Source organism: Apus apus, chromosome 10 (genome assembly GCF_020740795.1).
Source record: "Apus apus isolate bApuApu2 chromosome 10, bApuApu2.pri.cur, whole genome shotgun sequence".
NCBI lineage: Eukaryota > Metazoa > Chordata > Aves > Apodiformes > Apodidae > Apus > Apus apus.
The window spans coordinates 17,264,044-17,336,132 of record NC_067291.1 but is presented as its reverse complement, the minus strand read 5'-3'; the positions used below and the strand labels follow the sequence as shown (position 1 = coordinate 17,336,132).

General features: G+C 43.5%; 1 long non-coding RNA gene across 1 annotated transcript; it reads left to right on the top strand.

Moving 5' to 3' along the window:
• Positions 1–17,952: 17,952 nt before the first annotated feature.
• On the top strand, positions 17,953–47,064 carry LOC127388684 (uncharacterized). Its single transcript, XR_007890431.1, has 3 exons — positions 17,953–18,038; positions 44,160–44,264; positions 44,841–47,064. It is a non-coding gene; the product is annotated as an uncharacterized LOC127388684 (long non-coding RNA).
• Positions 47,065–72,089: the final 25,025 nt, after the last annotated feature.

Sequence of the window (72,089 nt, the reverse complement as noted above, 5' to 3'; positions counted from 1 at the left end):
CAGCTGCCTCCTATCCTGCCTTCTGAGGGGTGGGAACGGTGTGTCTCATCCCTGGGTTGAGAGGCTGGGGTAGAGGGAAGGCTTGTGGTGTGGACTGCAAGGGATCCTTTCCACTTGCAGTGGCAGTGCAGTGCCAGGACCTTCCCCATACCATCTCCTAGCCCAATGCACTGGGATTGCATTCCAGCACAATGGGGACCATCGTGTTGTTTCATGCACTTGTAAAGAAAACACTTGAGTGACCTGTTGTTTGCGTCAGTATTTATGTAGTGAATCAGATTGCAGGATGTGCTGGAGCTGGTTGCCTTAGATAAAAGTGATCTAAATCCAGCACTCGCTTGGGCAGCAGAAGACTGCTTGAGGGTGGCTTTGGCTGTTTACAGCTGCTACAGGCTTTGCAAGGAGCGTGAATAGAGAAAAATGGATGTGGTTAGAACATCCCTTCATGCTGTTGTCCCCTGAGGACAGAAAGATTTATCAGGGTTAATGGTGCCTGCACAATTAGAGTGGCCTTCTGGAAGTGCTTCTCTGGAGGAAGAGCTTCCTACCATTTTAATGGGTGCCCCTCTGCATTTCAGTGACTCTGACTTCAAAGCAAGGTGGTCAGAAATATTCCTATAAGTATCTGACACAGAGGGAGGATACAGATTTCTGGTGTTGAATCAACTCTGTAACAGTAGCTGCATTATTCATGTGTGGATCATGGTTTGCTATTCCAGCTCAAGGGAATGAATAGCCAGAAAGGGAAAGGGGAATGAACAAACTCATTTGGTTTCTTAGTTATGTGCTGCTTTAGCTGGTTCTTACCATGGGCTGTAATTTGAGGGTTTTGAGGGCTTTGTAAAGTGCCTTTTTAAAATTTAAACTCAAAAAGTTTGAACTTGGGATGAACCCAAATCTCATACCAAAAGGCCTCACACTGAAGGGAAGTGCATGCCTGGATCTGAACTTCTGTGAGAACATTCCTGTAAACAGGAATGTGTGCCTTGTGGTGACTCTTCAGCCTTACCAGTTAACACCAAGCAATGTTGTGGGATCATACCTCTGAGAAAATAGATGGCATATCCCAAATCACTGTCAAGATAGTTCCAAGGGTGGTATTTGCTAGATGGCACCTGGTAGAAGTCACCCTCATGCTGTTCATGGCTCAGACAGCAATCCTCAGAGGTATAAGTGCTCCACGCGAAGTGGTTTCTTTGCAACACCCTTGCTGATGCCAGCTGTTGTTGCCCAGGTTTAGGAAGGGTATTACTGCTAATGGAGATAATGGAATGCAGAGTAAGAGTTGCAATGGAGGGAAAGTGGAATCAGCAGCCTGAGATAAGGTGAGTGATGAGCAGGATGGGAAGCAGCCTGGGGTCGCAGTGGAGCTCTGCTGCTGGCAGCGTGTGCTTAGAACAGAGCTACTTGGCTTTTACTGCTATTTCAGCATGGTTTGCAATACAGACACGGTGTGACCCTGTCCTTAAAAAGATGTGTGTCTTGAGGTGCTTCTGCTTGATGTCAGATTGTTGGATGTTACAAGAGAAAGGATGTTGTTAGAGAAGCTGTACAAATTCATTGAGAAGCTTCAAATTTAAATTTATAGAGAAGCTGTACAATCACATACTCGGATCCTCGACCTCCTACACTTGGAGTAGCAGGTTATGGAACCTCTTTCCTTGTAAGACTGAGAGAGAGGTTGGAGATTCATAGTAACTGCCCAGAATTAAGTCCATCTAGTCAAGCTAACCCAGAATCACAAGCTGTTAAGGTTTTCTTGCATACTTTTGTTCAATCTTGAAGGCCAAGCCAGTATTGCAATCGTCACATCATTGCAGTGACTAGCACAGGAAGGGAACAAAAATAAGCAGGCCACCATCATGGGTAGAGGGTGTGGAGGTGGGGTCTCTCCACGTGGTCCTATCAAGAAATTAACCCTGGATGGCAAAAGAAGGCAGAAAAGCAAGTATACCCCCAAACAACCCAGTCCTTAACAACCCTACCCTAAAATCTGGTGACAGGATAAGCTTGGACGTGTAAGCAAGGCATATCATCAGGTCAACCAAGGGTATTCTTGGTGTCCAAGAGAGGACACGGAGCTCCTGCCTCCAGTGCTTTGGAGGAAGATGGAACAGCAATGGAAGCTGAGTAACAAACCTAGGGGGGGGAAATCCTCTTACATTTACTATCCAGCTGATGCTGCAAGGCATGAAATCTGATTATAATTATTGTCTTAGGGTAGAGCTGCACCTTGTATGAGCTTCTCCCATCAGGGAAGTGAATCTGAATCTCTCTCAGACCATTTCCTAGGCCCTGAGGAAAGCAGGATGTTTTGATTCACATCTTCTTCCCTCTTCGTGTGCATACAAGCAAAGACTCTCACAAACCCTGGCTCAGAGCACACATGCCAGAAAGATACTGCATCTTCCCCTGTAGGTGCCAGGACATGGCAACACCATTATTTTTTCTAGTCCCCTCTGGTTTTTATTCATCTTGCTTCAAGGAAACGGTGTCTTAATTCAAGGCAGAAATTGTTCTTTTCTAAATAGTAGCTTATTGTTTTGGTGCTTTGTGTGAGGTCAAGTCATTCACGTCACTGAATTTTTCCAGATATCTATCAAGAGTTATCACCTTCCCAAACCTTTCTTTTGGCAAGCTGAAGAAGTTGAATCTTTTATGCCTCCTATCATGATGCCCATTTTCCCAAACCTTGGAGTCTGTGTTTAAACTTTCTCAGGCAGTTCTTAAAAACCATTAGTGGGTTAACCACATCTACAAATATTTAAATATTTGAGAAATTTCCCAGGAACCAGTTCAAGTTGTGATTAAAACAGAAATGAAAAAACAGGGCTGACAACAGCTGGTTAAGCCTGTATTTCCCTTTAAAATCAAGTGCACAAATTATTCTTAAGTGTAAGAAAAGGCTGGGCCTTTCTGTTTTTTCAATTCCTGCCTGAGTATGTAGCATCTGTGTGTTGCAGACATGCATATATGTGCATGTATAAAAATATATGTATAAAAGAAAAAGAGGACACACATGAAGCTTACTTGCTGCAGTAACCAGTGTCGTGGAAGCCAATCATGGTCAGCCAGCCATGAAAAGCACAGGAGATAAGAACGCACCGCCTATTAATACTGTTCATTTTTAGAAATGCTCACAATGAGGCTCCTGTTTTGACACTTTCTTCTGAAATATGAAGGAGTAGACATTGTCAGAGCCAGGATACAGAGCTAGATGGACTTTTAAATGCCTGCTGTTGTGATTCTTATCTTCCTCTACGGGGTGAATTAGAATTCTTTGGATCAATGAATGTACACAGTCTTTTCTTGTATCAGAATAACATTGCACATCCTCTTGTCATTATAACACACCAGAAGATTATTTTCAGTGATAATGACAAGACACATCAATCATAGGACTTTTGTAATGGGAATTTGCTTCTTATTACATCTTTCATGTGGGAAATTTTCCCCTTTTTTCTTCTTGAATTACTACTCAGAAGTTGGTAACGCAATGTTCAGAATTTAAGGAAGAGAAAAGGAAAATGTCTCACTTCTGCTGACACCAATGCTCTTAAGTTATACAGGCATTAATTCCTCCTGTGCATCCATGATTACAAAAATGGCACAGACAGAGCCTGCATTTTGTCCTGCTTAAATATCTGTACATATCACAGCTTCTCCCTGATAGACACTATTGTTGGAAAACATTAGTATGCACTACCTGTATTTTTCCGTGTTCAAAGGAAGCAATCACAGAACTCTTCATTTATTTTAGTAAGAGCTCAGTAAATGCTGCACTGTTGCCATTCTGCAAAGAATGTATTTTCATGTAGAGGCATTATCATTAACAGATTCTTTTCAAATTCCAGGAAGAGTGTGATATTTTATTTGGCATAATGAAATCTGGGCACTTAAAAAATGTGATTGTTTTAAGACCTTTAATTTCCTCTACACTTTTTTTCCCTTAATTAATTTCACTGGAAATTTCTTCCATGTAGACAAGTTCTTCTAGGCCCATTGTTAGATCTTGGGCTCAGGTAACTGATGAAGACACTGACTAGTGGTGTCCACAGGATCTGAAAAGTACAGGAATAGATCACAGAAGATGCCAACTGTAAAACAGCTGCACCAGGAGATTAACCTATAGCAAAGATTTAGCTCAAGTGTTGATGGAGCAACTAACTTGAGGTGGCTGAAGACAGGCAGTCTGGATCCTCTTAGCGTGTCTGGAGAGAAAGGAGCATTTTCAGATATGTCTCAGACACTGCCAAGGATTTGGAGGTCAATCTCACTCTGAAATTTTAGGAATTTTCCAATTTCCATTTTCCAATATGAGGAAAAGAAGCTTAAGGCTTCCTGAAAGTAAGGAGGATTTGGACTCCTAAGATGGGAAGATGCGTCAGAAATGGCGCCAGTTATCACCTCGCTTTAGCACATTTTCTTTGTTTTGGTCATTCTGTGCATTTTTGCTTGGGACTATTTCTCCTTCCATAACCAATTTAAAATGAGCTATAATTGATTAGTCTTTTCTGAGTCTTCAGTTTTCATACTTTGCTGATCTGTAAAACTTACCAAGGAAAATGGTGTCACGCCTGCAGCATTTTGCACCTTGACATGAAGTGTATATTTCGCTCATGGCCAATTTAAAAATCAAAATAGAAACTTTGTAATGATCTCCCTTTACAGTTTGGGTTATGAGAAGCTGAGAATTCCCTTAGGCTTGATTGATAAAACATGGCATTTATCCTATTCCTAGGATGATGTTCAGCAAACTTTATGACAGAGGGAAACAGCTGGTAAAGTGGGTTCATGGAAAGGTGAAGGTAATATAGACATAAAAAACAAGAGGATAATGATTTTAAAAGGGATAATAGTTGTAATAACACCATTAACCTTTTGCTTCAAATTATTGAATGTGTGGTCTCTTCAGCAGGCTAATCAAAGGTTTGCATTAACTGCAATGCAAGAGGAAGTGGCAATATACAACCTGAGGTGATTTTTTTTCCCCTCTTCCAATTACTCACTATTACTCACTATCAAACCCTTACTGGAAGGAAAAAAAAAAGAGAGGGAGTAAAACTGACCCTTTGGCTGTTGAAGTCCCCTTTCTATTTTAAAGTGAATCTTGATCTGCTTTCAGAAGAAACAAACTCCTGCTTCCTTCCTGCTTTGTAAGAGCAAAAATAAATGAAAAACAAATATAGCTTGTTATAGATAGATAGAAGTTAAAGTCAGAGAGATAATCAGGTAGCAAAGTGTCAGCAAGAGCTGACATCCCTGAGCTGTTTGGAGGTACCACGTGTCATCATGACCCAGCTCAAAGGGCAGGGGCACAATCTCTCCATACACAGTGTAGGCATGTCACTGCAGAGGCCTGCTGGCTCACCTGGGACGTGTGAAGCTCCTCTGGCTAGGTCACTTCTGGTACCTACACAGCTAATTGAGCCTGGAGCAGAGAAAAACTTCTTTACTTTCATGTTACAAGCACATGAGGTTGACTGGCAGAGGCAGACTATACAGTTTATTCATGTGCTAAGAGGCAAACACACTGGTGGGGGAAGATTGCCATAGATGATGGAAAAGCTCCAGGTGACTTGATGGAATTGTTCAGGATTCTGCTCCGTGATATGCTCTCACAAGTGGCAACTCTTACTGTTCACTTAAGGCATCTATCCAAGGTGGGCATCAGAGAACCTTCAGCTGGAAACCTCCCTTCTGTATGCAGTCAGTGGATAGAGAACCACCCGAGTTAGACACCCCAAGTGAGATTGTCTGTCTGGCTTGCAACGTGTCATGTCAATCTAGTATGAAAGAAATAAGTGTAAAAGGAGGTTTGCACCGTTCCTCGCTGACAAACCCCATACCATTAACAGCCCCATTCTGTAGAATCAGAAGATGGTGAAAGACTTTGGGAGCTGTGCATGCCTAGAATTTGAATTAGCCAGACTGAATTTAAAATCAACAAGCTGAAAGAGCCTGAGATAAGAAGTCAGAACATTCAGAGGAAATGAGAACTGTTCCAGGAACTAAAGGTGAGAGAAACACTAAGTCACATTAAAAATATTCAGCAAGAAGAAAAGACACCTTTTCTTTTTCTGGACACCTTTTCTTAGAAGCCATCTATAATCTGTAACCTTTCCCAGGCACTTTCCCAGGCTGTTTTTAGTAGTTGAATCCTTTGTTTCAAAACCACCCATTGATTCAGTGCCCTAAGTGAGAAGTAATTAAGGTGGACAGAAATCTTGCCTGCTGTATGGATGTATGAGGTGTAGAAGAGAGAGGGAGAAATGGGAGTGAATGAATTTTCCCAAAAGATAGCTCTCACAACACGTGTGAGTCTCCTGTATTGTGTTGTTAAATACGTGTGTATGTAGATGTGCAGCTCTATTAATCTTTTGTCTATTATCTATTTATTTCCACATACACACATGCTGATCTACGTATGTGTGTGTTCCTGAAAAATAATGAACTCTTTAGGCAGTACTTTGTCAGAGTATCATTTAAAGAGTTACATCCGTTTAATGCACAGTAGTTTAAGCAAACTCCAAGGTTCTTACTTGGCAATAAACCCATTAAATCATCTTAAATACCATGTCATAATGACAATTTGATGCCACCAGATGTGGCACTAGGGATTTTTTTCTTTTTTAAATGCTTTCCTGGAGACACAGCTTCCTGAATTTTAAGTTCTCTAGCCTGTTTGCACAGCTGGTAGATCACAGAGTGCTGCCATCTTTTTGCCTTGCATCAGTTATTCACTAAATCATGTGTGGCACAAGTACAGACTCGCTGCCTCTAAAATGTTTAGGCTCATATCCACTTCACCCTTGTAAAGGCTGGATAGTTGGGCCGTATGGGAGAGGGTGTTTGAGCGTTAAAATCCAAGAGCACTATCCATTCCAGCTGTGGAGCTCCCTCATGGGGAGGTTTTAGAGCTGCAGTCAGAAGTCTTACCTTTTACAGACCCCTTTTCACTGGCTATTCAGCATCCTGGATGTGTGAAAAATACAGATGCCTGCCCAGTTTCCTGGCTTTTCTCACCATGTTAGCCAAAAAGGCACCACTTCTAAGTGAGGGAGGCTTGGGAGAGGGACATGTTAGCAGAATACAAGTGAAAAAAAACCCCTCTCACAAAGAAATATTCTTTCCCCCAGTGCATATTTAAATAGTGGAACAAGACATGGAGGGCTGTGAAGACCAGCAAAAGAAATATGTTAAATGAGGAGCAAAATGAGTAGAGGAAAAGTAGTGTGGGCATGAGGGACGCCCATGTTAGCAAGGATTTGAAGTGAAGTGGTGAATTTTGCACAATTAGAACGTGCTGATAAGCGTAATTACGTCTGAGGTTCATGGTGGGTTTTGGAGCTGCTCTTGGGTGGGTCAGAAATTTTGGTCTGTGACCCCAGGAAATCGCTGTGGGCATTTCATGAGGGTCAGGAAGATGGGCAGAAGGCACCGAAAGCCCAGCTATCAGCAGGTGACAAACACCTACTCAGCCTGAGTGTGAGTTGGTGTCATTGCAATACCAGCCTCTTAGCAGTGCCAAAGGATTATTAAATCCAGATTTAATGTCAATGAAAAATACTCTTAAAAAGGCTGATTCAAAGCCCAGTGGAAAGATTACCATTGCCTTGTGTGGAGTCTTGATTTGCTGTTTGGCTCTGGGGCTGACACATGGGTGTTGGAGCAGCTCTGTCTTGCAGAGGACCTGAAATGCTGTCTGGATTACTCTCCAGTGAAGTGTAGTATTTGATAACATCAATAAACAGAAACAAAATGACAACAGCATTTGAGCATCTTGTGATAGCAAATGAGGTGGAAAAGTTAAATGGATATAGAAGAGGATCCCCAGAGGTTGGATTGCAGTATGATGCTGATAGGAGCCCAGTTGTTACCATACTGATACCAACACGTGGAGCTCTAAATCTATTTGGCTGAAGAGAGAGATTTGTTTGTAGCTGCCTTTTCTCTTATTCACATTGCATAGGCTCTCCTCCTCTCCTACCAGCAAACAAATAACAGATCTGTGCCAGCTATAACAGCAGTTTACATGGAAAAGCAATGAAACAATTTCAGGAAAGTATTAGATGTAATTTTTGCTTTTTTTTTTTGCTGTCACTTAGCAGCTAGAAAGAGGAGATGCACTGATGAGCAGAGCCAGGCGTGTTATTATGCAAACTCATATCACAATCTCATTGACTGTTTGTGGACCCCCATATCTCTCTGTTTCCATCTGTTGTTTTAAGACTAAGTAGTTTGGAGAATGTCCAAATTCCTTTCCTTTCCCCAACTTTGGTGAAGTACCTGCCTGCCTTAGGCTCCCTACATAGAGAACAGAGTGAGGCTTCTCCAAATAACAGGATGTGCCAGGGGATGCTCCTTTCTCTCCTTCACCCCCTTCCCTCCTTCCATCCTCTTCCCCTGACTGCACAGGGATTTTATGGGGTGCCTAAATATATCACCCCAGTAAAGGACCGGAGTTGGATGGGGTGAATTTGAGCTGTGCTGCTGCCTTCACTTGGTCATGGCCTCAGAGTTAAGGTTACACAGACTGTGAGGGGCCCAAGTGTGATCCACCAGTTGCCCCTGGCCCACGAGTGGGCAGCAGCAGAACCTGCCCTATCTCAGTCTAGGCAGTAGCTCATGGTTGATGCAATATTTCAAGAGATAACAAGGGAACATTGAGCTTACCCACAAAATCAGAAATGACACAGAAGATAAATAAGCAAAGTATAGAACAAACGCAAGCCTATTAAAATTTACTATGTTTTAATTTCTGAAAAGAATGACATTTTGGTGTTTGATTTAGGGAACAGGAAAAGTTTACATGCATCATTAAAATAAAATGTTTTCAAGGGCCCTTTTAAAAAATTGTATCCATGTTTGCAACTGCTATGTGCAAAATATAAAAATCACGGAAGGGAAGAAAAAACCAGCAAGCAGTGGAAATAGCCCATTTTGTGAATTATAGGAAAAAATATACCATCTGTGATTTAGTGCAGTTCCCAAGATCCCATCTGTGATCGAAGCACAGTCCCTGTGGAAGGCTGAATCCCTGAGCCGTTCCATATGATAAAATATTTCTCTTGGAAGATGCTTGTGCTAATGGGTTTGTTTTTCTGGAATATGTCTCTTCTATATGAGACATAAAACCCCAGAGGCCTAATTTTGCCTCCAGTGGCCCACTGTGGCTGACGTCAGGAGAAGCAGGAGTGAAAGGAGGTCAAAGATCTAACCACCTTTTCCTTCAGAATTTCAGTACTACTTTTTACCAGGTCAGGTTGTTGGGCCTAAGAGGTCTAGATGGTAATTTCATAATCCCTAGTGTCAGGTGTTGGCAGTCACCAGACTCCTTGCATGAGGAGGACTCACCGTGCAGCTGGAGCTGCACAACAGCTCTATCTCTTTCCTTTTGTTCCTGCTATTCATTTTTCAGCAGGGTAGAGTGAGAGGAAGAGAGCTTCCTGAAGCTGGTGGCAGGCCTCTAATGCAGATGCACATCTGCTGTCTTCTGGTACGTGTCACCACTGTGATTTTTTAGTCTTAGTCCAAAGGTGGCCTTAGCTGTATCAGGTATTATTTACACAAATGCAGCATGTTTCACTCCAATTCTTTAATAATTACACACACACATACAGACTGGCACGATTTCAGTTACCACTGAAATTTATATTTGAATAATAAATGCATTCACCTGTTTAATGTATGTTTATATTTTCAACGCTATATAATTACATGCTGATTATACAATTACAGAGAATACTTACATATTTTGCACAATTATGCTATTACTGAAATAATGCCTGCAATAGAGCTGTGTGTGTGGGTATGCACATGTTTGGGAAAATACAGCCGTGGCTGGTTGTGGTAGAGCTGTGCATAGCTGGTGCAGCTCGGTGTCAAGTGAGGTGTGCTGCCTGGGGAGATGGTGAGGCACTGCAGGGGCAGGTGGGTTAGTAGTTAGTACTCTTACCATCCGTGGGTGACTCTAGCTCCATTACAAAATGGTTTCAGCTTTATTTTAAACCCCCTGCGATAAGGATGGTCATCCAGCCTGGTTTCGTGGTGCACAGACACCCCAAAGCTTCCATCCCCCTTAGGCTGGGCTGTGGGGTTCAGGCCACCAAGCCCCAGTCTGTGCTTGCCTCTGCTGGTTTTAGGACAGGCATTTCAGTGTTCCTGTGTGTCCCCAGCACGCCGGGCACCCTGCCAGGCTCGCGCTCCGCCACCGAGCGTGCGAGGGAGGAAGCAGATCAGTGTCACGGCATGCCATGTCCTATTGGAGAGCACGACTGCAGCTGGCTGTCCTGCAGCCGTGCTCTGGGTGCTCTCATGCTTGGGGGGTTCCTAGTCACCTGCTTCATACAGATGATTAAACAAACAAGTAGCAGCTATTGATAGCATCAGCATCTGTGTTTGTACTGATGGCAAGGGAAACTGTTCACCCGAGCTAACACAACAAAGCAGCGTCAGAGCCGGGAGCAGGATGCCTGCCTCCCACCTGCTTTTCCAGGGATCAGCTGGCTGCCTGCACAGCACGCAGGGGAGGAAACAAGTCCTGTCCTGTTCAATGGGATAAATACACCCTGGCTTTGCCTCTTCCATGCTGTATGGGTCTCGCAGCCAAAGGGTTAAAAAGAAATGAGTGCGTTCGGCATGCTCTGCGGAGTGCCCGAAGTCTGAACATGAATGACCAAATTGCTTTTTACTTTTTAAATTAAGTCCTCTGTCTGTACACATGCAGCTCTCGCTGCTGTTCCATTAAAGAAAAGAATTTGTTCCCACTCTTATTTTTAATAGGGTAAGACCCTGCCATTCCATCTTGCAACTTTACTGACACAGGATCTTATTAAAAGCAATCCTCCCCCCTCCTTGAAATCTGAGCCTCTGATAGCTTCATCCACATTGTGTTTATTTTATATACGCAGCTCTGCAGCTGCTGCTTCCTTCTTCTCCGATAAATGACAGCTTAACTGTTGCATCCACTAAAAAAGTAAATAAAATTAAATGGGGAAGAACAATACATCTCCAGCAGAGAATAATAACTCTTCTAAGGCACAAATCTAAATTGTACAGCCTGATCTTAATTGTAAGGATAATTCTTTGTTATTTCAAGCAAGTTGGAACATGACAGCAAACGCACGCTCTTGGCAGAACATCCAAAGAGATCTCTGTGGAAGCAGTGGGAAGAACTCTCCTGAGCTGAAAGGAGATTGAGGCATCTTTATTAGGTTAATAGGGCTATAGTCTGTGGTGAGAAAGAATGGAAGAACAAGCTATGATCTGTTGGTCGGAGGGGTTTTTTTAAGCAGAGGGTGCTGGATGAGGCTGTGTGGATGTTGTATGGAGGTCGTGAGCAGCAATAGCAGCAAGGAACCCCCTGACCAGCCAACCTCCAGCTGCTGCATCTCACTCCCTGTGGAACACCAAGAGCAGGAGGTTTCCCTTGTCCTCCCTGGCTGGTCAGCTGGGCTGGTCCCATGCTGGACTGCAGATGTGTGCCCCCATCCAGGTTTGTGTCTGTTATCTTCTCTCTCTCTTTCGTTGTCTCTGCCATCGCTGATGAAGCCAATGCCAACAGTGGAGGCCAGCAGCAGCATGCTGGTAGTTACTGGTGCTATTTAGTCATGGCTGGGGGGAAGTTCCAAGACATCTATTCAGTCCTTAGACAAAAGTTCTCTTGAATTTGCCTGAAATTTGTCAGAGGAGCTGGGAAATTATATTAAACCAGAACAAGGTGAGAGAGTAATGTGAACTCAGACTACTGTATTAGGGGAGGACAATACTTGTGGTAGCATCAGAAACTGGAATTATTTCTGAGAAGTATCCAGCTCTTTCTAGAGTAAGGGGAAGCTAGGCAGGTGTGTGATCAGCTCTTCTAACAACTTGGCTAATTCACAAAGTCCATAGCTGAGACTGGGAGAAAACAAGTTGCTTTCCTGACTGGTGGCTGGTGAAAAAGGAGAACCTGATAGAGTGAGCTGATGGAGGAATGGAGAAGAAATACTTCCAAGGAATGACACACTGCTCTTGGTGAGGAGACAGGAAAGGATGAGAGGACAAAAAAAATAATCCATGTGATGAATTAAAAAATGTAGAAATCTTTTATTTAAAAGACAAAGATAAAGCTATAAAAGGTGGGAAGTGCATTGTCTGTTTTGAAGGTAGCTAAGAAAGACCTTGGGAAAGATCAGGCTAGGAAGGAGCACTGCTGCTCCAAGGGAGTAGCAACAGTTGGCAGTCAGCCGAGGTGGATGCATTATCAAAAGGATGAAGGAAAATGGCTATAAAAGGAATGAACAAGATTTCCAGACAGCTGAAGTAGTACTAGTGGGACATTTACCTTGGCTGTTATCTGGGGTATGTCTAGAGGAAGTGGTGAAGGACATCAGCTCAGTGAAGCCTGTGGTGTGGCTGTTGGTGCCCTGTACAGCAGGGCACAGCCCTTCTTCACTGCTGGGCGTGGAGCTGGTGCTTGCCAGCTCTGCCTTTCCTGCCCTGCACGCAATACCTGGCCATCCATGTAGCACCACAGCCTGTGCAGGCATCCCTGGGAAGATGCTCTGGGGACCAAGCTGTCCACAGAGGGCCCCATGTGCCAGGAGGGTGGGCACTCGCAGCTCCCCATGAGTAACCTGAGTTTCGAGCCTTCTACACATTATGTTTACCATGTCATCACTGGCCATTTACCCTTGCACCTGAACAGGGTGCTGCCTGGAGGCCTGACTTGGGAGAGGGTGGGGTGAAACCTCAGCTTCCAGGAGAGGAGGAGGATGCTCTGGACCATGCTCACGTACCTGCTCTGCAAGGCAGGTTGAGGCTGGCTGTGGGTTACCATTCCAGCGTAGCCTCAGGGATAAATAAAAGGAGCCACGTTCCCATGAGAGCTGGTACTAGGGCCAGCTCCAGGTGCCAGCAGGGAAAAGGGCAGCTCCTTGTCCTCAGCCAACCCAGAGGAGAGTCTGAGGCACCTGCATGTCTCCCAGTCACTGTGTCAAGGAGGAGGCTGTTCTGCCAGGCTGGGACATTTTCTCTCTGCTCCATTGCAGTGTGGCTGTGAGTAATGCAGCATTGCTCAGCTCCCCCTGGACCAGCAAATTCCAGGCAGGAGCCGAGGGCAGCATCTGGCCCTTTGAAATAATCCATGAAGTACCAGACACTGCCTGCTATGAGAGGCAGGAGGAATCCATAAGCCCAAAGCATCACCTTCATTTTCTGATGCTCCAGTTTGGTAAATGGCAACAAGGTCATTGCTGGTTCTGGTTTTGTCAGTTAATCAGAAGGAAAATAGACAGCTTTTGTAGTATCTGGCCTAGCAATTATCATACAGATGCTCCTTGCATATGCTCCAACTTGAGGCAAAACACAAACTCGTTTGATATTAATATAAGCTGGAGCTCATAGTGAAAAATTACATCACCAGAGATTTATCCTTGGGTGAAGGCGAGAATGTGGGAACTGATCAGGATTTTCTCTGTGGACTGAACATTGAATTAGGAGCAACGAAGACACGGTGAGCAAAAAGTCTTGCCTGTGAGCAAGGACAATAAATGAGGTTTTCTTTTAGTTCAGTTGTGTAAGCTTGTCACCTTTCTTGCTGCAAAGTGCCATCTAGTGTCCACAGCCACCCGTGCCTGCCGGCCCCTGCCTGCCAGGCACTGCAAGTCAGGCTGCAAACAGCTTAAAAAGTCTGAAGGGAAGGCAGACAAACCAACTTTAATTGCGAATAACCCGATGTTATTGGTCTTGAATGCATGACTGTAGAAACTCAGGCAAATGAAGCTTCTTTATTATGTGACGCAATAGGAGATGTTTCATCTGGATTAAAAAATTAGCCCAGATTTCAGGAAGCGAAGCAGAGATCGTGCTGAAGGAGCACATTGTTGGGAAAGCAATTGTGGAATTTCATGCACAAAATATATGCAGAAAGGTGTGTGCAATTTGCACGTGCAGTGAGCTTCATGACAGTGTTAATACTGCCCGTGTTGCAGCGGCGCTGCCGTGTGCTGGTGAGGGAGGTGGCCCAGGGCGCCGCATGGAGCGCGGCCAGTTCGTCCCTTCCTCAGATTTGTGAGCCAGCTGCATGAGCAGGTGACTCCAGGAACAGGCAGGTACCTTAATGGCCATCACCCACTGTGTAGGTGCTGGCAAGTTAATCGTGCATGCAAATTAGTTGTGCAATAGCCTAAAATCAGGCCCAGCAAGGACACTGTTTAGTATCTAAAGTGCAAGAATCAGAGTTGTGATCCACATGAACATGTAGAAATTGAAGGCAGAGTGGAGGGAAAAAGGATGCACAAAAATAACTCTGGTTCCAGATCTGTATCTGGGGCATCTTTGGCACTGGGCTGGGGCTGTCCTGATTGGCTTGGCAATCTCCCTGCCACATCTGATCACCCCTGAAACCACCCCGAGCACAGACCTCAAACACAAAGGTTGTTATTATTATTTGTTGTTATCTGCAAAATGCTGACAGCACATAGAAGTGCCAGAGGATTCATGCCTTGGGTTTTGCTCTTGCAGTGGCCAGGAGCAGAGTCTAATTAGCCCAAACAACATCCATGATAGAGAGCAGGCCTACTGACAGGGAGCAAATTAGGTCTCTGACCTAGCAAAGCATTTAACCATGTGCCACAATTTTTAGTACGTGTATCTCTGGATTAAGACCTGGATGATGTAACCTTTTGCTGCCTCTAATTTTTTTGATTGCAGTATGAAGCAGAGCTCAACCTGCTGGCTCAGAAATCCCTGTGTACAGTATTAATCTGCTTTCTAAACTGACTCTGTGTGTCTGGACAAATCACCAGGGTTTCCTCCTAAACTGAAGGATCTTTCACATCTACCTTCCTAGACTCCTCCTTTCTGTTTGCTTATTTGTGATCTGCTGAGTCTCTTTCCTGTTCCTTGGCTTACATTGATAAATGACAAAGCTAATAAAACAGCAGTGAAGAACCTGGAAGGCTGCAAAAACTGTAGGGGATGCTGAGAAATCCCAGTTTTATCTTCTTGGATTTTGGGAAACAGAAGTTGTCTCTGAGCTCAAGGGAGTCACCTTGTTGTCAGAAATGACATGACCTTTATGAATTTCTCAGAAAACCTGGCAACGAGGACTTTATGAGGAGCTACATGTCCCTCAAAGGGAGTTTGGATTTCAAGGTTTTACCCTGGATCTTCTCATGCCATGGTGGAGGTTTATCCTCTGCAGTACAGGCTGGAAACACGTCTGCTTTGCTTCCCAAGCCACATTATAAGCTTGGTGGTTTCAGGGTGGGGAAAACAAGAGATTTAAGGAGGAGACTCCAGCTGGAAATTGGTGGGTGTTACAGTTGATGATCTGCTTCCGTCCCTTGGTTCAGGAAGCCTCTGGGAGAGTGTGCCACAAAATACTCTCCTATGATACCTGCTCTTTCCCTGTACTTGCTGTTGCACATATGAAATCACCTTTGGTCTGTCCCATTGACACTGCTCGTATCTCCCATGTTCTTCATTAATTTCCACCTCATCTGATCCATTGTGTTGCTTCCACTGCTGTGACAGGGTGTGGTGCCATGGAGAGCAACCCCACTTCTCTGTCCCTGCCCTGCCGTGAAGTTGAAGCTGTACATGTATGTGTTCCTGGTCCCACACTTGTACCTACACAGGTACTGTACTGGGCCAGCAGATAAGGCAGCTGCTTGCAGAGCCTTTGCACCCTCACTACGCACCTCCATCTCTTCTGCTGAACTTGTAGAGGTACTGTTATAACGCATGCTGAGTTACAAACTGCTGGGGTCATTTTGTTGCCATATTTAAAAGATGAGGGAATTTATCAGCTATGCTATAAGTGATTGTTGCAACTGTTTCTTATTTGCGTTGTCCAGAAGCTCCTGGTGGTTCTGTTCTTGGGCAAGTCTCTGAGCCTAGATGTTCACAGACTTCTCAAGTAGCAGTACAAGAGAAATACGAATCACAAGAGAGTGATTCTGCACTATGGAGAGGCAACCTCAGAGGTCTGCACTCAGGGTTACAGCACCTCTTGCAAGTGGAACCACGAGTTCTTCAATAACACATAAGCACCTAAGTGCTCAGTGATCTGTGAAGAGAGTTAATTGCCTCCCTATGACATCAAACGTGGATCTGGTCTGTAGCTGAGTTCATGCAGCTTCCATTTCTACCTGGTAGTTATAGTTACATCTCAATGGTGACCTCTTCTAACTGGGGCTATATGATTTTTTTTTTTTTTTTTTTTTTTTGGAAAGCATGGATGCTTTGCTAATTACCAACTACTGATTAATAAAATTAACTCAGTAATACATTAGAAAAATACCTTTTAATATGAATGACATATGTTTCAGCCTTACTGTCAAGTCCCGCCTCAGTCACTGATTGGAATGGTTTATCCAAGTGCTTATCTTTAAGCCCCAAAATAATCCCACTGAACTCAGCAGTAGAAGGCACCCCACAGTATTAAAATAAAATCTCCAACCCTAGCATTTTACAACTTTAAGACCCAGCAACCTAAGTGTTTGCCAACTGCAAGTGTTCTTTTCAGTTTGGCTTCTCTTGGGCATATTATGTGACTCTAGTTTTACTCATTAAAGTCTCAGATTGTGCTTGTTTTGTTAACAACCATTAGGGCAGGGGTTCTTACTCTTAATTGGCACCATCTGGAAGTGAGAAGGAAATTGCTCAGGATGAATGCAGAGATGAGGAAAGGCCTTGCACTTTTCCACGGTTGCAAAACTTGTCCTGTTTGGAATAGACACATCTGGCCTGGGACCTGACCCGCCCTTTATTTCTGCTGGGAGCTGGAGGGAGAGGGAGATTTTCTTTCAGGAAAAAGACAATCTATACATTGCCAGCAGAAACAAGAAATCATAATTTTAAAGCAGAAAGTTGCACGATTCGGGCTGCTAGCAAACTAGGCCTTTTAATGCAAATTGAATATCTTTGTTCCCAGGTTTTTTTTCCAATCTTGCACCACTTGTTCAGCATTTCCTCATTTTCTGGCACTGGTTTCCATAGCTGCATGCAATCACATTCTCACACAGATGCCAGTCTGTGTTCAAAGCACTGAATGCTACAGGGCATATTAGTGGTTTTATGCTTTAGATCTATCTTTATGTAACTTCAGAGCTCATTAATATATACCATTTTGTGTGATTAAAAACCAACAACCTGGCACACGAGAAGCTTTGAACAGGAGGATGGACTGCAAGGAAAATGGCTTTCTTCTCATTATGCAGATTTCAAGCTAGACATGGGATGGGCCCAGAGAACTGATGGACAAGGTATGACTTCTGCAAGGTTATTGCTCCCTGAATGCAGCTGAGCAGACTGCCTGGCCAAAAAAAACCCCAGAAAGAGTCAAATGCTACTTGAAACTTGGAATATTTTGATACCGTGATTTCACATTAGTGGACACAAGTGAGTGAAAATCCCATGAAGGTCCTGTTAAGGCTGCTTAAAATCTCAGAGAAAGCCAATCTCTCTTGCTGTGTGAAAAGCCAGAGATGGGGCTGAGGTGTGGAGGTACCAGGGTGATGGGCTCACTATGAACATCTACTGAGCACAGAGCAGAAAGGTGTAACTACTTGGGCTGTTGGGGAAGCACAGTTATCCCACTACTTCTAGCTGAAACCTTGACTTTAATACTGTTGTGCCAAAACAAGATTAAGTTTATGGGTGCCAGAGCATAATTCTCCACTAGCTGTAGATGCTGGCTTTGAAGGAATTAGGTGATCTGCGTCTTCTGCACCGTATCAGCTGTCTGGGAATTTTTCTGACCATCAGTTCTGACTTTTTTCAAGCTGCTTTCTGCGTAATAACACTAGTCTGTCCCCTGCTCACCAAAGCACAGGCTGTTTTAGCAACCTATGACAGAAGCAATTGCCCTGTCAGTTTGTGTGCCTGTCCCTGATGTGGCTGTGTCTCCTGCCAGGGCATCCTGATAACCTGCCAAGAAGGTCACACAGCACATCCTCATGCACGCTGTGATGGCTGAAATGATGAGGAACAGCTGGAGGATCCAGGAACCACAACCAACTCAGGATACAGCATCCAAAGGTCTGAAGGTAGGGAAAACAGCTTTGTGCATTTGACAGCAATCAGAATACAAACATGGTCCCGGGAGGCAGGAGGACATTTTAGTGAGAAGGAGAGGGGCCAGTGCAGCATGAAACAAAATGACTGTTTCTGAGGTACCTGTAATGCTGTAGGAATACATGTTTTATATGGCAACACTGGGCTAAGCAGAGAGCTACTCCCTCTAATCTCTTTGAGAAGTCCTTATTTCTAAGGAATAGCTTTCCAGAGAAAAAAAGATGCTTGGCGTTTGGATGGTTGGGAATCTGCTGTCGTTGCAGCTTGGGCAGTAGCAATGGAAAATCTGGTGGATAATCCACCTGATGCTCACTAAAGCCTTCCAGAAATGGGCAAGCAAATATGTTTTTTCCTATCTTAATCCCTGAGCTTGTGTTAAGGGATATGTGAGTTGAGCAGCAATGCAGTGCCTGGCTGAAGCGGTGACACAACCCACAGCAACTTCATGCAGCTCCCCAGTGCTGGGCAGTTTTCTGCCCCTTTTCCTTCTTCCCATTCAAAGTCCTGATTATATGCAGCTATAACAGCACATTGTGACTAACGTATGAAATGAAAATCCCTGCCTGATGGCACGAAGATCTTAGACAGCTACTCTGCAATTACTGCCTCGCTACAATTTCTGCCGGGTGGGGTGTTCCTTAACCCACACAATGCCGAGCGCAGGCAATTTACTGCAGAGGTAAAAAAAAATCTCTCATTAAACACACACCATTGAAGCCCAAGTAGTTTCCCAGCTCCTGTTTCTCCTTGGTGCAAAGCCTTGGAGCCTGGCTGGGTGGCTGCCCAGGGGCAAGATCCCCCCTCTGGTGTGAAGAGCAGCAGTGGTGGTGGGAGGTGACCCGTGTGCCATGCAGAGGCTGCCGTCTGCTTCGCTCCCTGCGCTGCCCAGCCAGGGGATGGACCCGGCTGCTGGGAATACTGGTGGGATGATGGGAGGTTTGGAACTGAGACAATCTAGTGAGTAGCCAACGGCCTGAATTTAATAGCCATTTCATTCCCGGTAACAGCAAAACCCCTGGGGACTTGGCACTCCCTCCCACAGGATGATCTGTTGAATACTCTGCAAGATGCTGGACTGCATTCTCTCCGCAGCAGCATCAGGTGCTTGCAACTGCTGCAGGGGGCAGGCAGGGCCAGTTGGCAGCAGCGTGGGTGTCGTGCAAATGTGCTGAAGTAGCACTGACACGGGAGCTCCTGCCAGGGCCCTGCCTGCAGCAGGCTAGGCAGGCAACAGAGCTATCTTTGTGCAGTGTAATTTACTGACAGCCCCAGCTGTCCTGTCTCCTGTTTGGAGGTGGTAGAGACCCCCCACAGAGGTGCCACAACTGTGCCAGTCAGGGTGAATCAGACTCTCCAAACTGCCACCACCACCCAGGTGGTTGGCTTTCTCCAGCTGATGATCTAAGCCAGGAGATGGCATCTGTGCAGCCCAGCTCAGGCCCACCAGCTCTGAGAGCTGCGCAGAGGGAGGAACAGTGTGGGGAGCAGGTGCTCCAGGGGTGCTTGTGAGCCTGGCCAGGGGTCAAGTGCTTTTGTGAAGAAACACGCCAGAGATGGTCTGGGGAAGGTGGTTTTCATCCCTGTCGCTGAAGACTCAGTTCAGCCCAAGAGAACATGAACGTGTCTAAGGACGTGGGAAGAGTCCAACAAAAAGCCCACTGGTTTACTGATTTTTCTTCCAAGAGAAGGACAGTGTGCATTTAAAATGAGTTAATTCTCTTCCCGCATACCCTAGTTCATCCTTTATATTTTTCCACCTATAAAGCTTTGTTTTCCCTTGGAATATTATGATTTGTAAAAAACATGTTGATGGGGAAACAACACAATAATATGTTACCCAAGGAGAAATATTTGTATATACAGCAAGAATTTAACCTCAACCACTCAGTTCACCTATTCATGTGTGATTTATATTGCCCCAGGCTCTGAGGCAGAGTGAACACTGACACCCTTTGATGTTGAAAGAAGCCTCGTGACTGGCCTTTGGAGAGATTTGTGATGTCTCTATCAGCCTATCAATGGAAAACCAGGCAGCAAATCCAGGCCCCCTAAAGATTTCTAGGCCTTGTGGGCAGAAGCGTTTTACCTCCACCGAGTACAAGACAAGCGGTTGGTCTAACTGTGTGGTCACAGGGCCCTGTGCTGTAGCTGGCATCTCACATCTCTCCATGACCTTTTAGTCCAGAAGAGGTGCCAGTGTCAGTGATGGGAACACTTAGCAAATGCACACCCCAGGGTGAAGGAGTGCTTTGGTTTTTTCTGGCAGTCTGGTAGGGATGTGATCACCCATGGCCAAAGTGAGGCATCAACCTTGATTATTAGAAATGGAAAACATTTTCTTGCACCTGTTGAGGGGTAAATAAGCTCTCCTCATTTCCGTGGTATCAAGAGTCCAGGCTTTTCCATGGGGTGAAATAGTCTTGGGCAGGTTTGACATCCCACATAGGAAAGGACAACACTGCAACAACAGAGGCACCAGCAGTGTATTCTGCTCTGGACATCACAGGTACAGAAACATACCATGCCCTGAGGTTAGTGATGGAAAGCAGGGGGCAAGAGGAACAGCACTTGATGCTCCTTTTGAGTTAAATTCCCAGGCAATTTGTTGAGTAACACTTTGGAAGACAGGATTAAAATTCAGTGCATTGCTGATAGGCTGAGGAAATGACTTGAGAACAGTAACGTGTGAGATAATAAAGACAGCTGTAGGATGGTTTACACAGAATTAGGGACTGTTGGCTAGGCACAGCAGGATCTGAGGAGTACTGGGATTATAAACTGAAGATGCATCTGAAATATGATGCTATTGCAAAAACAAAGGAGCAGTGCTCCATGCTCATACTGAGGCTAAGAGCTCCTTTGAATCAGGTGTGTCCAAGGCTGCCGCTCAACAGGAGAGGTACAGAAACCATCCAAGGGCTTGGAAATTAAGAGCCAGGGAAGCTGTTATGTAACCCTTGGCAAAGAAAGACTAAGGAATTGCCTGTGAGGGACAGACTGTAGTAGCCAAGGACTGAAGCTGCTTCCTGGTTGTGAGGAACTTAAAAGTGAAGCGGCAGAGGAGGAAAAAGGGCAAGGACCCCAGTGTCACTAAATGCCTTGCCCTGGACAGTAATCCTGCTCAGTCTCCTCATTTATGTCTGGTTCATTTTACATGTGATGGAGACAAAAAGTTGTAACTTTCTGTTTTTTAAAGCCCAATTCTGTTGGGCAGCAATGAAGGGGAAAGAAATATGGCAATAAATTTCTTTGCTGCTCTGGCTGCAGCACTGAAAAGCACTCACACCTATAGCATTAGTGATGCCATATATTGTCCTTAAGTTGCTCTTGTCCCTTTGGAACCTCCAACACTGGCATTGTCCTTTCCTGTCTCCTCCCTTGTGCCCTTCAAGTGAAAGGACAGTAAAGTCACTGGCTTAAGGGTTGGCATGGAATATCTGAGGCAGGAGAGCAGACATACACAAATTTGCCTCAGTGCAAGAGTAGAGAATAATTGTGGGTTCTGATTTTCCAGGGAGCATCTGTGGGGAACTAATAGTCTAGACTTGTCCTTTTTGAGGCCTAATTACATCTCTCTGTTCAGCTATAAAAACAAGAGTCTGTAGCATCACAAGGGAAAATGAAAGCTATTGGCCTGTGTTCTGCATTTAATAGGATGTCAAAATTTAAAGCACAGTCTGGCTGGTTTTTGACTGAGGTTAGAAAGGAAAACACAACTAATTAGGCCATTTCTGAATATCCCTCTCTGCCTAATGACTGTAGACCTGCAAATTTTAACATACTGGGAGTCCCAAACTCTCTGATCAGTTCTTCTGTCTGGATGGGAGGGGCCCTTCCTGCCGATGGGATTCAGACTTCACTTGAGCAATGTCACTATTAGTGGGGACAGTTCCCTGGGAAATGCCTTGTGCCATTGTACCTCTTCTCCATGTCAAGGAGATGGAGAAATAGAAGTAGGGCTTCAGGTGTAAGGAGATGCAGCTGCAGAGGAGCCAGGTGCTCCATGGGAAGTGTCACACACTGTTGATCAAGTAGGATTTTTCAGTTTGCCTTGAAGATTAATTTCTAAAGTCTTTGAGATTGAAGGAACATTTGGGAATTACCTTGTGTATGAAATGCAGGCTTTACTCTTTGGGTGTCATGGTCCTTGAATCATTGTAACACACAGTAGTCTCCAACATAAGAAGTCTGGGACCTAGGATTCACCTGAAAAACACCTCAGACATCTTATATGTGAGCTAAAGCAGTTTTTTTCCAAGCTTTTTCTAGCCTAGGTGCTCTTCCATGTGCATTTCCACATGGCACCCAAGTTCTGATCATTAACTCTGCTCCCAGACCCTTAAATCTGCGTCCTCCTCATTTGCAATCCTTCATAACACCAGAGGACCTCACCATCATGTACCTCTACAAAGCCTGAGACAACACAAGGTAATGGCCTATACTGAAATGACTAATGCATTAATTACACCTTTGAGTCTGCTTTGTCAGAAATGTTAGATGATGTCCTTGTGCCTTCCTCTGTCCTTTGAAAATTAGTTTGAGGGCTTTTCTCATTGAAATAATTTCTTGGAGAGACCTGCAGTAGTTGCAGGTCCCTTTTACCTTTCCCTTGTCAGCTGCTCTCATTCTGAACCAACGCTGTGCTCAGCTGGCTCCTCATGTTTTACAGATGAACTGAAATAAAAGTGGAATTTCTCCAACTGTGAGAGAAAGGAAAAGGAAAAAAAATAACTGTATGTAAGATTTTTTCATGCAAGTCCCACATCCTTAGTTTTGCCCTCTTTCTTGACATGGGAATTTGACTGTCTTCTGCTTGGATATTCTAGAGAACCTTTCAGGTTTTCATTATTCTTTTCTGACCTGACTTGGGGTTAGCTGGGAAACGGTCAACTTTGCCTCACAGTCAAAACTAAGCACTGCAGTTCAAACCCCAAGGGCATCAATGGGCAGGAAAAAAAAACGTGGCCTCAAAATGGTGATACTTTTTTTAACGTCACTTCTGCAAGGTCTTGCAGAGGAATTTGAGGCAGGAGAGTCAGTGATTCCAAAAGAAAAAGATCTTTCCAGGAGTCAGCCTGAAAAGAAAGACAAAGGGTGTAAAAGAGGGTAAAAGGAGAGAGATGTGTATAACCCAAAGGAGCTTAGGAAGCAGAGAGAAATAAGAGCACCTGGATCTCCTTGGTGACTGCCAAAATACCGTGTGACATTGCCTCAACGCTTGCATGGAGCTTTATTGCCATATTTTCCAATAACTGCACACTGATTTCACCCACAAATAACAGTTTCTGCAGGCACAGCCAACCCATGTGTGCCTCTTCCCAGGCTGCAGCTGGGGAAAAAGCAGCTTGGGACCAGTACTGGAAGCAGAGAACAGCTGCTCACTAGAAAATCTTGTCTAGGCAGACCATTCTTCTCCAGCTTTGTATGGAGATGCCTAATTTTGATGGACCTGCAGATGACATAGACCAACATCCACAAAGGACTTGGCCATGGCTTGGAAATGTCTTTAGCCTTGAGTCTGTTTTGTGTTCCCAGTTGTAGAACTGATCCCACTAAAAATGAGGGTGGCAAAAACGTGGCCTTTCTACGGATTATTCCCAATGACCATCAGCTTTATTAGGGAAAGATCTGGGCAGGAGGCAGTAGCTTTTTTTGGTGTAAACCCAAAGATGATGTCCATAAAGGTGGCCTGTCCACTTCTAAGTCTTCTAGACTGGACAGGGACTGGTCACATGGGCTGCTTTCTAGGGCCCTTGAGCACAAGCTTCCCAAAGCTTACCAGGAAGCTCCTTAGATAAGGCCTCTAGCTGTATTTTTAGGAAAGCCTTTGAGAATGGTCTTTTAACCTCAATGCTCATTTAAGTCTTCCTGAATCTTGGAGAATCTGAACGTGTGCTTAAATAATGTCCTGCTTGCCAGCTGCAGCCCTCAGTTGGACACTGCTGCCAGTTCAGCAGTGATGGCCTCTCCCAGTGTGAGGAATGTGCGAGTTAGGCAGCGCAGGAAGAACAAAATGAGAAATTACTGCTTCTGAGAGGACCATCAGTTTGTTTGCTGTCCCCCACCAGCTCCTTCCTTCTGCAGATGTTCATCAGGGCTTCTCCAATCAGCACAAAAGCCTTCCTGGCTGCCCCGTGTTTAGCACAGCTTGTCAGGAGCTACTGAAATGGCACATCTGAGCACTAAGGCTCAGGTTAATTTTGAAGTTTTAACCTTGACCAAGGCAATCAGAAACTGCAAGTAAAATACAGAGTGCTTACAAAGGAAGGTGAGAATTAATAACCATGCAGCTCAAATTTAGCATAAAAAGTTACAAAAAAGGAATTATGGAGATAGGAGGGTCTGGGGTTTTTCCCTCCTCTGTTTTCTTTGCCTTTTAATCTATGCCAAAAAGATGACATAAAATTTACCCCTGCAAGTTGCCACTTAAATGAATCCAAGTCAAATAACGCACAGGGAGCAACAAAGCAACCCAGCCCGCTCTGCTCTGCAGTATGGGCATTTAACTTGTGTGTAGAAATTCCAGGAACTGAAAAAAGCTGGGGCCATTTCACACAGACATCCCCACACAAGCCTCCCTCCTGCAGCAAATGTTTTGGTAGGTTTGGGGTTTTTTTTTTTGGACAGGGGGTGTACAGGGGGGAAAAAAAGGTCAACAAACCCATGTTAGATGACGGCTCAGATTCCTCAGCTACCAAACGCAAGGGCCGAGCAGAACAAAGAGATTTGCATTCTAAGTGATGCAGAGCAGCCAGCAGTGGTTTAATGTTGTGTTTGCTCTGTGATGTCTTCATCAGGCGCTCCAAGGCAGCGGCTCTGGCAGCCGCGGGTCCCCGCGAGCCTGTCAAACTCCGTTTCCATGGTTTTCCTTCAGGCAGCACCATCGGCAGACAGCACAGAAACGGACCCCTGCAACCTGTTTTGAACAGTGTCTCTGATGTAGGGCCCCAGAGCGGGCATCAAACTAGCAACAAGCAGCAAGAAAATAACAATTTTGCTTTTCGCAGGTGTCAGTGCAGCAAACAAAAGGCTGTTTATAAAAGATGCAACATCCCCTTTTTTGTCAGTGTTGGCAGCTTAAAGTCAGATGGGCAGCCTTGAGTTGAGGAGGAGATTTTGGAGGGGCTGTGCTGTGAGAGAGGGAGCTAGTATTGAAGATTTCAAATGGTTTCCTCTTTAAACCTTTAGCCTCACTAAATAGGGCCTTCTCATCACCTAACTAATAGCTATTAATGGCATTTCAGTTATTCCATTTGAATCAATTAGGAAGGCTATTCTCCTCAAATAATTACAAAGTGTAAGGGTCTCACTCTTCCCTCACCTTGAAGGGCACTCTTGCATTTGAATAAAAAGTTAAGAACCTTTAAAGCATCCGAAGCCACATTTGAGCATTGATACTGAATAGTCAAGAGCCAAGAAAGACAACTCTATGGTCTTTTTGCCTGTGAGCAGCAATGACATGGAAGCACAGTGTGTGCTACAAGAGCAGAAGTCAGGAGAGCTAACAGCCAGAGCCAGCTGGAGTAGGGAATTTCTGAACAACACTGGTTAGGGGAGCTTCACCTCTTGGTACCTCAGCTTCACCATGTGTGAAATTTGGGTAACAATTATTTTCTTCTGTAGTGAAGGACATGGGGTTTTATGCCCAAATATGGTATAAAGCTCATGGTTACTCTTCCAGAAACTTTGAGAGTAGACTGATTTAATTATTTACCTATAATTAAGTGGCTATTGATTGCACAATATCTGCATATGAACCAGTCTGAAGTCACTGGCTGTGTTCAGAGATGGGGAGTGTTGAGGAGGAGAGAGAGCTTTCAAACTGGTTATGGCATAATCATAATCATTTATTATTGTTATTATTATTATTATTATTATTAGTAGTAGTAGTAGTAGTAGTAGTAGTAGTAGTAGTAGTAGTAGTAGTTTTGGACTTTAATTGATCTGTTAAATAAAAGCAGAGCATTTTAAAAATGGATACCATTTCTATTTACAGCACTGATTAGCACCAGGACAAGGCCAGGTACCTCCATACTCACAGTATAGACAAAGTATTAACAGATTCCAGCATTGCTAACTGCTGTGTACAAGGTTTCTATGTCCCAGCAATAGTTAAATTCCTTTTCCACAGATAGAAACAACACATTTGTTCCCAATGTATTACTGTATAGTGCAGAATTTGCTCTGACTTTCTCAAGAGCCAACTGTAGGGCAGAACAAATGTTCAATGAACTGAGCAGTGGCTGGCATGAAGGGACGGGGTGAACAAGCTCCAGACTCTAGCACAGATTTCTTTTGATCAGAGGAACTGCTCATGACTTTTGTTCAGTGCCTCATGATGAAGAAAAAAAAAAAAAAAATCGTCTGGTGGGAAAAAAAAAAAAAGCGCCTGTGTCACAGTGGAGTCAGAAGCTGGCAGTTGTAGTGCCTGGACTTTTTTTAATGAATACTTGTGTTTGCAGGGTATTGCATGATCCTACCAAATGTGGCTTTGTATTGTTTCCCAGTTTCAAAACCAGCTGTAAGTGAGGTAAGTTAGAGCAAAAAACCAGGCACAGTGGAACTGACTGCATTCAAGAATGGTTTGGAGCCACACTCCTGTGTAGCAGAGTAAAGAGGACATGTCCAGGGAATTACTGGAGGGAATTGGGAACAGTTGCTTTAGAACTGAGGGCTTTTGAAAAAAAACACTCATCTTCTCTGTATAGCTGCACTGTGATTCATGGATGGGGACTGAGTTGGAGGGAGGGGTGCTTAGGAGGTGCCAATCTTGTAGTCTCTCCATTGCTCTGTGAACTCTTCTAAACTTAGGAGATTTACAGTTGTGTTTATTTTGGGATAAGAACAGTTTCAGAATTGGACTCGTCACCTGCATGGGCAAGATATGAGGGCTGCCTCAAGATTTGAGGGGGTATGGAGAAACAGGCTGCAAGTGTAGACAGGGGGAGCCTCACCTGGTGTTCTGGGAAGCCACTGCCTGCCCCAGCAGAGGAAAACTGCAGTCGGGGACAAAACATTGCTATTCCAGAGTGAGATTATGCACAGAGTTACTCCAAGAGCTGAGCAGGGAGAATGGTATTAACCTCTTGTGTGCTGGGAACCAGGTAGCACCCTTGAACCCCATCACCAAATTATTAATGATTCTGTAGGATCTCCCTCCTGTGGGTGCATTCCCATGCTTTGATTTTGCAGCACAAACTCACCATTACCATAACTATTGTTTTATTTGTTATTATTACTTTTCAGGCTATTAAAAGTTTTTTAGAGGAGGAAAACAGCCTGCAGAATTCTGCCAGTAAAGAGGGATTTATCATGTAAGAAGTCTTTCTAGGCTGTCAAGATTTATATTATTCTTTGGAGATGCAGTTGAGAAAGGTGAAAACTAAAATCAAAAAGGACAAAGAAGTTAGCAGAGCACAGTGTGCACGAGATATCCTGAGCAGAGAAAACACACTGGATGACACAGGGTGAAACAGAAGTGGGAAAAAGTAATTTTATCTCAGCATTTGCTTTGGCTGACTTCTCAGTTGCCAACATATTAATGGCTCTTCCCCTAGCAACTACAGAGCTTCCAACATGCAACTATTCTTTGGTCATAAAGACAAAAAATGGAGTTTGCCAGAACAGAGCTACCCCATCCTGGGCTGCTGACAACAGTCCCAGACTGGCCATATGCTCTGCTGCACTCAGAAGTGGTAAAGCAACATTTTTTCTCCTGCTGGTGCTGGTGGTGTCCCTGCAGTTGTTATTGTTTCCATCCAGACCCTCTCCTCTTCCCTGGAGCTCCTGCCTGCTCTGTTTCAGGCTGTACCCACAGCAATGTCACAGCTCCTGCACGCCGAGGAGAGCGAACAGATGTAGCTGTTGTCGCTCCCTGCGAGCCCGTGGCACAACCTGTCTCACTTTACTCCTAGAAACGGCCCTGGAGCATTTAGAGTGAAAAGGGACACAGGGAGCAGGGATGCTCCCATGGGACAGGTCCCAGCAGAGGTGGGTGACTGGCCCATGTCTGGCAGGGAGGAACAGGACCTGCCAGCTCTGGGGCTCTGAGTAATCTCTTTTCCTGGTGGATTTTGTGTAATTGGTGAGATGGGGAGTAGGGAGTGAGGTGGCAGAGGACTAGCTGGTCCCTGGCTCCTGTGGGGGTTCTCTGTTCCTACCCAGCAAGAATTCAGGGCTCTGAAGGGTCTGGTGGAGGTCAACTAAAATGTTCCCTCTCAGTGAGCACTATGGGATTTGGCTTCTCTCTGCACACTGGCAGAGGGACCACCCCCCGGCACTGCCTAGGTGATCACATTTTGTCGTCCATCTCTCAGCTAGACACCCCTATCTTGCTCAAGGCCAGCTGAAATCTCATCATGGAATGGCCCACATGGCTGAAGAAGAGGGAGCACAGAGGTGACAATGGTGGCAACTCAGCCTCCCATCTGCTTAAGCTGCCTGTGAAACTGCACCCATTACTGACACCACCTAATCCCCACACTTAACTCTGCGAAGCATCACAATGTCCTTCAGCCTCTAGCAGAAACCTTTGCCATTGTACTGACCTGGGGGTTCCTGGTGCAGTGGACAAAGTCAGGTCAGCAGAAAAGCTGAAGGTACACTGAAGTTTCTCCCTTTAGCCATTAGCAGTGGTGGGAGAAGTTACTTTTTTTTTTTTTTTTTTTTTTTTTTTCCTGATTCCTTTCCACGAAAGACAAGACTGGACAAAATACCAGGTCCTTTCCCGTTTAATCTATTGTGTTCCCAAACCTACTCTTTTTACAACTTTCTCTGCTTTCAGGCAAGGAGGTACATGCCATCTTTGGGTTATTTTTGTGTTTATCTGCATGCTCACTGCCACGGCAGATAAGAGACTTTATTCTCTATATTATCGCTATTTTTCTCCCTCCTAGGAGCCAGTCTGACTTGAAAAAGATGGGTAAATATTTGAGCTTGTTTGGAGACCTAAAAGTGAGGCTCTGGGTGTTTTTTAAATATACTTATTTATACCCACTGAAAAAATCAGCTTGAAGAGGGTTTTTTTTCAGCTTTTTGGGCTAAAAACTTCCCTTTTACTATTATTTACCTGCTCTGTTCATTATTCAGTGCTATCCTCTTCCCTCCCCTGATTGCCTATTATCACCTTCAGTGGAACAGCTGTGTCATTGCTAAAGGGTGTTAATCTTCCCCTATCACCCTATTGACAGCCGGAGCCAGGGAGGCCCCCTTAGTCTCTTCTGACTTGGGTGACTTCTCAAAAACATTCCATGTGTAGCTTCCTTTTCATTTTGTACCAATCCTGCCATAGTCTGACAACTACAGCCCCTCCTGGGCTGCTGCAGCCAGGTTTGAAAGGTTCTGCCTGTATCAGTTCTAGCAATTATAACCAGGAGAATATTCCCAAACAATGTCAAGGGACAACAAGTCTCAGCTAATCAGTAAGCACAATAACTACAGCAGACCAGAGCCCAGAATAGAAACTGCTCCGGCAGGTGGGACAGCTGGCTTGAATTTTTATGTAGTGGCTGTGAAAGGCGCTGTGGCTTTTCTGCGAGACAAGAGCTGCACTGACAGTGACAGATCCCCCACCACATTGTGCCACTGAACACAACCAGCCACTTCAGCAGATACAGTTCTTTTTTTCCTGGGAGTTTTGTAAAGGGCTGGAATTAGTCTAGAATTTTTTCTGAATTCCCTTACCCTGCTGATGTTCTGGATTGCCCTGCGGTTTCCAAGGTCACCTTGACTTTTTGGAGGTCTGGAGAGTTGCCCTGACTCTAGATTGATCGAGAGGAATTAAGTGTGCTGAGCTGATTGCCTGAACAGATCTGCCTTGAAACAGCCACGCAGCAGGTGGGATTTCTGCCATCCCTCATGAATGGTGGGTCCAAGGGTCCTCTTGTGCAATGCAGCAGCAATAGGAAGCACCCTTCTTCTTAGTCTTTATGCTCCTTGATAGTTAAGTAAATGCAGGTGTCCAGATTCATCCCACCTGTGTTGAAACAGCCTGCAGTGCTGAGGTTGGGAACAAACTGCCTTTTCCTCTAAAGTCAGTGGAAAGAGACTGAAAAAAACTGAGCTCATTTAAGGCTGGTGTCACTTCCTACAGTTGTCCCCATGGGTGATACAGGAAACCTCAAGAAGCAGTTCCTTATAGGAGGCTAATCACCACCAGTTGTCCTGGCTTCCTTCTGAAGTCACTGCAGCAGAGCAGTGGCCACCAGGAGCATGGCCTGAGCAGCCCACTGCTGCTATCACCTTCATGTCCCAACCATTTCTGACAGCAGAAAGCATTTACCAGCAGACTGACAAGCAGATAAAGATAGATACAATTTTGTTGTTGTTTGGACTAGAAGGTAGGTCCAGAAAAGGGAGGCAAACTGGGTCATAAAATAAATACATGTTTTATAAAGCATTTACCTATCCTGCCTCTTCAGTACTTAAAAAGGCAGCTGTGGCATAGGGGTTTGATTAGAGAACTGAGAATTAGGAGTGTAGGGGCTGCTGCAGGACTCGAACTGACCATCTGATTTTACTCTCAGTGTGATTTGAGTTACCTAATTGACTATGATTATTAGATTTATTAGACCAGTCAAAACTGGGGCAATGCTAATAGGCAGTCTCTGCCCAGAACAGCTTTACCAAACAGTCAATGTACAAGTACTCACTTGATAAGAAGTTGTACCCTTACTTGAAGGTTCATGTGCTGGCTGTGGCTGTCAAGTGACTCAAACCTGACCCTCACAAACACTGTATTCCCCTTCAGACACACCTTCTGTGGGGCTGCACTTCCAAATGTCCTGCTGCATCTCCAAAGCTGTCAGCAGATTTCTTCCGGGCATGAAGGGGGCCAGTGACATTTTCAGACAGGGCTGGATGTAGGCGTTACAAGGACTGGGCGAACGTTAATGAAGGAAACAGAGGCCCTCAGGGGAAAACAGGAACATCAGGTTATTTGGCTACCAGTTGATTCCTTATCAATAAGTGATGTAGCAGAAGGCAAAGTCGTATTAACACCTGCTGAGAGGCCTCTGTCACACAGAGAAGCACCACACTTCAGATGATAGTCTAGTCTTTACCTTTTGGAGCCTACATCAAAACAGAACATGCTGAACACCCATTTCTTCTTCCTTTTTTCTTTAGTTTTGCTTTTCACACTGCACACAAATAACCAGATCAGCTGAACAGCCTTAGCTGACTCCCACCATGTGAGCCCCGGGGAGCTGAGCTGGCTGCAGGATCAGGGCTTCAGTCAAGTCATTGCTCGCTGACTGCGTTCACTTGCACTGCAATAGTTTGAGATGATCATAAATTATAAATAATTCTTTTTCCCCATCTCCTGAGATGAAAAACCATAAAAAACCAAACCTGGCTGAATATTTGATCTAACATAAAATGAAAGAAAAATGCACTCAGCCTAGTAATTTGTGCTTTGTTCGCTCAGACCAAACTCTCTGCCCTGAGCTCACAGCCAGCAAGATAAGTGTGACTATTATTTAAAGGACTGGTAAGGTCACGGTGGCCGGAGCCTCTCAGGTCTGACTTAATGTCGGTGGCACAGCAGCCTGCTCTGCTCAGCTGCCTGTGCTTGCAGGTACATTCGTGTAGAGCAATGCCATCCAGTGGTTGCTCAGATTCATCACAAAGCCGGCGGCTCCTTCCTGAGGGACATTACACAAAACGAAATGTTTCTGTTCCTGTTCCCAGTTCAGGCATTTCTCAGATATTAAAAGACTATGGCAGTGGTCAGCTTGACTGCTTCCAGCTTCTTTGGCTTTTTCCATGTAAACCCAAGGTATGGTTTAAGTACCAGCCACTTGAAAATGTTTAATAGACACGTTTTGGGAAATAATCTTTTATGTGTGCAGTTCAAATGCACTAAAGTATCGTCAGGCCTGGCTTTTGTGATGGGGACTGCCTGTATGGAGTCACATGGCAAATTATGCTGAGTTTTTGAGACCAAAATGCAGTCTCTGACTGAAACGTGCTCTGTCCAAAGCCCAGGAGATACTGAGGTCGTTGAGTGAGACATTCTTCCTTGAGGACAATGCCCAAGGGAAAGGATGAAGGGCTGGGCTGTGGGGAGGGGCTTAAACCTGCCTGTCAGCATCCCCTTTCTGACCTTCTCCCAAAGACCCACCACCACGCTGTGGCGCAGGCCAGTGTCCTGTAGGAACTAAATTAAGACATTAAGATCTTTCACCTGCCAGATTCCTGCAGCCAGACGTCCCAGCACAGCCACGCACAGGGTGACGACTCGCGCCAAGGCCACGACCTGTTGGACCCGTCCCCGCGGCATCGGAGCGCAGCTCTGCCCGTGCTGAAGGGTGGAAGGCCAGTCTGGCTGCAGGGCAGCCCTCTGCAGCTGGGCAGACGGTCCCACTGGGTCCAGCCCTCCTTGACACTCGGCCTCTTTGCTGCTGCCACCGGCCGGGGCCGCGCTCCGGCTGCTGCCGCGCTGCGCTACTAATTCCAATCAGGCGCAACAAAGCCCGCCGGGTGCTGCTGACAACAGGTGTCTCATTAAACATCTCTCAACCTTGCAGGCATTCGCATCGACAAGAACCAAACTCGCACTCAATCACAGCTTAATCACAGCCAAACTCTATTAACAAGTCATACTAATTACCAACTTCTAACAATTTCTCAGGTTCAGAGGCAAAATATCCTTTCTTTATAGATGAAAACAGACTTGAGATAGTCCAGCTCTGGCCATAATTAGGTCCTTTTAAACAAAACAAAACTAAACCAAACATCCAGACGGATCCCTTTGTGATAACTGTCCTGAAAGTAGAGTTGTATGGAGAGATGTTTTGTTTAATTTTGTATCTGCTACACTGCCCACAAGGGTCCAATTAGCTTGTTACAGATGCTTGTATCAGTTTTATCCACTTGTCTTTTTTAATATTTTTTTTTAAGAGGGGTAAGTTGTAGCACAGATTGCTGGCCTGCAGGCATCCAGAGATCAACAACCAGCTTTCTGTGATACCAAGCCCCCTGTGAAACAGGCAGTCCTTAGCCACAGCATTCATAATGTAAAGGGTAAAATGAACAGAGGGGAGGGAGGAGCTTGCACTGGATTTTGGATTTGCATGGAATAATCTGGTGTGTTCAAAAGTGGCCTGAGGATGGCAATTCTGCCAGGACTAATAGTAACTCTGATAAACTTTGGTTGCTACACCTTGGAAATGAAAACCCAGGTTTGATTTTTAATAGTGTGAAGTGCTGCCTTGCAATAAAATAGAAAGCTCTTCAAACGTGGCTTTGAATTGTACATGTCACTATTTATTCTTGTCCACTGGCATGTTCAGCAGATGTGTAATTTGGTGTTAACCTGGATGCTTTTCTCCTTTGTGTGGCTGCATCGAGTGCCCGGGCACTTGAGAACTCGCTGCTGTAATCGATACACTTACAAAAGGGGACATATAAATAACACGAAGAATCTGACTGGACCTGACAGTGGGGGTGTCACAGCAAGGGCTAATGCTTCATTCTGAACTCATGCTGCTGCTGGAGAGAAAAGAAAACAACACACCAGACTGAGTTAAGGACTAACGTAGGCTTTCATAGTGTTGTCTGAGCAGTGTGGTCCAAGGGAGGAAGCCTCCTCTGCGTACTTGCAGTGCAAAATCCAGGAGCTAGTGGTTTACCTGTTCTTGGCTTTAGTTGTTGTTTGCTTTTCCTGTCCTTAAAGGAAAAATTAACATTTCTCCTGGAAGATTCTAACAATGCAGCTCAGCAGAGACTCACCAACTGGACGCTTAGTATCAGCAATTATTTTTACCTCTGGCACAGGCAGTTTTGTTTCTTCAGTGAGGCCCAGCAGGATGAACACAGGGACCTGAAGCTCCCAGGAGAAGGCTGCATTTCCCAGGGTGGGCTCATGTGATGTGGGATCCCAGTTTATCTTGCAGCCATGAAGAAGAGTGGGGCAAACCCACCCATCCCCCCTGCCCTTTGCCTCCCCGGAGCAGCCCCACAGGCTCCATCCTTTGCTTGCCCCCCACTGCCAGAGCCCAGCTGGTGACCAGAGACTTAACATCTTAATGTCATGTAAGCTGGGGAGAAACTCTCCAAAAATTGTTACCTGCCAAGAGCAGAAGGCTTGGGTTTGAGGTTCAAGTGTTGAAGGCTTTGTCTTGCAAGGATGCAACCCTCTCGTCCTGGCACTGCCATCGTCCTCCATCCTGAGGCTTTCTGGATATGATGAAGGCCAGACAAAGGATGTAGCACAGGGAACTGTGGATCAGCCCAGTGCTTTTCCAGGTACAAGGCATAAAACAAAGCTAAGTCTGTTGTGCAGCTTTCATGCTGAAGCTGGATCAGACCAGCATTTCCCTGCTTGCCAGTGGCATCTCTCAATGCCAGTGAAGATGAGTTTCTGAGGCCCTGGAACAAGGAGAACTAGGTTTCTTATTATGAAAATACTTGTTTTCAGTGTTAGGTCCCCTTCTGCTTGAGTGATGGGAAGAAAGAAGAACTGTCTTTGTTCAGACAGAGTAAGGCAGGATAGGAGATGAGATATCCATGTGGAATGGAATGACCATGAGAACATTCATGCAGTTGCAACAGTGTATTTTGGCTAGCCATAGTCACATTCCTTTTCATAAGAGGCTGTTTCAGATGGGAGCAGAGCAGCCTTTTTCCTGTCTTTTCCCAGATGACATTGGGAAGAAGAGGATAGCAGGCACTGATGCAAGCTCTAGAGGTTCCTTCAGCCTACAAGCCCAGGTCTGAAGTGTTCTGGCTCCTTTCGGGGAGTACAGCATGCATGAACAGCAACAACCCTTCCTAGTTCTGAGCTTTTATCTGGCATATGTATCCTACTTCTTAATGGATTTTTACTATTTTTGAAGTTAAAAAAAATTAAAACAATTGAAGCTTTACTATTTTGTGGAGCTGTCTCTTCTGATCAGAAACTGAGATCTTGCTTCATGTTCCTCCAGTGTGGAAATCTGTCAGGTAAATAGAAATCACCTCGTAAAAGCCCTTAAACAGCTCTGGTTTATATTTTAATTGAGGAACAGAACATTTTAAGCACTTTTATTGGGTGGCGCCTGCTGAATGACAGATGTCCCTGGCGGAGTAATGCTGAGCACACCTTCATAAAACAGGGCAATTCCTTGCTTAAAACATTTACAGTTAAAGGCTTGATTGAATAACAATGAGTTCTGTGCATGGAGCTCATTTCTGCACTTGTTTGTGCACCTGAATCAGGCTGTGATCATGGGGTAGGTTGGATATGAGGTGCCAGTTGCTTTGTTCAATGACCAAATAGCGCTCACGGGCACAGCTGGAAATGTGCCTTTGATTTTTTTCCGAGCCAGAGATAAGGTACAACCACACTGCATTGCCAGCCTTGCTAATGCCCTCATTTCAGCTGGGAAACTGGTTCTGGGTTTTTTTAAACTACCTGTTAGTAACTCTCCCAATTTGTCAAGAGCCAGAGTTTTAAAAATCAACACTAATCCTTAGCAGCTGAGAAAGTCTTAACTAGCTTCTGCTTTAGTTTTTTGTCTAGCTCCTGTGACCCCTATTACTGTAATACCCAAGAGGATCAGTGTTCATGCAGTGATTCTCACAGTATCTGAAGGAAGTTAGGCTGGCATTCATAAGATTTTCTCCTGCTATGAAAGGGGAACTGAGGAACAGAGAGGTTGAGTAGCCCAAGTGTTCTTCAAAAAGGGGTCCCAGTGCTGCACACACGTGACCAGTCTTTGGATGGTACTTAAAATGTAGCCGTGAATGTAGAAATAGGCTTAAGGAAAGCACAACCAGATGCCATGGCACACATATTGCACCATTTCACTCAAGCCAACTAAGAGATTCAAGTGAGAAAGGGTTTTGAATTTCCTTCCCACTGTATTTAACAAGACCATGTCTAAACTGACATCATTATAAACTTGTGAAGGCACAGAAAATCCTAATGGTGAGAACCTGAACTTGGGAGAAACAGCCTCACTTTCCTCAAATAAAAAAAGAGATTCATCCACAAAGTAGATTTTGCCACAGCAGAAGGAACATGTGTGATGGGAACAGCAGAGGCAAAATGTGTCATGGGAAAATCTCAACGGATTCAGTCCAGGACGAGAATGTGCAAATTGATGCAAAATTAAATGCAATTGAACAAGATAACACACATCCCAGCAATGAAGAAAACTCAAGCATACTCACAAAAGACTGACTTTAAATCCAAGGGAGGGTCGAAGGATGTCTACGCAGTCCCCAGTGACAACATTTTGGCAGGAATGTGATGGTTTCCCAAAAAAGGAGTCAGGAAAGTGCTGCAGAAATGAAACAAGGAGCAACTGAAGCGCAGGGGTCAGTTACAGAACTAACTAGAAGATGTGTAACCCATCCCCCCTGCATAAAAAATGAGGTACCAAGTGTTTGCTACTGAAAAGTCACCCTGTAGTTCACTTCTGGGATACTGTAATTTTTATCTTTCGGGCCTACTCAGCTGGCAGAGTGATTTTCAAGAATTGCTGGCTTCCAGCTCCAGAGTACCTTACTTCCAGTTCCAGAGGAAACAAAACTCTTCACTAGCCTTATTGGCAAAGTCTTTGAAGAAGTGGCAATAATGTGCTCTGGTTATAAGGAAAGGGAGAACAATTCAGAGGCTGGTACAAATATATAAAGGAGTTCCTTTTTTAATCAAACACTGTCTTCCTTGTGGCATGAGTCACTGAGCTCTTTCAGGCTGAACTTGATTTTTATTCTGGATAACAAAAAACCATGGTGGGGGAGAGGGCATGCTGGCCCCTCACCTGCCTTCACCGTGGTGTCACTAGCTGCCCTGCTGCTGACAAAGAGAACATTTTGGGAGCTAATAACTTTCTACTTTTACATGACAAATCTCTCTCTCAGGGATGTCAGTTCTCTCCAACATGTCTGGCCACACAAGAGCACAGGCTGCCCCACTCTGCCCTTGGAAGAAAACTGACATTTCCAGCTACTTATAAAAACAGCATGGGGGGTGGGGAATCATGCTTTGGGGCTGTTATTCTCTACAGAAAACAGGTGGCCTGATCCTGCACCCATGGCAAGCTCAGCAGAGTAAAGGAGTTAGGCTGAAAGCATGTGCTGGTGGAGGTGCTGAGGCTCTGGCTCACAGACCTGCCTTTGCAAAGGGTCAAGACAATCTCACATAGGGCACAACTCTGTTAGTTTTGTTCTGTTCTTTTTTTCTAATAAAAAAAAAAAAAGGACAGCGGTGGCTCTTTTCTGGAAATTATATTCGCTGTGTGTGAGAAATGAGAGCAGGTCAGTCCAAAGGGAAAGCATACACAGTGCCTTGGCTACAAGCTTAAATAAATACTGAGGTCTGCAGCTGCCTGGCCCAATTTTGTTTTAACATATGTGAGGTGACTTCTACCCATACAGTTTTATTTCACAGGTATCTCCCTTTTGTTTTTAACCATTCGTAGCTGCTCCCTACTCAACAATGATAATCAATACAAAGAAGTAATCTTTTTAGTAGAAAAGAGATAATTACTAAGCAGGATGTGTACAGCTCCAAAAACCTGCTGGGGCTGCCTAGTGATACGTCTAGTCCCCATGTGACCCTTCTTCACTGGGATGTGTTCTTTCAGCCTTGCTGGTGGGCTGGGAGGTGTCCTCTGCCATCCTGACACAACAGCCTTCCCTGGGGCATTAGCATTCCTTGGAGATCCCCCACCAAGTGCAACAAGGGTTTCCACGAAGATACAGCCAGGGCTTGAGTCAGAGCACAGGAGTGTTGAAGTGGATCTTTTCAGGGCTGTTGGGATGTGAACTGCTCAGGGGTTTCTTCAACAATGACAAAGTCAGTCCATGTGCTTTATTCCCCAGGCTTTTTCCTAGACGTCTACCAGTTCCACCCTTCCTTCTTGCCTGCAATTAACACCTACAGCGCTGCAAAGGGAGATGATTTGCTCTCCACTACCCTCCTTCAGAAAGCTCTCACACCTTCCCCACCAGGGGGGAACATGCATGTGCGTTAGGAAATATTCTTGTGCAATACATTTGCAGCAATCCAACCCCCCACCTCCCCTCTTCCTCTGACTGTTTGTTAGGCTCTGCTGCACATTGTGGTACAGGAGCACCCGAGTACAAAAGCTCAGATGTGGTATTTGGTTCAGCAAAGTCCCAAATCTCCGTGACTGTTCACCCCTGGAATTGCATATGCAGAAACTGGGCCCAGACCATTTAATGCAGGGTGACTGAAGCTAGGTAAGCACCTGTAATTTTGGTGGAAGAGTGGGGTGAGAAGTGGGAATTAATGTTCATTGACCTTAATTAGAGGAGATAAAAATGTCAAAACATGATTCCTAAGAAAACCAAGGAAGACCTCTATCGGCGAGTGTTTCCACATGGATGCCACTGAGAAGAGGTCAAGTGCTTTCTATATACTTTAAACAGCAGATTGTTAATTCATAGTCTGGACTAGATTTGAGCAGCCTCTGTGTTCTGCAAGATCATAATTGAGTCTTAGATACTTAAGATTTGCTATCCACTGACATAATTACTTGAGAGTTGTCAGCATCAATTAAGAGTTATAAAGTTGGCTAGTAAATCTATGTCTGATGTCATATATAGCTAACTCCATGCTAGAATTGTCTTGGGTTCCTGCTCTAAAAGAGCACCAAAGATGGATTCTTTTAAGTCTGTGCTGTTGGTGGCTTTCCATGGTAAAGACATGCCTCCTTGCATCTTCAATGTTGTGTAAAAAATGCACAAAGCCTGCAAAATTAAATCTGCTAAATGAGCAATGCATTCTGTGTCAGGAAGAGAGTGCTCCAAGTAAGACAGCTTATTTATGTGCTACTGTGAAGCACATCAAGCTGAGTTAAAATGTTAGGCATACAATTCTTCTGTTCACCTTTGTAGCTATCCAGACTGAAGGCTAAGAAGACTGAATGTGGTGGTTTTGTACCAAAACCAGCTCCTGTATCCCTACCTGGAAGTGGGATGACCACGAAATCAGAAATGACAGCCTTGTTTCACAGCTGCAGATTCAGCTCTAGTGTCATTGCCAGCAATTACAGTATCACCAGGCAGCAACGTTCACCTCAGGTGCTCAGCATCTCTTCCATGCCTTGGGGAGACCGTGCCCTTATTACAGGGCTTGTTTACAGACACGGAAACTGAGTCAAAGAGCAATGATTCAAGTCCACAGAAATCAGTGGCAGCCCATCGAGAGCACCCAGCTAGATCCAGCAGACATCATAACTTCTCCAGCTATAACAAACAGGAAGAAAGGGCAGGAATGCTCTCAGGGGTGTAATTTGAAACAGATGAGTTGCTGGAAATCTTCCTGTTCTTTCAGTGGGTGTCACATGAGGGTTTGAGATAGTTGGGACCCAAATTATTTAGGGCATGCTGCTGGGAGGAGGGCATGAGGCATGAAACTTGGGAAGCTCAGTTCCAAAGATTTCTCTTGGAAGCAAATAATCCCACTTTCTTGCTCTGTGTCTGCCAGTGTAAAGGAAAAAAAAAAGGCAGCTGATTTGTGAATGCTTTCTTGCTGCAACTGTGGACTTGAATTCTCTGTCCTTCACTAAAATGGGGAATGCAATTGTACAAGTCATTAATTATTACTGATAAACCAAAGTAGTGATGGAGCCAAATAAAACATCTCCTGCCACTACTCCCAGGTTCTGAAAAAAAGACAGACCTTGGAGCCTCCAGCCTATTTGCATTTCCTTTTTTTGGTGCAATAGGTGTTGAGCTGCCAGCTCTCCAAACCCTGCACTCGCAGAACGTGCTGTCTGCAGGTACAGATCAAGAGGCATGAACTTTATCTCTGCAGATGGCAAAAAGCAGCTTCCAGTGCCTTTAACATGTGACCAGTCCCAATTATGGCTTCTTCTCCATGACATCAGTATGCCATGGAGGAGCTCACATGTTTTTTTTGCCAGAGGCAGATGAATACATTACCCAGCAGCGAGGCGTGGGGCAGGCGGATGCGCAACTCGGGGGCGATTTGGATTCCACGCTCGCGCGGGGTGTGAGCCAACCTCAGAAGTCATTTTCACTGATGCTGACACATAAGGCATCCCTCAGAGACCTGTCTATCAAACTGCAACACGCTATGCAGAAAAATTAGATTACTCATGCTACAATAAAGGAGAAGATGACAATGATGAGGGGGGAAAAAAAAAAAAAAAGAGTTCAAAATGCAACACCTATTTATTAAATGAATAAAAATCCTGACAATGGGAAAGTATCCTGGACACTTTTTATTTATTTATTTTACTTCTTGCAACCCATTTCAGAGAGAGCCATTTAGAAAGACCCTATTAATTCAGACACTGCCTCTGGAAAAACCACCACTTCATCATGATTGTCACGTTACTGTACTTGTGAAATATCATCTTAAATACTCATTATGATTTTGCTGCTGGTCTTGCTGCAGTCAGCAGCAGGATTTCCTTTGGCTTTGGTAAGAGCAGGACCAGCCCTCTCCCTCTCTCTGAATTGCAAATGGGTTGTTCACGTGTCAGCTCAGTAACTAGGCAAAGTTCACCGTGCTCAGTTCAGAGCATGCAAGATGAAGCTCAAGGCATTTCACTCACAGTATCTGCTAAGTTCCTCAGGTCTACAAAAGTGTTAAAGTTAAAATCCGTAAGACAAACATGCAGCTATGTCTGAACCCCTGTCCAATAAAATCTATTTCTCTGGGAAAAAAAATACAATGTAGTATACTTAGTAAAGAAAAGAAAAAGCTGTATGAAGTTCAGTAAAATCCTGTAATTCAGAATGCCAAACAGCTTCAGGAAGGGTAATTTAAAATAAATCTGCACAAGAACACACACACTCAGACACACACGGTCTGTAGCTGGAAATGGATCTAGACAAGTGCCGAGGTTCTAACATCTCAGAGAGCAATTCAGGACTGGCTTTACAGTATTGGATAATGGAAAGGTTTGGCCAAATGCTGATTTTTCTTCTCTAGTAATAACAAACCTGTGCTGGAGCTTCTGCAGCATTTGCTCCTTCAGTTACTCCCCAGGAATGCTATTCAGGAAGGATAACTGAGATTTTTTTTACTCCCCTTGCCCTGAATCAACCTACAGTTGTACTACTGATAGCTGCACGTTCTGTTTTATCTCTTGTTATCATTGTGTAAGGACCCAGTTGTTGTCTATCAGCTTGATTTGCAAAGCAGCTCCAGCCATTTCTTACGGGGTTTACTCTCCTATCTTGAGTCTCTCTTCCAAATACTTCTTCCCAGAGATAAATTTTGGTTCCCATCCAAGCCAGAAGAGTACCACAAACTTCTCTGCGGTCCTGCATCTTGCACAGCCTCAGGAGAGCTGACGGCCTGCTGACCAGAGCCCAGAGCACCTGCACAGCACGTCTGGCTTTCCCTGCTCAGCCAGTGTGACTCTGCCCCCAGCTGCAGCCTTTCAGCCTGCCCAGTAGCTCTTTGGGCTTGTGGCCTCTTCATACAGACCTGCCATTTCAACATGGCCACACATAGTGGGAGTACACAGAATTATAGGTCTCTTTAAAATTGTCAGGAGCAAATATGGTCAGATCTGGTTCTTGATCTCATTACTGTCTAAAAGATTTGGCTGGCATTTTTAAATGCCATGATTTATGTTCTTCACCTTAACACAGCCCTCAGTAGTGTAAACCCAGTAACTCTATTATTCTCCAGGGCAACTCTAAAGAATACGATTGGAGAATTTTCACAACACCGTGTCTATAAGAAAATATTAACAGGGATTAAGACAAGTTGATAGATTTTAAACCGGGCTATAGAAGGAGAACCTGTGAGAATAAATCAAATAACTTTGCCAAACTACAGAAAGTGTTTGTAAAGCCCTGTAAGGTTTCCATTTCCTAAAGCCACCTGCCATCTCAAATGCCCCTAATCAGTCACAGATGCTGGATACCAACCTGCTAACCCTATGGCTTTGAGAGAAAACATTGCACTTTGTAAACTCATTCGTGGGTATTTCCTTAATTTTTTATTAAACTAAACTTTCAACCCTGATTTTCCACTTAAATGTAATGAGTTAAATCAACTCTGACATTTTGCCCTGCTTGCCCTTACAGTTCTGTTTGGCTGCTTTTCTACTGACTTCTGGAAAAGTTGGAAGACCTCAGCTTTTATTTTTTAGTCATTAGGGTATTTTTTTTTTCACTCCACATCTCATGATTGTCCTGGCAATCAAATTAAGAGCTGAGTTTTGACTATTTTTCTAATCTATAGCCTATGGAAAAATGCCTGTTTTTCCATTCTTAGCTGATATTTATTTCCATTATGAAGATGCACTGAACACTGAGCTTTTCTGAAGTCCTGTAGAAACATTTTTAACCTCCCAAAATAATATTTTTTTAAAAAACACACCAAAAATAGTCTACTCCTTAAGAAGTAAGAGGCATTTTAGAGGCCTCATCCAGCCCCCACTGGAACAAAAATGAAGAATTTCACAGATGAGGAATGGTACCAAAACAGGTCCTGGTGCCAAAGACCATTAGATGCTAGCTTGGTGCTCAAGCAGAATGGTGGGCTTGGCTCTGGAAGGAGCCATTATTCCATTTTGGCTTGTGAAGACAGACTGGGAGTGGGAATTGTAACGGAGGTAGGAAGCAGACTGGATTTTATTAGTTTTCCATCATCTTTAAGAGAACCCTAACCAGATCAGATTTCAGCGTCTCCCTCCACTCTTGTGTAAACCTTTGGTTCTGTTTTTGCTGGAGGATAAGTTTCATTATATTAATAAGCAGCACAAGTGGTTCCAATTGTAGAAGAATCACTCTGAGCTGTCAGAAATGATCAGAGGGTAAGTTTCAGCCTTTCCATGATCACAGCCTCTTCTTCTGGTGCCTCAACTCAGCACTTCCCTAGTTCACATTTTTAGCAGCCATGACAATAATAAAAGGTACATTTACATTTCAGCAAGGGTAGGTTATCTTAAGGAACTTTATTCTCTGATACTGGTAGTACATCAATGCTCAGAAACCAGATGCTAATGGGAATAATTAGGCTAACATCCAATCTACTGGCTGGGGGACTAGACCTAGACATGCACTTAAATCAAACTCTACATCTCTTACTGCAGTCAAATTTGAGTCAAGCTGACTCAAATGGGTCTGTAGAGAGGAGATGGTCTGACGCACAACCCTGGGTTCTAACCACCAACAGGAAGATGGGCACCCTCAGGACAGGCAGTGCTCATGGTGTGCCCACTGAAGCTGCTTAGGCTTTGGGCAGGAGCACATCTCCACCAACACCCACCCCCCAGGCTGCAGGACTGGGGTTTGGGGTCACAGACTGGCTGTGAAATGCCTGAGGACTGTGTGTCCCTCCGACAGGTTCCCCCACTGCCCTGAGAAGAACTGAGCAAAGTTTAGTTTTCAAATCAGACTCACCTGGGACTAGTCACTGAAATGTCATCTGTATGATGGAAAAAAAAAAAAAAAAGAGAGGAGAAATGTAAAAGGAAATCTTTGTAGCCAGGACTACCTGACTCTGCCGCAGTAGGAGCCACAGGAATCACAGGAACATCGTTTCATGTCGTGGAGATGTAGTTAAAATGCAGACTGCATCTCCTTGTTCTCAGAATTTGAGAGGTGTGGTTTGTGCATGTGGACAAGCCATCGTTCCTCCCTTTGATCTATCACTTGATGTAGAGGAAAGGCTTTTATGTGTTAGTCCCATATAATGGATAATTTAGTCTGAAACCACTATGGAAAGTATTACACGTTGGGTACATATGCTTCAATTATTCTTGAAAGTACACAGAAATATTTTATAACATTCACGCATATTTCAAGTAAAAAAAAATAATCAAAACAAACCCAGAATTTTTGTTTACCTTCCAAACACTTCTGTTCTCCTGAGAACAGAAGTTTACATGTATTTTAAAAGAATTCTGCCATTTTATGAAATATTTTTAAGGTAGAATGCAAATGATATATTTGAATGTTTAACAGTAAAAATGTCAGTCATTGTTCACTAAAATTACCAGTGGTACAAACTGCTCTTCAGCTTCATGTGTTTATTCCCTTTATGAATAAAACTACTTAAGACGAAGAGTAATAAATAGATATAAATTCTCCTTGTTCAAGTGCATTTAGAGCTGAACTTCCAAATTAATCCTCTCTCCATTTTACAGACAGAAGGCCTGACAGAGTTACCCACCAAACCATCAAGTGCTGATATGACAGGAGACACTCTGACAAGGAGCAGAGCTGGAATAACCCCTTCACCCATTGCAAAGGTTTGTACTAGGAGGGCATCCTAAGAAGTCTGTTCGCAAATGAAGGATCTCCTTGTTTGTCTTCTTCCCCAAATGTACTGGCAATGACAGATCTATATGAGACAGCGACAGCTGGACATGGGTCAGAAGTGAATGCTGACAGCAGTGTCACTGGTGGCCTGCAGCTCACTGTGCTTTTGTGCCTCAGTTTCTCTACTTCTAAATTAAGCATTCTTATATAAGATACTGGCTTTTCAATCAGGAAATTTATCTGAGCATTTAATTGGATATCTTCTATGTTTTTTTCTACTGAATAAAAGGATGGCTGCGGCCCTTCCATAGTTAAAAGAAAGGATCAACCTCATTTCACATATCAAGAAAAGTGTTTGGGTGGGAGATTTTGCCCTGTAAAACTTCTGATCCTCCAAATGTAGGGCTGTTGGCATTGCTGATTCAAATAGTTCAACCAGAGGAAGAAAATCTTCAGCTTAGAGGCATTTTGAGCTTCACAGACAGCAGGGGACACTATAAGGAGATGTCCTGCTGGTCATTTAATCCCTGCTCTCATGGACTGACTGGTCTGCTCACCTTTCACAGTTGCTGTCCTGCGGGAGGTGAGACCCTGGTACCCCCACAGCTGTGACCAGTGCAACACAGATGAAAACCATGCCTGCGGATCTTGGCTTCCAAAACCTGATTCCTGAAGGGGACTGGAATTGCTGGAGGGGCCCATCTGCACCAACCACCCACACCTGCCTTCCAGCCAAAGCCACTCAAGGAGCATCATGCAGCAGGGCTCAGTGCAAGCTGTCAGTGCCCAGTGTTCCCCAAGGCCTGGTGTTACTTGGGGCACTGCCCTGCACAAGCCCTTCCCCGCCTGACATCTGAACCCAGGCTCCCCAGCAGTGCCCAGGCTCAGTGCTGACCCAGCCTTCCCCACAGCCCATCTGCTGAACTCACCCCAGATGAAAGGCCTCAAATGACAGGATAGAGTGCCGAGAGCTGGCAGCAGAGATTTCTTCTGCAGACATCTTGCTGGCTGTTTTAAGGTCTTCTGCCTCTAAGTGGCACCATGCTGAGTGATTGAACACTTGCTAGAATCTGTTCTACCTTTTATTGTAATGATTTCTTACAGAGCTCCCACTTTCCAAACTCTGAACTTCCTGGATGTCAGAGCCCTTTCGTCAGAAACACCAGAGCCTTCTGGAGTGATGGTCCCCAGTACTACAAAATCCCTTTGGAAAGTCACAGCTCTGAAACCATCACTGGGAAAGACTGAACTTTAGTTTTTAGAGAAGGCTGTTATATCCCTGGGGTTTGTAATGAGAGATATTACTAAAATCCAGCCAGGGAGAGCTTCACTGGTATAAACTGCCAGAGGGTTACACTGAATCATACCTATGCACGACCGGGGTTTATGGTTTAGTATTTGCTTAAAGTAATTAGGCCCAGACTGTCTCATATGCAACTTTTACTCAGAAAGCAGGAAACAATTTGGGAGGGGAATAGAGGGTGTCCCAGAATGGATGGGTCCAATCTAAACACACATATGCACACACACACTTACCCTGGGAGTCCTGAAACCACTGGAGTAAACTGTACTCCTCAAATTAGCCATCCAGCACAAGAAATGTTGCATTTCTTAAACCAGAAGGAATTAATCTCCTCTCAGTGCCATAATGGGCTCATAATTCTAAAATATTCAGATATTCAACCATCTACCATGTTATCTGCCTTTGCTTTACTGCTTTATGATCCTCACACATTTTGCAGAGTTTGAGGCTGTTTGCTCTACTTCAAAATGCAGTCAGGTTTCCTGTTCCCATGCAAGAAAACAAATCCACAGCCCAAACTCCTCTACCTCACAACAACGAACAAGCTAGGCAGGAAAATCATTGACACTTTAAGAGGACTAGAAAAAAAGTACACCAAGAGGAAAGTTTTTCTGTATTTGAGGAGGTTGTCACGATAGTAATAGAGTACAGTGAGTAGTGGAGACTGGGAGATTTATGTGCCAATTCTGTGTATGATTTATTTAGATGAATTGCTCTGTATCAATATGTAAAAATCTAATAAATATAACTCCCTATACAAAGGGTTGCTCTAGTCCCAGTGTTATAGTGAACAGTTTTGGCAGAAAGTCAGGATGTGCATTAAAAACACACTTTTTGAGAAGTCTAATAAATAAAAGCTCTGAAATGTAGTTTCCTACTGAGAATGGCATTTTAAATCATTTTGATAAAGAACTTCAATTAGGCCTTAAAAGGAGGGGGATGCTAGGTCCCTGAAACTAATTATTTATAGGTATTTTGAATATCCAAGTCCCAGAAAGCTGGCCTCCATCCCCCATTCTCTGCCACAATACGTGGGAAAGAAACAGCCATTCCCCTTCCCCCCCAACCAAATTAAAAGTCTGAAGTGTTAGAAAGGGGAGGAGAAAAAGAGAATTAAAATGGGGAACAGGCACCTGAACAAGGAGCTTCAGAAGTCCCAAAAAACCCCTGCACATTTGCTACCAAAATAAATGGTATGAGCAGGGGATAGGCCTTCAGTTCTCCTCCACATTGCTCCAGAGAAGTGGGCTGTTAATGGCTCTAGTCCCCCAAAGAAGGAATACACTGTTATTTGTTAAACAGCAGCAGGAATGTTTTTAGAAGTGAATAAGCACCCAAACAGCCCCAGTCTTTCTCAACGTCAAAGCAATTTAGAGACTGCACAGAAGACAAAATTGTTGGTGACTTAAGCTTCTAAGTCACTTAGGTGCTTCTGAATACATTACCTCTCAAGCGCAGCTGACATTTTGCATCTGTGCAGCCGCCCACGGGCCCTGCCTTAGAGGATTTACAGTTTAGGGACCTGTTACCACTCGTAGTAAAACCAGTGGGGCTGAAGAAGTGCTGATGTGGGAGGGTCTGCAGCTCAGCAGTAATCAGCACCTCCCCATGCTGGAGCTCCCACCAAGCACAGTAGATCGGGTCTAGTTCATCAGAAATGAGCCTCTGCGTGGGAAGGCTGAGGAATGAGACACTGATGCTCAAAAGCACAGGGCTGGAGAGATTTCTGCTACTCTGGCTGTACCCATCCGGCTTCCTACCAAGGTTACTGAGTTTTTCATCTCCAGTGGACATCCAAAATTTCCCTCCCCATCCTCAGCAGATTGCTTCACCTCATACTCCCTTCTGCCACCAAGCATGGTTGTCTTTCAAGACTCAGCACAAAAACTGTTTGTTTTCCTGTTCCATCAGGAGGGCTTCCCTCTGTGCTCAAGTTCATCCCTCTTTTAAATCTGACCTTCAGACCTTCTTTTTCATTGTGCGGCTCAGTGAGGTGATCTACAGCAAGGGGCACCACTGCACCTGGAGAACCTGGAGGTCGCCAACAGGTGGCATTTTGCTAAAGAAGGAAAATACGTGCCTTAGAAAATTAAGCAAGAGGCATTTAAGATCTAGAGCAGGTTTGTGCCTACATCTGGCCTGGCTGTGTGGCCCTAACTTCATGGAACACAAGAGCACACCCTTCACTGACTGGGTCCAGTCACGTGCCAAAGTTTTTAGTGTCCTCCAAGACCTACCTCCAATGCCAGATGAGATTGTTCAGACTTCCAGACCTCTCTGACAGCTTGCAGTGCTGATGTGTGCACCACCACAACTTGCAGACATGTCCTCTAAGGTCAGAAACAGCAGAAGGGCGCACCCACACAGGGCAAGTGCTCAGTTTTTAACTGTGAAGCCAACACAAATACATGGCCAGGTTTTTGAAAGAACTCAACAGCTTGAGGGCTTTGTTGAATGCCTGCCTGTAAACACAACAGTAGGAACTGCACGATGCAGCTCTGAAAATCTGGCCCAGCCTGGGAGTACTCAAAACCCTGGTCATGAGCTCCTCTGAAAAGGCTGTCCTGTGTGATCATATGGGAAAGAAACAGATAGGGTGATGGCACAAAACCAAAAGGTGCTAACTGCAATTACAGACAACAGGACTTTGCTTCCAGTTCAAAGTGCATTACAGATTTCTCCCAACTCACCAAAACTAAAAATTCCTAGACAGTCTGAAAGCCCAAAAATTAAGGGGGGGAAGTGGAAATTTGAATTTAAATCGAAACGTAAGCATTACAAAAATTACAAAAGCATTTGTTGCTGTCATGAAAACTTAAAATCAGGCTTCTGACATTTTAAACTTAATAACCAGAACCATCAGGCATAATGACTTCTCCATCCAATTCAGCATTATTATTCAGAGAAATGCCAGGGGATGTCACTTCCCATATTAAGGCAATCCACATTAGTTTGCATCCAGAACACCTATGGATATTGTTCTTCTGATGAACTAACTGTAATTTTTAAGCTGATATGAAAGAAAGGCAGCTGAGTGTCTTCTGAAAAACATCAAAATGCATTTTCTTTTAAATGCCTGATAAAGGATGTGATTATTTAGGGATCCTTTCCTCTTCATTTCATTATGTGGGTTATCTAATTACTTGGCTCGAGCTGGAAACGTCACTTTCATGCATTAAGGTGTAAGAGGACTAGCTTGTCTGGCTTAGTAGTTAGTACTTAAAGAACAGCTGTAAAGAGCAAAGTCAGGAAGACTGCAGCACAAGAGGAAATCCTCAATAGAATTCAAGTGCTTTATGTCTGTCATAAACACACTTCCAGATCAAATTAAAGGAATTTCTTTTAACTCTATTCACAGTCTCCAAATATTCAACTCAACAAGCTGCCCGAGATGTTAGTCATTCTAAGAAATGAATCATATTCCCCCTGTCATCTGGCTGTTCTCTGCTGACTGCTAATTCACGGTATATTGATTTTAGGACTCTGTTAACACACTATATTTTCAAGTTAAGCCAGAAAAGCTTTTCCTGCTGAAAAATCATGTCCCATCGTCATTCCTTGCAATATTCACTTTTGTTCCCCCTCTGTTATTTAGAATGATTGATCAACACCATTTAATCAGCTGTAAATGGTTCAGTGAATTGTTCCACCCTATTGTACCACCTACATTTTTTTCTACCAGTATTTAACACCACCACATGAATTCTGCATATTAGACTTGTGTGTTTGCCTTCTGATGCAAAATTTTAAATGACCAAATAATTGATGGGGTCATACACTGGGGTCCAGTAGAATTGTATTCCAGAGATTTTGGAAATCAACTGCTCATAGAAATAACTTGTTATCTAGAAGGAAGAATTTAAACCAAAGATGATTAGAATTATATTAATATTTTTCATCACTGATTTAAAACACATCAAGACTTTTTAAAAATGCCTGTGAAAATCTATGCTATTACAGCTGGCAATTAAAATTTATAATGAATTAGATAATAAAAATTTTGTTTGCTTCTTTTAAAATGTCACTAATGGTGAGGTCTCTCATTGGACTAGTACAAAACCGCTGTTGGCAAAAATCTAACAAAAAGGCCTTTTTTTCAGATGCTTATAAAACTTAATCCCCCTGAATAACACTACTAATTTGAGCCATCTTGTATGCTTAAAGATTGTACATAAATATTTTTGGCACATAGAGAGACCACAACTTTGCTGTTATTTATATGTTTCTAACAGACGTAAGATCTTTGTCACTTTAAAATAAAATAGTTTAATTTAAACAAGAGTTATTTAAACATTCAAGAGATTCACAATTCTTTGAGAATTTTTCTATTCATGCCAAAATTTTCAAAAACAGGAACTAGAAGTATTTGATGCCATAAAAATGGCCATAGGAATGTATTTTTCTACTCTATCCAAACTGCAATGAATTATTCTGCAAAATCTATTTCAATGTATATTACTGACTTGCAGACACTTAGTCTGTCAGGAGCTGGTTGCAAATATAGTGCAGGCAACTTATCAGTTTTGTCCCTGAGTTTCACTTTTCTCAGAGGAAATGCATTCATTAAAGTTACCATTTAAGTAAAGATGAACATTTTAAATACGAAGTTTCTTACTAGCAAAAAATTCAGTAGGAGCTGAAATTCTATCAGTCAGCAAGTAATTGAAACAAGCACAAAACTATTTAAGACTATAAGAACTACAAGAAAGGATAAAGCCATTAGCACACAAAAGTGTAATTTAGGTGTAATTTAAATGTATAATTAAACAGTATCTGCACACAGGTATCTAAACATTAAAGAGTACTCATGTTTAAAAATCTCGTAATATCTTAAATATATAAACTTAACCCACTCTGTTGAGGAAGAAACAACAGAAAAATGTAGAAGTGCAGCTTGTCATGTGTGGTACAAGACATATGAAAGGTAATACTGAGTCCAGAAATGATGAAACATCAAGTATGTCTGGGACCTAAATGAAGCTGTCCCATAGCCTGCACTGAATTACAGGTCTGGGGAGATTCTTTTTTCAGGAATTCCCAGGAAACTACACACTGGATGCTAAATCTGTTTGCACGGACACATGAAGCATATAAAAGAAGAAAAACCCACATTCATAATTTACCACTAATATGTAAAATCATGCAATATCCAACATGAGAATTGAGGAAGCTGAGGAACTATTATGTAAGTAACACGTAATACATAAACTTCAATTTAGTTTTTACCCCTTAATGTAAATGGTAACTTAAACCTGCTATTAAAGAGTAGTTTACTCAAAAATTTTGGCTGAGAAATATACTGACGGGTAACTCACCCTTACCATTAAGCTGTAGCTTATTAAACATTTTGTATTTAAGACATGAATAGAGTGGAGGATTAAATTAGAGGATCACTTCACTGCTAAGACTCACACTTCAGTCAGTGCAAGATTCTGTCCATTCTACACACCTTACAAAGAACAGACCAAATTCTGCTTTCAATTACTGGGGTGCAACTTTGACTGAAGTCAACAGATGTTGCACCTCAGTAACTGTTAGCAGGACTGCATACTGAATAAAAGGCTGGGAGAAAAACTCTCATGAAAACGTTTTTTATGGAAAACTGATTTTTCAAACAAAGGGAAGTTTTGTGAACAGTGTGATTCACAGTGAAAAAAACCCACAACACCTTATTTTTATCAAATACTTTTCTGCTGAAAACTTGAAATATTTTATTTTTTTCTTAATGACAGGTCAGAATATTTTTGGAGGAAGGAAGTCCAATCATTTGACATGATGCTGGAACAAAACCATCTATGGATTGAAAAGACAAAAGCCATACTAAGAGTGCCAAGAAATGGAGATAGGAAGTGATAAGATGGAAAGCTGGCATCCCACAGGAAGCTCATTACAAATTCTCAGTTTAATATTTAATTCCTTAGACAGGGGGGTTGGATCTAGATAGGTGCATGGCTTTCACCATCGTGATAAACAAATAGTTAATGAAGAGGAATGAAGTGAAGCATGGTCAGGGCATTTGCTGGTGGTGGGTTTGTTACAGGGCCACCAACAAGACAATGGCTGGCAGGAACTCACCACGGGAGTATTGCAGCTCTCCTGCACTGGACAAAATACAGGGATAGGGCCCCCAAAAGGGAAGGAAATTAAGCCTCCGTAAGTTTAGCTATCTCCCATGGTGTAAATGCAAGCAGGGGTTTCAGGAAGCAGAATGTGTGAAATAAGACAGGTGTCTGTCCCTGAGCAAGGCAGTCTGGAAGTGTTTAGTGCATAGCCTAAGTGTTGCCTTGTCTACTTCAGAGAGCTACTTCTCTCAGGGAGAGAAGCAAGTATCACGAGAGAAAAACAGAGAAAAAGCAACTGCTTTGCTGACTACAGCACAGAACCTCCTTGAAGGTCGGCTTGGTGCTTTGGGCCATAAAGGAGAAACATGAGGGAAACTATAAACTTCACTTTCATGGGAAGCCTGGAGAGTCCCATGAAGTCAACAGAACTATTCTGAGGCTGAAGAATCATTCACATCAAATAAAAATTTTAGGAGTTGGCCATAAAGCATGCAAAATATATTGTATCATGAAAAGTGAGTCAGCACTGCAACGATACAGACATTACTCATGGATAGCATGCTAGACATCTCTGCTGTACAAACAAACTTAATCTTCTATTCTTGGGAAAGATTATTAAAAACAGAACTCCTACAGCGGAAAGTTGGGGCTGGACTTTGATAGCTCAGCTCCTTTCCACCTAAGAGGTCTGGAAAGTTACTTGGGATAGCTGCTGTTCTATGGCCAGGCTCCTGTGGGGCTCACCACCTGATCAACGTGTGATGGTGAGATATGCTTTGGCCACTGCAGATGCTGTGTGATGAGGCCAAGTGCTCATGCTCATTCTGGTAAACATGAGGGAGATGTGACAGAGATCTAGACCAAAAAGGACACTTGGTGTGCCAGGAAATGTTATGTTAAGATATTTAATAGCTAAGGCTGGACAGTGAATCAAGAGCAGTAATCTGGAGGACTCCTTTTTTATTAGTTGCATATTAAGATTTCTGGAAGAAAGGAACATCTTTGTTAACTTCTATTCCTCTTGTATACAAAAGCCTCAGAGAACAGATCCCCTAATTTTTCAGGCATTGTGAAACATGTATAAAAAGAGTTGCCATAGCACAGACCCTGTCTGCTATTTTAAGGCAGGCTACTGAAGCACATGTGGGTTAGACAGACTGTGAAAGAGGGGGAGGAAGGGAAGGAGAAAGGTTAAATAGCAGTAGGAAACATGGCTAGAAAGGACTATTTGCACAACTGATGGTTCTGAGCCATTAGATTATGCTGACAGTGTATTTATCATATGTTACAGCCATATGCACACACACTGATAAATTTATATTTGTCTGCCTATAAATGAACATTAGATGTAAATATATGTAAATTATTTACTATTTTTCATCATGTTAATAGGATAAATATTTTAAATATTTTAAATATTAAAATCTTTTCACATTACACCATCAGAAGAAATTACAAAAATATGTACGTGGGAGATGAGCTTATGGCCTACACCAGCTCCAAAGATTAGGCTTGAAATCCCAGATTGTCCACAGACTCCTTCTGTGTCTTAGGAAAAGCTTCCAAAAGAATCCCAATGAGTTAGGAGGATAGTTCCTAAGCCCTGGATTTAGAAAGTAGCTTAAGTTACTAAGCAGTTTACTCACTGTTGAAAGACGTTCCCTTGGCCACTCTCACTTTCAGTGTCTAAACCTGCTGCCCCTATCCCTGTATTTATACTGAATTTAAGATCCTTGCTTTTGCCTTGTTTGCTGCAGATGCTGGCTTCCTGCCACCAGGAGCATGTCCCACACTAACCCACTCAGTCTATGGCCATATATTAAAATCCCAATGCTTTTCATATTCCAGATAATTACAACTAGATGATGCCATGCAGATACACCTTTGGACTTCACTCCTGTTTCAGATCATGACTCTCAATGAACAGGAGAAGGGTTAGTAATACAAACAACTAGATTCCCTCTATGTTGCTCCTTTGTCCCCGATGCTTTTTACAGTGACCTGAGCTCCCCGTGTTTCTGGGAGCAGCCTGGGACCGTCTCAGGGCACCATTTTGCCTGCTCCATGTTACAAAGGATGGAAGAACTCATTTTTCCCTGGAGTTAGCTCCTTGGGTGACCCGTGGCTGAAGGACCTCTGTGAACCCATTGGATGAACCTCACCACAGGCCAAGGTGTAAGTGGTGCACCGGGCTGTGGCTGGCCCAGGGCACAGAGGGATACTTTTACACTGACAGAGTTAAGCATTAAGAGCTGGACTCGTTCCTTGCATCAGCTCTGCTTTGCTGCAGGAAGATCTTTGTTACAAAGCCTGTGGAAAAGGAGCCGTTAAAAAAATCCCAACTCTAATACCTAGGTATTTTTCAGTATGTGTGCGTTATGATTGCCTTGCTCTGGGACTATATTCTAGATTCTTAAAATACACTTGTCTTCATTCCATCAGTTTCCTTCCTTTTTTTTTTTTTTACTTTTGCCATATGCTGCCCTGATGACACTGCCTCCGGGAGGGAGTGTTTGGCCAATTTCCTTGACAGTGCTGAAAAATCCCTTTGCATCCACCTCTCCCGTCCTGTTGCTCCAGCTCCTGCACTGCTCACTATGGATGAATTCCTGCAGTCTTTCATCTAACCACCTCTCATATCCCTCGTCAGAGGCTTGTGTGCTCAGCTTACATCCAGTCTCATCAGGATGTCTTTTTGATTTAAGCCCTTGTCTTCTTCCCACTAGGCCTAATACCTCATCTGTTAGCCACTGCTGGTTTCTGCATTGTTTCTTTATCCCAGTCATTTTGTGTGCTGTGTCTGGGCTGACATCTTCTCCCTCGCACCAGGGCTCATTTGGTCCCTTTTTAGTCCTGGCATGCTGATAGCACCTCAAACTGGCTGTAAACTTCTACTCTGGAGCTGTCACTGAAACATCCTGGGATAAATCTATTGCATGGAAATAGCTTTTGCGTTTGGATTTGGTTTTTTTTGTTGTTGTTGTTTATGTGTATTTTAGGGGAAATAACGTGACTATCAGAAGGCAGGGGATGGGTAAAAGAAAAAAAAAAGTGATGTTTACTATGAATCTGTTGGCATACGGTCAAAAGCAAGTCAACTTTGTCCAGAGAAGGCAGCATTTGTGGAACTGTCCTGTCACTGACTTTAAGGCAAATGGATTCAGGCTCCAACTCAAGATTAAATGTGTCTTTTCTCTTATTTTTCTCTTCCCTCACCTCCTTCTCCCACTTTATACAATATTCTTTAGGAACAGAGTCTTCCTCTACTTCCCTAGCAGCCAATTAAGAAAAAAATCACAAAAGAAGCAGAACTGGCTGCACTAAGAGATGCAGAAGCAACAGGTAATGTATCAGCACGAACACCGGCCTCAATCCCACAAAGGTGTCTGCATTTCACTCAGGGAAATACCTGAGTGCATCAAGTTAAGTGTATGTGTCTGTCTTTGGCAGACTGAGACCTTGAAGCCTGCTCAGACATCATGACTGAGCACAGATATAAACTTGACACCTGCAGTGTTTCACTTAGCTTTGACAAAATGTGATACTCAGGGGGTTGCTTTAAAAATAAATACAAATTCCCTATTAGTTTTATTACCATTTCAAATGAGCTTGGATTATAGTGTTCTTGTTTGTGATACTTCCCTAGGAACAAATGGCTTAAATTAAAAGATAAATAAATTTTGAAAGAAACTTGGTCTGTTGTTTTTGTCCTGTTGAGCCTTCTGGACCAACAGACAGAATTCTGTGGATAGATACCGAATGAAGAAAAGAATGAATTAAAGAAAAATCAAACCCAAGAAAGACAATGTTCAAACAGTGGTTCTTGAAGATTTTCAAGGGCATTTGGGTAGCACTTCTCTCACTGAAAAATGCATCAAAAAGGTAGAGTGGATCTTTACAAAAGCAGCACATCCTCACATTTTCTAGAACAAGGTTACTGCTGGCTGGCTCAGCAAGAAAATGTTTCACTAATGCACAGGCCACTATTTTTTACTGAGTGACTATTGACATTGTTTAGAGGCAGGGTACTGGACCTCATTATGTTCTCTTTCTCTGTATGGTCCCCTTTACCTTACAGCCAAACAGACAGTACATTTTTTCTAGATAGTGTAAATATTGTTATTTGGATACTGTATGTTCTCAACCTAGTACTTCAGTTGGTATCTGCAGGATGGGATGTCCTGTTCCAAGTTTATTTGGCAGCAATGATGCTGTGTCAAATCTTACCCAAAATTTAGCAGGAATTCTCAAATCCTCAATGCTGAGAAGAGCTGAGCAGATATAGCATAAGAGTTTCCTAAAAAGCATTCCCATTCCTTTTTAATTTGCTTTCTGTATCTACTCTATTGCACATAGTTAACAGTGAGAATACTTGAAAAAACAATTCTGAGCAAATACAGGAGTTCACCAAATCCACTGCAAAGCAACTGCCATCTTATATGTATTCTCACTCAAAAACTTGAGTCCCATTGTCTTGTTCACCCAATTGTGAAAGAAAAAAATATAGAGGGAAAAAGAGAGAATAACCCTCGAAAACATGCACACAGATGTTTTGTTTTCTTTGCAAGTCTTCAAGTATGTTGTTAATTTTACCAGTCTTAATATAAAACCCTTAAGAACAACACAGACTGACATAATTACTATGGTAAGAGAGGGAAATACCTTACAACAGAAGAGAAAGGCTTTTATAACGTGATCAGTGGATCTAGTTAGAATGAAAAAAAATAATAATACTGCTTGGATTTCTGACTATCAGATACGTCTTTGACCAGTTTTGCTGTGAACGTTTGTGACCATGAAAATATTTCAGTGATTCACTGTGGAAAGCAAATTAATCTCAGAAAGCTGCAATCTATTCAGAGGCAATTAAATAACAGTGAGAGGCTTCACGGACTCGGTTATTCAGTCCATCTAGCACTGTGTTGAGAGAAGATACGTGACTTCACTGTAGCACACTGCACTCTGCTTAAATACCACTTGCTCCATCTTGGTTGTGTTCAGCTTTTTCTGCAGCTTTTGCGTTTCTTGACTTTCTTGTTACTATGGTGAATGATTGTCACAGGAGTGTACAGAAAGGATGTTTAGGACATGAGTAGAGACGGCAGCCAAAAATGGTAATGGGACAGTGTGAGTTACCAGCAGGTTCTTCTGCTTTACTGTGTGTGTGCAAGAGTAAGCAAGAGCTGGCAGCTTATCTATCCCTGTGTTCATGAGACACTACTGTCCATTTTTGTCCCAGTACAGCTCAGTCATGGCTCTTGTTTTATGGCTGGTAAAGGAGAGACTGGCTCCCACAACACAGGCAGCCTTGGATACTGCTGCTGGCATCTGTCTATGACAGGCAAGGAAGCCTTGGTGTCTCTGCATGCATAGTCTCTTTCTGGGACCATGTCCACAACCCTTGGCAAAGGATTTGGAGGAATGGCTAGACCTGTGGATCACTGTTCTTTGTGATCCAGGGTATCCAGACATGATAGCTCAGCCCTGTATCTGTGTAAGGGCTGACTACATGGAGTTAATAAAGTTGTGACCTACCCTTGTCGATCTTCATTCACCTGCACATTCTGATCAATAATGCATATTGCTTTTTGGCTTCTCTTCCCATGTGAGAGGCAAAGCCAATCGAGCAGCGTAGGCAGCATTACCACAGGCACATTTATGTTTGCTGATGACCCAAAAGTAAGTAGGCTTGACTGCCCTTGTGCAACCTTACCCTCAAATAAGGCCCCCCTGTTCCAGCTTACAAGGGCCATTCCCAGATGAAGATTGTTTAAGTTTTAAAAGTAGTGAGTGTCTTCAAGATGGGAGCAAATTAGGTGACATGTCAAAAGAACAACTACAACAGGAACTCCTAAATGCCAGGTCTTAAATCATTCTGGCAAATTGTCAGTGTGCTTATATTTCTGCCTTACTCCCCCAAGTTTGGTGATGGATGACCACTGATAGGAGTAAGTTGGAACTCATGATTTGGCAGCTGATCCCAGCATTAACTAAATCATCCCCCTGCTACCTCAAGAAAAAGCACTGGTTCTGATCTGGTTGAAGAACTTAAAGTAACGACATCAGAAAAATGAATACAGCACTGATTTCTAGCTCAGAGGAAGATGTTGATAGGATACAGCACAAAATGTCAAGAGACTACTTTTCCACTTGCAGTCAGTGGTGCTTCCTAACCCACTAAGGTGGATTAAAAAGCTTCCTCAAATGGTTATCCATAGGTTTTTTTGGCAAGTTTTGCATATTGAGGTATCCAAAATATCTGAACACACTAACTTCTCAACAAAGTATTTCACAGAAAGATTTGTACTTTTCTTCTGCAAGGTTACATTTATACTTTATATTTTATAGATCAGTAAAGTGACAGAGAAATGAGGTAACCTGCTAAAGAAGGCATGGCAGGCAGGTGGCAGGACAGGAACTATAGCTTGGAAATGCCTCTTGCTCTTCTGTCTGCTGAAGAGTCAGACTGGGCTGACCCGTGTGAATGTAATGAGGAAGGGAGCGAGGGAGAGAGTGCACAAGAACTTTCCTCCTTTTATCACACCTTTGCATGCCCACGAGGGCCCTGACCCCTCCTACGTCAAGCCCTCTACAAGAGGGCAAGTTCAGGAAGGATCAGGGTCAAATGTGAACTCACGATTTATCACTCTGAGAGGTCAGACTGAGAGTCTGGACGTGAGGCAGAGGCATCTTGGATTTCTTCCAAGGCTAGAGTAGTTGCAGTGGTATGTGCTGCCCAGAATTTTCCAGGGCAAATTCTGATTCAGCTGTAAGTCTTATTTAGAGGCTCTGCCTGAAATTTTTTCCATTCTTATCCATTCAAATGAGGGCATTCAGGGCATCCTGACCACTACACAATATCCCTTCATATGCCACAATCCTTATACCCCAGAGCCCGCAGCGAGGCAGCTTTGCAGCCCATGGAAATGGCACAGCTCCGCTGACACAGGTTTAGAGCTGCTAAGGATCTGGCCGCATATCAGACCGTCACACACACACATAGAACAAGCAGCACTGCTCTTCCCTATTTTCATCATCACCAAGAAGATTTTGTTTAGGACTGTGGTTTACAAAGATCTTATTATAGAGAAATGAAAAGAAAACTCATCTAAAATCTGGTTACATTGAAAAATTCCAGCTGTCTTGCAATTCAATGCAGCTGTGCTATCTAGTATATTTTTCTCTTCCTTTTGCATCTCTTTATAGAACATTAGCTTCTATAGAAAAATGCAATTTTTTTTTAAACATGGTGTTTTTTTTTCCCCTTCCCTCTTCATTATTTGCTGGCTGTTATTTCCACCAATGAAACCTACAGACTCTGACAAGGAAAAAGCAAAGATATTTTGAGACAGACGAACAGCAATGAGAAAAAAATAGCATTTGTGAAGAGTTTCTACTGACAATCTCTTGTCCATGATTTTTTTTCTTATACAAACTGTAATATGATGGTATTATGCAACTGCCTTCCCATATTAGAATCATTATGAGCAGTAGCTTTGTGATATCATATAGCAGGTGCTAGGAACAGTTTTTGCTTTTTCCCCAAAGCGACTACAAAATTACTTACAATTTCATTACAGAACAATCAACACTTTGTGGGGAGAAGTTTGTATTATTTTGTGATTGTGCTAGTGAGGAAAAAGAAATAAATCCATCTTTCTGGGGAGTTTGCAGCTTTCTCAGGGTGAAAACTAAACTGAATTCATTTGTAGTGAAATGCTTACATCCCTAACCAGACAAAACTCTGATGGAACTAGAAGGACTCAAATCTTCCTTCAGCTTTCTGCTTTCTCTTGCAAACTCAATTCAGAAGGGCTTTGTGCATCTCACCTAAGGCCTGAATAGTGCAGAGCTGTGGGCACAATTTCAGCCAAGACTGAAAGGTCACTACAAAAGGAGGTCTTACATTTATCTGCCTTTAGGAGAAAAACAAAACCAAACTGTTAATAAAAAAAAAAATTAACCTGTGAGGTGAGGCAGGCTTACAGCCAGGCAGACGTGAAGTCCAGCCAAAGCCTTCTGAGAGTCACCAGCCACTTTCAAGCAATGCACGACTTTTTATCTTATCTCTAGAGAAACTCTGGGGCTTAAGAAAGCCTAACCTCTGATCAGCTCAAGTTACTCCAGCAGGAATGATACCAGATGATTCCTGCTCCCAGAGGAAGAGGCAGCCACAGCCCAAGGTCTGCAGGTCTCAGTGTGAGGAACACCAGCAAGCCTATACAGTACTGCATTTTCTTCCCAGCATTCCGTGCCAGTCTCAAACACACCTACAGGCTGCTGGACTGCCAGCCCCACAACGGCACAGCTTGGAAATCTGCAAGCCCCCATTCTTCACCCCTTCATTTTAATAGCCCAAAGACTGCATTTCTTTCACCAAAAAGGCCCAAGCCGTTGTTCTACCCATTCCAAAGTGTAATGAATATATTAAAAAGTACTTGTCTGCTAAAAAAGCAAAATGCATCCACTGGATCATATTTTCTATTCCCAGAAGATGTGTCGTTCTTATGTTACAAACACTTAATCCAAACATTCTCTTTAAAAACTTAGAATGTTTTAAATAGCTTTCTACATATTAAGGATAGACAGCAGAATCACAGGAAAAAATCTATACAGAAAGAAGTGTAAAAGTACAAGAAGGCAGGACAACTGATAACTAAATAGCTGCAACATTTTCACACCAATGTGAACTCCTGAAGCCACAATCACATCATTCAAAGCTCCAGCAACTCAGTACAGTTGTTAAATCTGGAAACAAAGATACAGATCAATTATACTCGAGAAAATACCTTAACGTCATTCCCTGTGAGACTACAGCTTTGAGTAAGACCTACCACACTTTCAGCAGTGCTACTTTAAATACCAATCACAGCTGATCGTGGTTTCGCTGCTGCAGGAAAACACTGGAAATAATATTGTTTCCCAGCCTTGGTGACACATGAAATCAGAAGTAAGGCCCTTGATATCTGCTTTAGCCACTAGTTTCCTGACAGAGATACTTCAGATATTGCAACTAAGAAGTAAGAGTGAAAAGGGAGCAAGCCAAGCGGTATGTGCTCACTGGGACTGGGGCTGGTGTCTCAGCCATTTTGGTGATGCTGCTCTGCAATGAATTGATTTGAGGACCCCTCCATGTTTGAGGGACTGCATGGGGATTTCCAGCTGTTGCCAGACTGCACTTTTAGGGACAAGAGGACACCTGCTCAGCATAACATCACGACACAGTGATTGCTGACTGCCAAACTCATGACCCTGGGCAACCGGATGCTCTAAAATAAACCCAAGATCCAATGCATTGCTAGCCAAAACGAAAAAAAAAAAAAAGTAGAATGGCTTACATCTGCAATGGCTCCACCGCCCCAGTCCACCAAAGAGCTGAAACCAAACCAGTTACACTGATGGATTAGTCCAGCAGCAAATTAGCTGAAGTAAAAAATGCTTCCTTGTCACCATCACTATAAAATTAGTACAAACCCCCTAGTTCAGATCTACATTTCATCTCACACAGGGAAGCCAACTGACTGTCCGTGGGCACCCAGGTTTTCCCTCCTCACGGCAGGTCTGGTTTCCTCAGGCAGCGCCCCTGCAGCATCCACACTGCAGGATTACAGATCCTCTCCTCTCCTCTCCTGAGCCTGATTCTCATGCTTTGTAGCATAAACAAACCGACGTTTTTAAACCATTTGATCCTTGAGTCAAGAGATTGAGATCAGGTCTATAAATAAACGACAAGGAACCAGGCACTGACAAAGCACGCTCCTTCAGTGAGAAAACAAACGCGTCGCACCACGCGACATCCCCAGACCCCTACACGAGGTGTGAGCTCCCTGGGCGCCGAGCCTGCGCTCCGGGCCGCCACGGGGCCCCGCACCTGGACCCTGTTAGCAGCTGGAGACGCTGGGAGCGCTCCCCGGGCCGCCCCCGAGCGCAGCACCCCGCGGAGAGGGCTGGCGGGGCAGCCCGGGGCCACGCAAGCAGCGGCGGGGCGAGCGGCCCCCGGCCCCGCTTTGTGCTCGGCGGCGGCGCCACGCAGCGCCGCGCCCGGTAGATGGCGCTGCCGCACCGCGCAGGCGGGGCCGGGCGCGCAGCGCGCTCCCGCCGCGGAGGGGCCGCTCGGCGCCCGACCCGGCGGCAGCAGCGGCGGAGCGGGATTTTCACTCCCGGCAGCGAAAAGCGGCCACTTTCTTGATGACTGATGCAATTATCGCGGGTTTCTTCCCCCCCCCCCCCCCCCCCCCCCCCCTTACGAGGTTTGTCATTAAAAAAAAAATTAATAAAATATTAAGATGAAAGAATCAGCTTGCTGCAAACCCCCAGCAACTCCGGGGAATTCCTGCACAGAGATGAATATGGATGAAAATCTATATTACCCCAGGCACCAACTCAGCACAGGATGTTTATGAACTATCCCTGAAATGTAGTTTATTTACAAATCAAGTTATCCACTTATGTGAGATACTTAAAACATTTATGTGTTTAGTGGACAGTTATTATTATTACTTATCACTTAATAAGCACCAGGTGCTCTCTGCTGTACAAGCCACAGATATAAGAAGTCAGTCTCTCCTGCTAACAAGGTACAAGGGAGGGGGCCTGGCCAGAAGTCCGGGAAGTTCCTTCTGTTTTCAAGCCACAACTGATGACATGACACCTAAGGAAACCGAGGAGGGAATAAAATCTTGAAGCATCTTTTTCTAGTGTTTATTTGACAGTTGTGTTTCTTCAGAATACCAAATGGATCAGAGTTCATCTCAAGGAATTCTGGTCACAAAATAACCGGATCAGAAGCCACATCTTTCTTCCGTGTGTATCCGCATCAGAGGCTTCTCCCTTCCGCCTTGGAGCACTGGGCAGAAGAGATGGTGTACCCAGCCCTAACGAAACCCCATTCCACACCATTGAAAGGAGAATAAACCGGAGCACTCAGGAAGGACTAGAGCAGCTTCAAAAGAGTATTTTTAGTAAACCCCTGAGCCCCAACAATTTCTAAAATGAGAAAAAATCCTTTGCGGTCTCCAAGCTGTATTCCAGCAGACGAGCTGTGTCTCTGTGCACTGGCAGATATGTTGCATTCTCTATTTTTGTCTGTACAAGCTCTTCAGTAAGGGCACAGGAAAGCATCATCCCCTTCTCATACAGAAAGCTTGGAATATGGTAAGAGAGTATCATCTGGTGCAAAATGCTGGGGTTGCTTTTTTTTTATATTTTTTTTTATGGTGACTTTTTGTCCACTTTAAGATTTTACACACATTAAGATTTTACATCTGTGTTGACTGAACCAGGTTTTAGAGCAGGAGAAAACTTCCTGCCTGGTCACCTACGCAGTCTGTGTCCTGGCTGAGCAGAGAGCGAGACACGGAACCAAGCACACTGCAACTGCAGGGCAGAGGGGAGCAGTTCTTCTCACGAAGAAGAATCTCTCTAACTCATCAGAAGAGAGACAGACGCTGCCTGTGCAGAGTTTAAAATCACGGCAAGAACTTGTTACCCCTTTGCCATCTCTCTGGACAGAGTCTGTCTCCATTTGGTGAAGAGGGAATCGCTTGAGCTACATGCACAGCCCCTTCCCTTTCAACTGCCTCGCCAACCCTCAGGAGGGGATGGAATTCTGTGTTATACAGCTGGGTTGCTCTTTGTTTGTTGATTTGTCCCCTGTTCTGTTTTCAGCAGGTATTTCAAATAGAAATCACCTAATACAAATATCAGCCTCACAAAAAAACCACTGTTGAACTATCAAACACAAAATCTGGAGTGTTTATATTATGTGTATTTTGCCTACAACACAATTTATTTTCCTATGCCATTTCCTTTTACAAAATCATCCCCAAATAACCTCTTCCTGCCTATAAAAATTACATTATTTTTCATGTAAAAGAGATAGAAAATATAAGTATAGTGCTTGAGTCTTTGTTATTACATGCTATTCCTCATCAAACGTTTAAACTCTTTCCTCAGGTCATGTTGAATTTTCCAAGTGTTCAGCTGTATCAGAGCAGCACAGGGACAGACGAGTCAGTCCTACCCATGGGTCAAGTAATGAGCTCCCCCAGTGCAGTCCTGAATTTGGTCCTAACCTACCAAGTTACAGAGCTTTCTCTTGCATTACGTTTTCTTTAAAAATATTAAGAAAATAACTTGTTAAGGAAGGGGGGAGAAAGAGGGGCAAAACTGCAGTGGTTTTAGAAGATACACTGGAAAAGAGAGCTCATGGCAAGTAACTCAGCTAAAGATGACGAACCTGGATCAAAAAAACAGAACCCCTGAAATTCAAAGGCAAATATTCTGTCCTTAGCTCACCCCTGTACAGTGAGGTATTACAGCCCATTTCACACTGTTTAGAGAGTCATGCTCTTTGCAGGCTGTTTGACTGTGTAAATATGAATGCAGAAGAGAAGAGCCAACCTCCTTGCTAAATTCCTTAAACTTCAGGGAATTTAAAGACAGACCTTTAGAAGCATTTTAAGCCCTTTGAATATAAAATTTGCCCTTTCTCTCTTGAATAAAAACTGAAAAGGAAAAGCCCCCCAAACCTTCCCTGACTGTTTGAAATAAGTTCATCAACCAGATAAACAACAACGCTTAAGGAATGGACAGGTTGGTTGTTTTGTTGTTTGTTTTTTTAAAATATAATTTCTAAACATGTATGTTTTTATTTCAGCAGGAGCTGGGCAGAACGGGTGGTAGGATTTTCGGTCTCTGTTAGGTAGGCTGTCAGATCACGTGGTCTATTGTAGTTTAAAAATTTACAAATTTAGGAACTGCTTCATTTATCTATGAAGTCATTGTCCCTTTGAGTTCAGGGAGGTAAAACGAAGTCACATTAAAAGCTTCTAGAAAAATACCTTTTATTTGGTAAATATATGAGAGGTGTAGTTCTTCTGTGCCTATATAAGAAAGATCATTTTAAATAGGGCCTTTTAATGTTACAGATTTATCTCCTGTGAAGTTAGATTATTACATAAATAATCTCTGGAGAGCTGATTTTACATGTGAAAACTGACACAGTGCAATATGCTCACACAAGCTGGAAGCATGCATGCTAAACCTGTGTACTGACATGTTTGAGGGCTTTTTAGGGTTCCTTAGCAAAAATAGCTCATATTTACAGTGAAATAAATCACCTGCCTTTAACGGTCATTTTCTCAAAGCATCTGCTGAAAAGCTTTCGTCCACATGCTGCACCTGCTAAAATCAGATTAAAGAACAACTAAAGCTGTTTTCTAAAGGGTCCATGTCCGGGGGGGTGGGGAATTAAAAACGGAATTGTAATCAGGAAGACTTTTAAAAAAAGTATTTTGTGATTATAAAATGGGAAACTGAAAAATTCCCATTTTTTTTCATGAAAGTAGTAACTAAGACAAAGGTAAAACCCAACAATAAAAATCAAGTTAAAAGCTCTCCCTTTGTTGAGGCTTAATTTGAAATAGAAAAAAGTTTGTAACCAAATTAAAACTACTGCCATACTAAGCTATCCTCCAGTGGTCGTGGAGTATTCTGCAAAGAACAGGTCTTTGCATTCTACTTATTTTTTTCAGGGCAGAAATGGGTAAACGCTGAATTTTAATATTAATCAGTTTACTGGTTATTAATTTGGTGCTTGAATATTAGGGAAAAGTGTGGCACTCAGTATTTGTTCTGATCAAATGGTTGAAATGTAGAGAAACAAAACCCTGATGGACAGAATGTTTGTTTCAGTCATTACTAACAAAGCCAGCTGTGACAGATTAGGTATCATTTCTGCTTTAAATACTACATCTGCTTTCAATATTTGTGGTCATTTCAGGTCTCTGTGCAAAGTTATTTAATGCTGCCGTTTGTTGTGTAACACCAGTGTATCCTGTGATGCTGGAGTTTTCCCAGTTCAAAGGAGACAGCCCTATGGAGCATCTTTTTCATGTCATGCCTTTTGCTAGAGGCTTTTGTTTCAAGCATGCTTCCAGCACAGTGTCTTGTCTCTCCCACTCTCTCTCCTGCTCATGTGTGTGAAATAGCAAACTAATTTGCAATATAAATTGCAAAATCAACTGTTGAGTTTAAAAATTAATATGCATGAAAATACTGCATGATATTACTACCTTTCTCAGTCTGATATAGGAAAATATGTCTGAAACTTGTACTGGTGAAGTGCAGATATTTATATACTGTAGATATTAATTACAGTTGGGCTGATTTAAAGTTTTTGTTATTAATTCCTTTATAGCTTCACTGGCATCAGGATTAACTGCAGCCACCTACAAGCACAACCATTTGGTAATATTCTTAATTACCGTAAGGAGACATTCTTCTTACTGTTAAAACAGAGCTTTATCGAGCACCTTCTAGTCTCTTTTGTTTATTCAAAATAAATATTAGTCCAGAGGATAAAAAAAAAAGGGAGAGACCAATACTCTGAGAATAGAAATGGGCAGCAGAGACTTAAGACTAGCAATGATTTCAGTGAGTGCTTAATTTCTTGTTTGGTTGAAAAAAGACTGGATTGGCTATTGACAGGTCCCTATCAATAGGCAGACCCTGGAGGTCTGCCTATTTGCACACGGCCTGATTGACTTGTCCTTAATAGACATGTAATTGTTGACAAATACCTTCCAATAGACTGTGGCAGGCATGGCCAAGCAGACAAAAGAGGCTCCCCTACAACAGAGACCGAAGCGCAGCAATTCAAGAGACTCGGCACCTTAACCAGGAAATAGCTGAATTCCCCAAAGAAGCTTCTAGAGTAAAACCTGCAAAATCAGCCCTGTTTTCTACCTCCAGCAGCTGACAGCCAGCTCTGACAAAAAACCAAGAGACTGCGGGACCCATTCAGAGTATCACTTCTTCTAGGCAACTTTAAAATACATCTTAATTATAATATACAGCATAACTGTAAGAGTAAACCTGTGCACTTCAGTCATCCCCCATACCTTTTGAAGGCCTGTGGCTTTTCAAAATATGACTGGATCTTTTTCCTGTTACTGTTTGCTTGTCCTTAAGCACCCATCCCAGCTGTTATTAGGGACAGGATCCTAGGCAGGGTGGACCTTCTTAAGTCCTAGTATTTCCACCAATTCATTAAATAATATCATAACATGAATTTTTACAAGCAGAAAAATCGAGTGCACCGGCTGGAGGCGCATGTTTCCCTTGATTCTTGCAGCCATTGTGGGTGGTTGGTGCCTCTGAACACAAGGTTCAAAAATGGATGCTCACTGTCCATCACTTATTCATGAAATTTCTCACTGACCTTCCAAGGCACCTCAAGAAATGTGTGGTGGAGCCTGCAGTTTACATCTAAGGATCTGGGTCTAAACACAACCTCATTTTGTGCAGTGCCTTCACACACGATTTTAAATGAGAGTTAAATAATACATTCACTGTGCTATTATTTGCTGTGTTAAATAACAGCACAGAAAAGAAAACGAAGAGGTGTTTGGAAAGGAAAAAAAGATAATAAACTGCATTTATCTGTCCTCAAGATAACAGTTCTATATTAGATATGTTGGGGAATTAATTACATGGATTTTTAGAATGTTTAGTACATTATAGGCATTGCAATACTTGTCACAAGACAAAAGGCCATTGAAATGATGCAGTACAGCCTTAGGCAGCCATAAAAGAACAAATTGTTCAAGTCTGTGCATCAGTGCAAGATCCAAAGAACCCTGGCTCCAAGAAAAATAGCACTAAAATGTAGGGATGTACCTACTCTGTGGATTTACCCAGAAGTGGACTGAAAACTGGGCTCTGCCCTTTCAGTCCTGAGTTTGGTGTGCCTGCCTTTCCCTGTCAGCAGCAAGGTGAGAAATCACTCTTGAAAGTTTGCCTTGCAGGATTTCTTCCCTTGGTCATTTTGGATTTAGTAATGTCTTCCCCCTTGGGATACGGTGCCTGTCAGGTAGAGGCAACACCCTTATCCTATGGTGAAAGCGACTCACAGAGCAAAGACAGAGAGGTGGGGGAGGAGGGTCAGGAAGGGTGTTTTTTAAATCTCTAAGCTAATGTCTTCAGACTCCCACCTCTAAGGTCCCCCACGTCTTTCCTCCCAAACTAATAAAAACAACCATTAAAAAAAAAAGAGAGACAGATAGAAAAAAAACAGTGCAGACCGTGATCACAGAGGCAAGCAAAGTAGGTTACAAATTAGTGTGACACCATCAAGGTGACACCATAGACAACCTCTGACACTCGACACAAAGCTGAATGCCTTGTGCCAAAAAGACCTTGAGCCTTGCCTTTGATTCTTATTGATCAAATACATAGATTAAATACAGTATCAGATGGCAAGGCTGAAGCCTGAGATTCTGCATACAGCAAAGACCCTCAGACATGAAAGAAGAGATATACAAGAGAGATAGACAGAGAGATAGAGTAATTGTATTGTGAATAAACAGATGTAGGCTGAGGCAGGCAATCTTATCTGGCAGATGGGCAGGGCCTTTTGTACTTCGTGCACTTCTTACAGGTCATGAAATCCAAACGTGAATAATATTAGGAATAAGGGACAACATTTCTAACGGTGTTTTTGCAATCCCCAAACATTCCTGAGCATGTGCATCCTGTGACCAGCTGCTTCAAAATGGTGTGAGCGCCTGTGTGTGCGTGTATATGTCCATTAATTCAGAATTACTCCAATTACGAGCTTTTGATGCTTCAAACCCCTCTTCCTAACCCAAAAGAGATGGAGAGCCCTCGGCCTGTCCAATCAGATCATTTTCCCTCCTGCCTGCAGCAGATGTAAGCAATTTACTTTTTTATTTCTGCATATTCAGTGCGAGCGGAGCTGTTGGTGACTTCTCACCCCGGAGCCTGCAGGATTCTAACCCTATCAAATTAAAGCATTTTGCTCACTTATTCCCAAGCGCTCGGCTGGTGCTTAGCAGGCCTCCCGCTGCATAGCAATGGCGGGCGATCGTGTCCGCTCATACCCCGAGCCTAATCAGAGATTATTAAGGAAAATATACAGTGCTTTAATTTGATGAGACTGGTTATAGGTACTGCAGTTAAAGGTCACACTCTTGCGTGTATCTCCCTCAGTCACTGTAATATTTTCCTCTCGCTTGACAATCCTCAGCTCCAAACAATAGGCCAAGAAGACACGTTTATTTTTGTCACGCTGTGATGAGCTCAATAGGGACAAAAATGAATTATTTAAAGTTCGCATAAACAAACAACCCCAGGCCAGGTTCCCCTTAGCCCACTCACCCCCTCTGCATTTTTGCACATGTGTTTGTGCCCACATGCTTTGTCTCCCTCTCTCGCCTTTAAAGAGCATGTGATAAAAACCTTCTCAGTCGGAAAGCAAAACCACTTAGATGTCAAGTCCACATACGACAGTAGGCAGCGGCCAATGCCTGCTGCTAGGCAAGACCCTGCCCATTCAAGCCCTGCAGAAGGGCCTGGGTATGTCCCAGTATCAGGTGCCTGGAAAGGACTTTTCAGCTTCTTTGGCTCTGAAAGCTCTCTCCACCCAGCAGGAAGTAATGGAGCTATCCAGAGTGAAAGAAAACACACACAAGGCCTGGTAGGGCAGGCTCTGAACCTTCCTGCTGACACAGAGGGAACCGATGGGGTTCCACTCAGTCCTGTGCAATTTAAAGGTTGAGGGAGTGAGGGAAGTGCATCAACTCCAACCTGCCCACCTATGCCATGGCAATCAGCTTGTGGCCTTGTCTAAATCTACACAGCTTTGAGCAGAGGCTCTGTGGGTGTGGAAAGGGGGGGGAGGGAAGGGATACAACAATTTTTTTCTGTCAGTCTGAGCTCTGCTGCCATCCGTTGAAATAGTAAGGTGGTTTAGTCCCCTGTAAGAGCTACGTGGTGTGGAGGGAAAGAGTGAGCTAGTGAGAGACGGGTGGGTTAATTCTAATCTCCTTTCAAGCCTAATGGTTTGAGCATATGTGTCCATGCAGCAGACCAACAGCAGGCTTATTTACCTCCAAAATTTACATGAGAATTGCTTTATGCAGCTGTATGTAAAAATTCAAACCACACAGTGTCACTGTATCACACAGGTCAATCCAAAGCCCAGTGGCATTATAGCAAGAGACAAAAGCCTCACCACTTCACTAGGGTTTCCTTTAGGACTGAAAGTTGTTCTATTAAAAATGAAAGACAACAACAAAACTGTGAGCCTATTTCCAACGCTAGCCCCCTTCCAGATTTCCCTCCACCTTCCTCATACGCTGTCAAGATTATGAGGACTTGAAGCCCCACCCTGCTTTTGCCCCTCAACTGTCTGCAGGGATGGTTGCAAAGGATGTCAGGATCAGGCCAGCTTCATTTTGTGTCTGTGAATAATCCTGTTAGCTGATCCCCAGGCACAGACTTTTTATATACCCATTACTGATGGGCAAAGGCAGAAGAGTTCGCTGAGGTGCAGTTTCAGTATTTATCCTAAACAGAGGCAGACAGGCACAGGCTGCTTGGGATGCTACAGGCATCCTGGTCCATCTGGTAAATTGTCTGTGATTGCCTGGTTGCTGGTTTGTTTTTCTCCCCCCCCAGTTTGAAGGGTCTGTGATATCTCCAGAAAAGACATAGCTGTATGTGCTGTGGGAATACATCCTATATGCATTTCTTCAGAGAAATGGGGAATCCTGCACTGCAGGATCCTTCCAAATCACTTCAATTCTATTATATGATGGTGATAGTATCCCACCTTTTGCCATACAAAAAAACTCCCTCTGCTTCAGGACCCTTAATTCTGTTTCTCAAGTAACCTGATAAGCTTTGACTGGTAAAATTGACTGGTATTTCTAGCCTGAACACAGTCATATGCAACATTAGCAGTCTCAGCAGTGGAACTCTCAGAAAACGAAACAGTGTAACAAAGGCAAAAAAGTTACCTGCACTTTTTTTTCTAAACTTCGCAAAAACTTTTCCTGCAGAGGCTTGGGACAGTTCTTATTTTAGTCTGAACCAATTATTCAGCCTTAATACCTGGACCCTGTTATGCTTCTGTCTTTGATCAGAAAGAACTTGCCTGAAGGCCCGCTCAAGAGAGGTTCAAAGTCAAATGCTTTGATTTAAACCACTCTGCTCCCATCCATGAAAGAAGATGAGAAGAAACTCTGTAGTACAAGACACAGGTAAGTGCAATGCAGCACGTCACATGTGGTATTACAGTGCAAAGCGTACGAAAAGAGATGTTTCGGGGAGCAGAGTGCTTAAAACACAAATCACCCTAAAAATCTGGGGGTTTTGGCAGTGGTGAAACACCCTAGGGATTACAGCAAAATTCACTAGCCCATGAAAAACTCCATATTCTCCATATTAATGCAAGAAATAGAGAACTTCAGCATGACCAAGGATTAAGACTCAAAATGCTTGTGGTCTGAGAGCCTCTGGAACAACATTTACAGGGGCTGGCTAGCAATGTATGGTGGATGGGATGCTGCTGGAACAATTATTTCCTTGAGACATTTTGCTACGTCACTCCAAATAACCATTCAGCTATAACACTATAAAGATCCTCGAGTTTATAACATTTGGAGCACACTAGAAGCCTCTGCTTCAGTATTTTAGTGAATAGTAGGATGATACCTACTGTCTGTCATGGAAAGGGACAAGACTCTCGTGCAGAAATCACCCTGGATTCTGCATAAAGAAGCAGAGTCTTCCCTCCTTTCCTACTTTCCTCAAGCACCTTGATGAGTATTTCAGCCCTTAAACCCCCCACACGCACAAGAAGAAAAAAATTCTCCTTGGGCCTCACACAGGAAATAAAATGGAGGAAACATGATATCAAAACACAGCCTTCCACTGACAGTGTCATCAGTTTATTGCCCGGGATGTAATAGCTCTTTGTGAGAGTGATTATTTCCCCACCATGTACAGGCAGGCAGGCTGCACTGGCTGGAAATGCAGGGAGATGATTTTCCCCCTTGCCACTCAGAACTTCATTTGTTGACAAGAACTAAGGGAATAAAAAGGAGTAGGGCTTTTTCAGATATCATTTTCCACTTCTGGTGAATGAAAGTAACTTTCCTTTAACTATCAGTGTTGTGGCAAATACATTTAGTCACTGTATCCTGCTGGGTCCTTTCACTGGGGAGGTTTTGATGGCAGAGGCCTTCTTTTCTCCACTGACTGGTACCTTAGGCATGTTCCTACCTTCTTCTTTTCATTAATTTGTCCCTATCTATCCTTTCTGTTGTCCTGGTAATTCAAACAGGAGAAGCTCAGAATTCAATGCAGCATAATACAACTATATTAGAGCAAACCAGATTTGATTTTTCCCTTGGAATGGGACCTGGGGCCTCACTGGAAGAGAGCTCTCCAAACCCTACCCCCAGAAGACTGGATGATCTCTGTCTGAGAACAAACACATGAAACTGCAGATCCAGTAGTGACTGTCAGACACTAACAGATCTAGTAAAGTGATGCACTGTAACATGGGGAGGCAATAGCAGTACCTACTCCCTCTGTACCTACTTCTTGCACTTGTAGAATAATTTTCTTCTTCTTAAGAG